Below are 60,948 nucleotides of genomic sequence, written 5' to 3'. Positions count from 1 at the left end.
CTGCTGTCTATCTCCTTGATTAGGGTAATTTAAGCTTTTCACTCTCTGGTTGGGGAGAAGTGCAAGCCATTTACTCTTAAATATATTTTTATTGATTTTAGAGAGGAAGGAAGAGGGAGAGAGAGATAGAAACATCAATGATGAGAGAGAATCATTGATTGGTTGTCTCCTGCATGCCCCCTACTGGGGATCGATTCCACAACCCGGCATGTGCCCTGACCAGGGATTGAACCATGACTGCCTGGTTCATAGGTCAACACTCAACCACTGAGCCACACTGGCTGGCACAAACCCTCATGCCCCTGGTTTAGGGAAAATAGGATTTACTAGATGCCTGCAAACTGTTTGGCATCTAGATTTCCTAGATGGCTGCAAACTGCTGTTTAGCTGTCTGTCTCAGTTTCCCTATTCTGCTAGTCCTGGCTTCCTAGCCTGTCTCACTCAGACCATCTGTATCAGATTGGTATGTTTGTTAAACATTGAAGAACTATAGATCTTACCTGGGATCAACTGAAAGCAGAAATTCTTAAACACTGATATTTGCAACTTCCTGAGTTGGGGCTGGATGCTTGGCTTCTCAAAGGCAATGGAATCTTGACTTCTCTAATGGCCCCCAGTTTGGGTCTTGTTCCTCTGTGAAACTGACAATGTGGTCTATGCTTTCTTTCTTTCTCTGGGCTATTGGAGGGTGCATTTCATTCTGAGAATGGATGAGATCATGCTGACATTTATGCTAGAGGAGGCATGTTTAGTTAGTGTCTTTTATACACATTGTCCATTCACCTTCATTTGCTTCTCTTTTCTTATATCTCCTCCCCCCATACACACAGTCCTCCCCAGGGGTGGGTTTCACTTCTCTGCCTGTCCCCTGGGTAGCTTACCATCTGGCTGGTACAGAGACTGGAGGAGGCCAGCCGAGCCTGGGTGTGGTTTGGTGCCCAGTGGGGGATGTGCACTGGGAGGGAGCATTTGCACTGTGGTTCCTCTTCGACCAGGCCATCCTCTTACATGGAGATGGAGCTTCCCATGGAGTTTAGCTCCTTCACCTCAGTCTGTTCAAGAGCAGGGACAAACGGAGAGTAGCAGTGGGGACAGTGGAGTTGCAGCCTGGGAATTTTAGTGGAAATCCTGCATCCCCATATTTTGTGGTCTTCTGTGCCCACATATTTTCTGACACAGAGGGTTTATCTCCCTAAGGCTCTGAGCCAGGCAATGCCAATAAACGGTAGGAAATGGGAATCTGTCTTCTAGCAAGTTTGGAGGGCTGATCCAGTTACACCCTCTACCTTGAATAAGGATAATAGAGAGTTTTTACACAGTTCACTTTGGAGGATTATTCACACACTGTGGCCTCTGGAAGATGCAGAGGTTGGGAGAGTCCTGGGCTGGGAGTGAGGGGACCTGGTTCTGAGTCAGTTAAGCAACCATTTTCCTCTGTTACCAGGAGAAAGTCACTTGACCACTCTGGACTTGAGTTTTCTTATATGCAAATTGTTGGGTTGGGTGAGACAGTCTTTCCTGTTCTGTTTTGCTTGTTAGTTCGTATTCTATGATTAGTAGCAAGGAGGCAGGGCAGGTGTGACAGAACCTTGCATGCTGCTGTTTTTTGTGTCTCTTATTCCTCCCTCCCTCCAAACAAGCAGGCTTTGAGTTCTATTTGTACCTCCTTTGCACAGCTGTGTGTTTCAGTGGGTTGAAGATGCCCAGTGTGGGTGTGGTGAGGACAGTCTCTGAGCCAGGAGTCGCCTTGGCCCTGGGGAACATGGACCTTGCCCTCTGCCCTTGCATGGACTTCTCATGTTTTGGTGTGATATGACTTCCTGTTCTTCTACCTCCTCTACAACCTACCCCTGAGCTTCAGTTTCAGGATGGGTTATCATTGTTTTGATAACTTTCCTGGTTGTTTCCTGCCTGTGATTCTCTGAAACAAATAGCAGGAAATTGTTTTCACAACCATCAGCATCTCTGCTTCATGTTTTCCTCTTTCCCCATAAAACCTGACATAACATACAGGCACACAGAGACACATTGCATGCTCCCAGCATTCACCTATGGGGAAGGGTGGGGTGGCGTTATGTTCTCCATATTGTCTAGGGGCCTGCATAACACATGTGAATCGGAGTGGTGTATCAATGTCTTGTATGTTTCTGTCCCTTAAGAATTTAGAGTGGGCGCTATGAATGTGCATGAGTGTATATTACATGTGCCTGAGTGTGTGCACGTGGGTCAAAGTGTGGAGTCAACGGCAGTTGCTGCTGAGGGGAAGTGGCAGATTCAGGAACTGGGTTTTTTTTTTTTTTCCCCATCTTTTTTTTTTCTTTATTAGTTAAGGTACAGGAGCTAGTTTTGCTCTCTTTAGTTTCTGCTTTTTGTGCAATGTTCTGGTAACTTGTGTTGTCAGAGAGCTGATTAGAAAGGTGATAGAAATTTCCTTAATCTGGTCTGAAATTCACCTTGTTTTATTTTTGGGTGTGTAATATATGAGGGTGTGGGGAGGTGGAGGATGAAACAAAGTGTGAGGTCAGTTCTCCGAAACTGGGTGTTTATTATTTAGCCATCTCCACCCTTGGATTTGTGAGTATATCCAGGGGATTTGAGAGCTGCTGTGGCACAGGTATTGTCCTCTTCTGGGAAGGTTAGAGACAAGTTGACAAGCAGGAAACAGGTCAAATTTGTGGCTTGTTTCTGACCAACATGTAGGCATTCCAGACCTTTAAAAACAATTTAATATCACTGATACTGTCAACTCCCTACCAACTGTCAGGTGCTAGGAAATTCAATTCCTGTCCTCAAGAGCTAATAGTTGGTCTTTTCTTGAACAAGGCTTTCTGGGCCTAATTCCCTCAATACCCAAATCTGTCTCACTGGTAAGCCTTTGGGGACAGACTCTCAGAACCGGCAGGTGAGGTCAGACGGAGGCCAGATGCTGGATTAGCTGATGGAGGAGAGTGGGGCAGGAGTTCAGGCTTGTGTATTTTCTGACTCTCCTTTTTAGGAGCACAAACTAAAGTAGGAAACTGGGCTCCTGAGGATGGCAACTCCGATTGTCCTTTAGTTTGTCTCTCAGCTCCTCACCAAAAGCATGCCCTCAAGCATCCCCAAAGATGGAGAATGAGTGTATGTCCCTTGGGGCCTGGAAACAGGATTCATTAGCTACTCTTAAGACTATTAGCAGCAAGACAATTTGAGACCTTCCAGAATTGTCTCTAGGGAGCTAAACTACTTCATTCAGACCAGGACGTTGGGCAATAGCTAAGGGTGGTGTAGAGAGAAAGATGAGCAAAATGCCCAGATTAACTGGTGCCAAATCTTTTTCTGAGGCTGTCATACTAACCTAGGTCTCCTCTACTATACTCTGGTGGGACTCCACTCTTCATTAAAAACTCTTTCTACTAAGGTTTTGTGATGTCTTTTTGTGACTTATTTTCATTTTCAATACTGCCTTCGATATTCATTTTAGTCTGATGTTACTTGTGTAAAATAACTGGGGGTAGAGTGATTAAAAGTTTTCCATATCCCACATTTTTAGGGTTGGCTCTGGACCCTGTATGTTTTTTTACTCTGGTCCTATTATAGTTCTTTTACCAGCCCAGCTGCTCCCTAAATACAGGAGAGGGAGAGAGAGAGAGAGAGAGAGAGAGAGAGAGAGAGAGAGAGGAGTGAGGTTTCAAGCACTGGAATGTATCAGGTGGCCATGTACCTTTGGAGTCAGATAAATCATATCTGGATTTAAATCCACTCTTTGTTCTTTATTAATTGTGTGACCTTGGCAAGTGACTTAAGCTCTCTAAGACTCAGTTGCTGCACCTGTAAAATGGAGATAATGCCCACATAATAGTTTAGCTAAAATGTACTTCACACTTCACACTTATTAATTCAGTTAATCTTCATAACATTTCTAGGAATTAAGTATTAGTGTAGTGGCTATTTTTCAGATGAGGAAATTAGGATACAGAGAAGTTAAATAGCAAGTTCAAGTTAATGTAAACTTGCAAGTGGTAGAGCTGGGATTCTGAATTTGGATAGTCTAACCCCAGAGCCTGTGTCTTTAACTATTGCACCAGACTGTATAGTTCACAGAATATGAACAAGGATTAATGGAGATAAACACTTAAAGCACTGGGTATGGTGCTTGGCACAGAGTAGGTACTCACTAAATGGTAGCTGTTACCAGCAGAGCTGAGAAATCCGCCTCCATGTGGGCATGTGGAAATGTGGCCCTGGGTCAGGTGATGCAGGACAGACATGGGCCCTCCTGCTGGCCTGGGGTTTGCACAGTGTCAGGCTTCTTCCATCCTAGTTCTGTCAGAGAGGCCTTATTGGCAAAAGCCTTGTCTGTCCAATCCCAAAGCTGCCTGACAAGCCCCAAGGAACACACAGGAGCTGAAACTGAGTGACCGCAGGGCGGGGCTCCCACCCAGTGAGCCAGTTAGTTGTTCAGGAATCACTTTTCTGGCTCAGCTTCAGAGGAATTTCACTTCCTGGTGTCTTACCCATTGGGTCAGGACTCCCAGATAAGCTGCCTGTGGGCCAGAGTGGGGCCGCTGCCTAAATTGGCACAGGGTGAAGGATTAATGCCAGGAAGCCAAGGAGACCCTGCAGGGACTCAGGGAAACCCAGCTGTGGGCTTCAGAGGAGGGGAGTATCAGGCTTGTTTTTGTTTCCTTGACATGTGGATCTTGGCCCTTTGCCTCACCCTGGGAACAGCTGGGTCAGCAGTGAGCAGTTCCGGCACACCTGCCCCACGTGGTGCTATAGACGCAACATGGTTTATGGCTAAAGGCTTTTGGATTCCCATCATGGCTCTGCCACTTTTCCATTGTGTGACCTTGGCTGTTTACTCCTCTTCTCTGAGCCTCGGTTTTCTCTTTTGTGAGAAAACTGTGAGAATCAAATGAAATAACCTAGGACAGCAACTTATATACCATAGGTGCTCAGCAAATGTCCTTAGTCATGGATAGGTGCAGCTGGGGAATGTGGAGAAACATAAAATGCAATCCCTCACCTTTAAGGAAGTTATAGTCTAGGTGGGGGAGAGGTAATAAGACAGGTAAATATATAAATCACAATGCCAGGACTGCAAATAATATACACAAGCCAACAAGTGTAATGGACAATGAGAGCTTTGGGGGGTCAGAGGTAGGATAGCTGTCCTGTGGGCTAAGCTGGTCAGGAAAGACTTTCCGAACAAGTGAACCTTGCAGGTGTGCAGAAGTTGGGGATGAAGGTGAGGGGCACCCCAGGAAAACATCTGAGATGAGGCCAAGTAGTTGGAGTTCAGGGGATGGAGAAGGGACCAGTTGGACTAGAACCAAGGGTTTGTGAGAGACTAGAGTAAGATGGGATTCAATCGGTAGATTGGAGCTAGGTGGTGAAGGGCTTTGAATGCCACGCTAAGGAGTTTGGAATTTATCTGAAGGTTTTTCCACAGGAAAATGACATCAATATCATGACCTTGATTCAGTGTATTTTTTTTTAATTTAGAGGATGTTTATTTATATTATTTTAATATGTTTTTATTGATTTTTAGAGAGAGAGGAAGGGAAAGGGACAGAGAGATAGAAACATTAATGAGAGAGAAACATCACCAATCGGCTGTCTCCTGCCTCCTGCATGGGAATGGAGCCTGCAACCTGGGCATGTGCCCTGACCGGGAATTGAACCTGTGACCTCTTGGTTCCTGGGTCCACACTGAACCACTGTGCCACACAGGCTGGGCTAGAGGATGTTTATTAAAGCTGGGACAAGTGAAAAGAGAAAGGGCTGGGGAAATGAGCTGAGGCTGGTCTGCTTTGGTTCACTAAGACGTCAGAGAAAAGGGGGTTTTGGGGACAGGTTCAGGGGGTTTGCCTGGGATGAACTGCCACTGTCCATTGCTGTCCTAATTGCAAGGCTCTTGGGGTCCCTGAGAGTTTAGGAGATGCATGCCTGTAGGGAAGGAAAGGGGGTGGGGAGGTTCCGGCATGCTTCTGCAAGGAAGAGCCTCCTCCTCCTCCTCCTCCTCCTCCTCCTCCTCCTCCTCCTCCTCCTCCTCCTCCTTCTTCTTCTTCTTCTTCTTCTTCTTCTCCTGCTTCTTCTTCTTTTAATTCTCACCCACGGATATGCTTATTGATTTTAGAGAGAGGGGAAGGGCGGGGTGAGAGGGAGAGAGAGAGAGAGAGCTCAACATTGATGTGAGAGAGAACATCTGTACATGCCTGACTGGGGATTGAACCTGTAACCTAGGTATGCACCCTGACCAGGAATCCAGCCTTTTGGTGTATGGGACAATGCTCCTATCAACTGAGCCACACTGGCTAGGGCTTAGTCACTTATTTTAACACTTCTGGGCTTTAGATTCATCTTTTTTTTTTTTTTAAATATATTTTATTGATTTTTCACAGAGAGGAAGGGAGAGAGATAGAGAGCTAGAAACATCGATGAGAGAGAAACATCGATCAGCTGCCTCCTGCACACCTCCCACTGGGAATGTGCCCGCAACCCAGGTACATGCCCCTGACCGGAATCGAACCTGGGACCTTTCAGTCCGCAGGCCGATGCTCTATCCACTGAGCCAAACCGGTTTCGGCAGATTTCTCATCTTTAAGGAGTTTGAACCATGCAATTGAAAAGGAGCTTCTCTAGCCATAGAGTCCGTGATTCTATGATGATAAAGTACAAAATTGGTTAGATGGTAGAAACTGAAGGTAGAAGTATTACTTAGGAAGCCGCTGTACTATCAGACATGAAGCTTCCTGTTGCCTCTTGTGAGAGACTCCAGGTATAGGGGGAAGGCCTTGATTGCATGTGATGGTACTTGACACTATAGCTCTATAACAATTTGAGTTCTGTAAGGTACCACCCCAGGAGACACCCACTCTTGGGACACCCACTCTTGGAGAAGTGGGAAAATTGGTAAACTGTTCTGGGAAAGGAGTGATTACTCATTTGGTGGGCCTCAGATTTATATCATTACTCTTGGGCAATAAACTGAGAAGGGCAAAAATAACAGTAGTTCCTTATTGTTTGTCTTTAGATGTGTAAAGTTTTCCAATTTACAAAATAATTTCACAGGTATTACTTCATTTGCTTCTCACCACAGTCTCCTCAGGGAGATGCTCCCTCCATTTTGTGGATGAGGAGAGGCTGTAATTTCTCAAAGTCTCTCGATTCTAGGCATCCTCATTCTAAGTGCAGTTAACTTTCCCTTGCTTCATGTTCCTCAGACAGAAAACAGGAGCTCACTTCTTCCATTAATTAATGAATTAAGCACATGTTTATTAAGTGTCCAATTTACATCAAGTACTCTACCAATATGAGGTCCACAAGAGGGCATATATTTAAGGGAAAAAAATATTTTGCTGAGTTTTAAAACAATACATGCTTATTATAGAAATTTTGTAAGGTAGAGGAAAGTATTCCTCTAATCACACCATCTAGAGTTATAGGTATATTTAGACTTTTTTCTTTGCCCATTTTTGTAATTATTGAGATCGTACTATGTATATAAGTTTGTATATTGATTTTTAACTTGTTATGAATTTTCTCATATTAATAAACTTTTTAAAAAACCTTTACAATGGCTATCTAACATGATGTTAATGGATGATTCATAACTTAATAATTTTCCTATTGTTAGATATCTGGATTATTTCCTTTTTTAAAAAAAATATATTTTATTGATTTTTTTACAGAGAGGAAGGGAGAGGGATAGAGAGTCAGAAACATTGGTGAGAGAGAAACATCAATCAGCTGCCTCCTGCACACTCCCTACTGGGGATGTGCCTGCAACCAAGGATCATGCCCTTCACTGGACTCGAACCTGGGACCCTTGAGTCCGCAGGCTGATGCTCTATCCACTGAGCCAAACCAGTTAGGGCTGGATTATTTCTTTTTCCTCTTTTCATTCCTTTTTTATTGTTAATCCTCACCCAAAGATATTTTTTTCCATTGATTTTTAGACAGAGTAGAAAGAGGGGGAGAGACAGAGAGACAGAAACATCAATATGAGAGAGACACATTGATTGGTTGCCTCCAGCATGTACCGAGGTCTGAGCTGGGGATTGAGCTTGCAACCAAGTTACAGGCCCTTGACCAGAATCGAACCTGGAACTCTTCTGTCTGTGGGCCAATGCTCCAACCACTGAGCCAAACTGGCTAGATTTTGTTGTTTTTCTGGATCTGGAGCTGAAATGCAATTGAGGCCTAGATGTTGTCTCTAGAGGGGTAACCTTTTATATCTGGCTGTAAATTGCTAAGCCAGTTTGTTTGGCTATTTGTCTCAGTTTCTCCATTCCACTTGTCCTGGCTTACTGGCCTGTCTCAGTAGGATTTCTTTTATAAGTATGTCATATCCAGACAAATATGGGCACCTTAAGTGTGGTTGTCCTGGGTGGCTATTCATATATTCCAAAAGTTCTGTCATTAATTAAAATATTTTGATCACTTATCATGTAGAGTTGTTCTTAAAACCAGTCTGAGCCCTGTAAAACCAGTTTTACTTCCTTATAATCACACTTAGTATTTCAGGCAGCCTGCCACTCTGTATTTATCTGTCTTCCTGTTCCCAGTTCCTCTTTTCCTTTCTTGCTCTAGTTTGAGTTCAGATAGGGCTCCAACTACGGAGCCCAGGCAGCAGTGGAGGGAGGTTGGCACATTTCAGAAGACTTTGACCTTAAACAAAGCATGCACCAATATCCTTTTAGTGCATTCTTGCCTGTGCCCCATTTCTGCTTTGTGATCCCTGCCCAACCTAGCTTTTTAAGTTTTATTTTACAGAAAAGAACCATCAAATCCTTGGGCTGGGCACATAGCCTTGAACGGTCCTTCTCTCTGAGGAAACTGGGGAGAATAGGTAGTGAAAGGGCTCCATTGCTTTCTGCTCCTGGGCAGCTAGTTAATGTTCTACCAGCAATTCCCATTCTTGGGGAGACCAGGATCATGTTCCAACCCCACATCACTGCCCAGGGCAGAGGGCACTCTGTACAGAGAGCTGTGATTCCAGAGAGATCTGCATCTGACCTTCCTGCTTCATCTTTGGAGTCTGCAGCCGTCTGTGGTTTTGCAGCTTCTCAGTTCTTGGTCTCCGGTTTTTCTTCTCTGAGTCTCTGCCCTGGGGAGAAAATGAGGATGTTTATTAGTGTGGGAAAAGAAACCCCGAAGTTTACAAAGCAACATTTAACACAAAGCTGGGCTCCCTGCCTGTCATGCCTCCCTCAAAATCCCAGTGAAGTGTTAGCTGAGTGTACAAACATGTCTATAGGGTTTCTTCAAAGATGAGGCTATATTTGAAGGCTTTATATGCTGACTATCATCCTATCTGCTTTTCTCTTTTTCCAGAGGATTCTACTTCTCACAAACAGGACTGAGGTTAATGGTCCAGAAATCCACCCGCCTTTCATCCTTTATTAATTGCAGAATAAGTGATGCAGAGGCTTTTGGAGAATATAGTTGTGGAGAGAGAGAGAGAGAGAGAGAGAGAGAGAAAGTGTGGAACACCTGCTGGAGAAGGGACCAGAGAGCACCATTAGTGAATGAAGATCTCTGGAGCAGAATAAGGGAGGAGGTGGAAACAAGGAAGGAAGCAAAAGGAAGCCAAATAATTGTAGGAATTGAGGGCATAATCCACAGGGTAGTGCCTTCCCTGCAGCCTTAAAGAAGAGTTGCCTGATGTGTGCCTGTTGGGGAAAGCCCCAAAAATCTAAATTCAGGATTGATTCCGATGAACTGACATACAGACATCATAAGACCTTTAATAGGAAAAATGGACACACGGGGCAAAGCAGCTGCTTGCTGCCAGTGGTGGCCAGCCGGGAAGAGATCCGCACCCCTCCCAGGACAGGGTCTCTTTTTTTATAGGGGGTTGATAGTAAAGCCATATGTTGGGTAGTCATGTAGACCACCAGACAGAACAACACATTTCTAAGTGAACAATAACATTAGGCAGTTATCCCACTCTATGCATTCATTAACCCCTTCCTGGGGCCTGAACTTTATCTTTGGGTGGCATTCTGGCTTCCTAGGTAGTCAGCTAAACCTGAAGCTACCGAGAGTTAAACAATCACAAAAGGTTAAACAGAGTCCAACATTTCCCAGACATCTTTACTGCTGGAGACATAGTGCATCTCTGAGCTCCCCTACAGTGCCTATTATGGGCATGGCCTTAGGCTAGGTCCTGGGGATACAGAGATAAATAAGACAAAGTCCCTGTTTTCCAATGTATAGTCTAATGGAAGAGCCACACTCAAGGGGCCAAAGAGCCGCATGTGGCTCGCGAGCCGCAGTTTGCCCACCACTGGTCTAACCAAAAGAAGATAAGTAACAAATAGAAATTAGATGAGATTTAAAAAATGTGTGGTATTGTGGGCTGAGATACTGCTATAACAGCTAACATTTATTGTTTACCCACCACCTTCTGAGTGTTTTACGCATGAATTAACTCATTGACTCCTGACAACAACCTTGTGATGTATGTATTACTTTAATCTCCGTTCATAAGTAAAGACTCTGAGGCACAGAAGCATTACCATTACCCAGCAGGCAAATCCGGTGCAGGTGGTCTGGCTTCAGAACGTGTGCTCTTAAGTAGCATGGCTTCTAGTAAGTCATCCAGAGTGTGGGCAAGCTGCTTCACATCTGTCTCCTTTGTGTTGCCTGTCTGCCCTTTATCTGGGATACTCTTTCCTCAAGACTCTGGTCAGGGGGCCGACTCACTCGCCTATTTCTGGCCAGTCACTGGCCTTGGAGCTTGACTAGAGTAACCTAACCTTTACATGTAGCCTAGCACAGACTGACTTTATTTAGAATTCATAACTTTGCTTAGATTAACCTCTAAACACACTAGATTTTATAAGGTTTTTGTAATCATATCCTGTAATTCGCTAAGAATTTAACTAAAAGGCTGAGACTTAATTAGCTAAACTTCCTTTCATACCTACACCATCCCTCCTATACCATCCCTGACGCTGATGATTGCCAGAGCTGTTTTTCAGAAACAAGCCCAGGATGGCGGTGGGGAGGGCGGTGGTGGGGGTGATCCAGCTGAAACTACCTGAGTCTGGCTTAAGCAGCTTAGAGGACCCTGTAGTGACCTCCTCATGAACTTTTCTCATTATACCCTCATTATAATACAGTGGGGCCTTGACTTACTAGTTTAATTCGTTCCGTGACGGAGCTCGTAACTCAAATTACTCGTATGTCAAATCAAAAAGTGAACGAGTGAGACATGTGATGCTGGGCTGATGTTGTGGCGTTCACTGTGACGTTCGCTCTGCCAACTAGTGTTGGGGTATCTGAAGCTGGCTTGTAACCCGAACTTTAGCTCGCAACTCAAAGCAAAAAATCGGCCAAGAGACGGCTCGTATCTCGAAAAACTCGTTAGTTGGGACACTCGTAAGTCAAGGCCTCACTGTACTAAAATCTCCAGTTAGGGGCAGAGATTTTCCTTTGTTTTTGAACAAGAGATGTATGAATAGCCATGTTTTCTGACTGTGCATCCCTATCTATACCTGCGATGATGAAGCTCACCTTAATGTTTATGCATGTTTTCCCCGAATAAAGATGAATTTGATCCTTTCTTGGGGATACATGGCTTTGGGAAGTGACCCACCCCAGTGTGTCTTTGTTGCTGACTTACAATAAAGTTCCTTCTCATAGAATCATTTCAGAGTTGTCTTTTGGCTGGTAACACTAGCACTTTGTGTCTATATTGTTTAACCACATGATGCTCTATTTGTTGGAATATTTGACTCTTTGTGTTATAACCTTCTGGAGAGCAAGAACTTCTTTTCTGGTAAAATTTAAATAGTTGCAAAGATAAAGCTAATAAAATAATGAACTTACAAGTGCTCATCACACAGCTTCAGCAATTATTTCATAGTCAATCTTGTTTCATCTACAACTCCTTCCCCAAATTGGATTGTTCTAAAGCAAATCCCAGACATAAGATCATTTCATCTGTTAAGACAGGGGTGGACAATAGTAGGTTTACACTTGTGAGTATGTGAAGCACATACTCACTTGTATTAGTAATTTTATTATTTTCTATATGAACAACTATAAAACTACTTTTGCCCACTCCTGTATTTCAGTTGTATTACTAACTTATTAAGGACTTAAAAAAAACATAACCAGAGCCCTGGCCAGTGTTGCTCGGTTGGTTGTAGTGTTGTCCCATACACCAAAGGGTTGTGAATTCAATCCCTGGTGGGAGGCAACCAATCAATGTTTCTCTTTCACATTGATGTCTCTCTCTCTCTCAAATAAATTTAAAAAGTTATATAAAAAGACATAAGCACAATGCCATATCACACTAAAAATTAGTACTTCCTAAATATTATAAAATATTCAATGTTCAGATTTCTGTAATTATCTCATACTTTTTCCTTCCCTCTCTTCCTTTCCATTTTTCTTTCTTCCTTTATAACTTCTTATATGGATAGCTACATTATTTTCATCTCTCTTAGGTAAATACCTGGAAGTGGAATTGCTGGACTATATAGTTAACATTATAAGAAAATGCCAAACTCTTTTCCAGAGTGCTTGTTTCTCTTTATATTTCCACCAAGAATATATAAGAATACCGGTTGTTTCACATCCTCACAACACTTGGTGTTATCAGTCTTCTAAAGTTTAGCTATATGCCAATAACTTTTTTGAGTTCTTCTCGACGCCTTGCAGAATGTATTATTCATGTTATGCTTATCTTGTGGAATGTTTTCCCAACTCACCAGTTTTTCAATCCTTCCTATGTTTTATGCCAGTGTTTCTTAACATGGAATATATGTAAGAATCATCTGGGAGTTTCTCAAAATATACAAGCCTCAGTCTTATTCCAGACATACTGTATCAGCTTCTTCAAGGATGGTTGAAAAAGTTCCCTAAGATAATTCTGATTTATACTCTTGGTTTTTACCACTGCTTTTAGGCTCAAGTCCTACCTATGATAGCAGAGGTTCTCCATCCTTGGTTCATGTTAAAAGTATCTGGGAAGCTTAAAAAAAAAAGCAATGCCTAGGTTCCACCTCACACTAACTGAATTGAAATCTGTGGGTAAGGACCGAGTATCAGTTGTTTCTAGAATTCCCCAGTCATTCTGATGAATAGCCATGTTTCCCATTGGATTTATTTCTGTCTTCTCTTGTGGCATTTATCTTTTTCTATTTTTATATTATAACTAGAGTTCCAGTGCACGAAATTTGTGCTCTCAGGGGGTGGGTCCCTCAGCCTGGATTGCGAGAGGGTGCAGGCCAGGCCAAGGGACCCCACTGGTGCATGATCGGGGCCAGGGAGGGACATGGGAGGTTGGCTAGCTGGAGAGGACTATGGGAAGGCCCCAGGGCATGTCTGGCCTGTCTTGCTCAGTTCCGATTGGCCGGACCCCAGCAGCAAGCTAACCTACTGGTTGGAGCGTCTGCCCCCTGGTGGTCAGTGCATGTCATAGCGAGTGGTTGAATGGCCTTAGCACATCATTAGCATATTACGCTTTGATTGGTTGAATGGCCGACCAGATGACCGGAAACTTAGCATATTAGACTTTTATTATATAGGATAATTTTTCATGTCTTATCTCTTGCCTTAGGATTCATGTACCTTGAGGTAGGAACCCTGCCTTTCTCATTTCTGTCTCTTCCATGGGATCTAACACTGAGACTTGTAGCACAGTAGGTGCTCCATAAGAATTTCATGGGCACATAAATTGGTCATTAGGAAGAATCTGTGGTCATTAGGAAGAGATAGGCTGTGTCCCGAGTCTCAGGTACACACGTTAATGCGACAGGTTCCTGTCTTCCGTGGGGTCATTGTTGCTCTTGATGAGTGGTTGTTAACTCCTCTGTGAATAACAGATGGATCATTGCCCTGTGTGGCATTTGTTTTCAGACACAGCATTGGGACTAAGAATGATATGTGTGTATGGGGTTAAGGGGCCAGGATGGATAAGGAGACAGATCTAATTAGAATGGAGGAATTATACTAGAAAGAAGTGGTAAAGAGAATGAGGAAGAAAGAAATTTGAACTTACTTGGTAGGCCAGGGCAGGCCACAATAGACTCCTCAGTAGGAGAATGAACCAGTTTTTAGGAAGTTAATGAGTGTTGTGCAAGGCAGAGTCCATTGAAGACCAGAGACAAAAAGTCAAGCTGAACCCCATTGGAGTTGCTGAGAGTCTGGGCTATTTAGGTTTATGGGACTGGAGGAAAGGGCACAAATGAGAGGTGTTCAAAAAGAATCAACAGGCTTTGATGATGTATGGAATCTGGGAGATAAAAAGCAAGAGCTGAGAAACTGGTGTCACTGTGACAAATGAATGAGCTGTGGGGGGAAGCCAGTTTAAATGGGAAGTAACTGCAGAAGGCATTTGGATATGAGTGTGCGGAGTACTGGGAAGCAGTGGGGGCTAGAGATACAGATGTGGGAGCCATCTGCACAGAGGTCACTGAAGCTGGGGGAAGAGGAGGCTGGTGTGGGGGGAGATAGCAGGGTCTGAGTACTAATTCTGGTGTGTGTGGGGAACAGGAGGAGGACACCCAAGGAGGAAAAAGTTGTCTATGGTCTTAGAGGTTATAAAAGTGAGCAATGTGAGGACGGTGAAAACATCTCTGAGTCTGGTCAAGATGCGGACACTGAGGATGGAGGAGAAACTTGGTGATGAGGAAAGGGAAACACAGCATACATTTCAATCGCTTGGAAATGAAGGAAATGAGATAACAGGCTAATACTGGAATTAATGAAGGTTATTCGGGTGCGAAGATCTCTGATCCTGTGAGGTGGCAGAAAAACTGACCTTGGGACAGGAAGATAGTGTCAGAGAGATTTCTGCAGGACAGAACCCATGGAGACTTCATGTGGGTGAAGCCCTGTTGCTGCATCTGATTCATTGGAGCCACTGGTGTGGGGAGTGTTATTTGTCCCTAATGAAGAGGCTGGGAATTTTTCACTCATGAAATTATCTTTCCCAGAGCAAAATAGGCAGTTTCTTCCAGGCAGGTTGCTACTGTGGGCTGTTGCTTCTTGATAGACCCACTTTGTTAGCTGGTGTGCAAATAAAATTAGCTACTTCTCTGATCACTAGGTAGAATATCTGTAGACTTAGAAATAGGCTTTGACTACCAGTTAGGTAATTTCTATTTCTTCTGCCTGTAAAGAAGACATTGTCTAAAGCATTATCAACTGTGAGGCAGCATATTGATGTCTGATATATAATTTTTATTATAAATATAGAGCAAATTTTACAAATAATTCAGAAGTGGCCTTAGCCAGACAAAATTAAATAACAGAGAATAGCAAAGATGAGTGGAAGTATTTACAGTCTGTGTCAGGGTCAGAAAACCCTGAAAGAGGTACCTGAGTACAGAGAACTCCCAACTAACCCTCTCTGGGGGGTCTCTTAGACACAGTATGAGATCTAGTAATCAATATAGAATAAATTATTTCTCTCAACAGCCCTAAAGAAAGTCATCCGTGTGGAAGGCTGGGTGGGCAATAGTTTGCCTCTCCTTCCCTTTTCCCTTCTTTTTTATTCTGACACAATGGGACTCAGACCCCATGGGAGAAAAATTCCAGAGCCTGGGGCCCAATTATGATCCTCCCCTGTGTCCTAAGGAGCGTCAGCACCAGTGCAGCTTTCCGGGTTGTAAACAATGGCAACAGTGTGAGTGACAGTGTTCTTTTCAGGGCTACCACTTCTCAAGGACCAAATACACCTTAGCAGAGGCCCAGGTTTCCTGAGACAGTAAGTGGGGAAGATGGACCGAACGTGCACAGGCAGAAACATGGACTTGAATGGTGGCTGATGATTGACTTAAGATGCCTGGAACTGACTTAGATCCACCTCCAGCCATGAATGAGAGAAACTGGGTCTTCTTTTCCACTTGGAGCCACTGACATAAAAGCTTGAGGAGCTCCTGGTCAAGGGAGGGGCATAGGTGGCTTCTTTCACCTAAGGTCCTCAGATTGGCTTATAAAGCAAAGCTAAGTAAAATTAACCCCTTTCGCATAAGGAGTTACAAAGATTAAAATGGTGAAATGTCTCAGAGACGGGAACAAACCCACTACCCCAAATTGTGCATTCTTTAATAATTATTTAAATAATCTCTAAAGAGTAACCCTGATTCGTTTCTGAAATTCCTAGCAGATTGTTTCTTTTTTGTTTGTTTTTTTGTTAATCCTCACCTGAGGATATTTTTTCCGTTAATTTTTAGAGAGTGAAAGGGAAGTAGGGAGGGGGAGAATTAGAGAAGAAGAGAAACACCTACACTAGAGGAACACATTGATTGGTTGCCTCCTGCATGAACGCAACTGGGGCCAGGAGTCCAACCTGCAACCCAGGTACATGCCCTTGACCAGGAATCAAACCTGAAACCCTTAGTTTCGTGGGCCAACGCTCTAATCACTGAGCAACACCAGCCACGGTTAGACTGTTTCTTATTGGGAGCTGAGTACCCTCTAAAACTGTAACCTCTTTCCTCTGTAGTCATTTCCTTGAATAAAAGCCCATAAAGTTATTAAAACATATGTGCTTTTTTTTTTTTTTTTTTTTACATTTTCCCTTGGGAATCACCTATAGTTTTCCTAGTTGCTTCTCTGAAGACAGGCTTGCCAAAGGCTTAGGTGGTATTCTAGCCAAGCAGAAAGGTGTTTAGGCACCCTGACAATGGACAAAGGTGTAGAATTTCCGTGTTGAGACTTGCTTATATATTTATTTTCTTGTGTGGTCCGTTCACACTGGGCTTTGGAAAGATAGGAGAAGCTTTTAGTTTTTCTCTCTCTTCTTCTCTGACACATGTATTTCAGTGGATAAGGATGTAACTCTCAAAGTTATGGCAAATTCAAGTTAGACTCCAACAGGAAGGAGTGAAGATGGGCTCAATAGGTAAGTTTAGAACAAGTCTAGGTCAGGGAATGGGGAGGGGCTGGAGGTTCTGGCAACTCTCTCCCAAGGTCTGCTTTGCCAAATTTCAATGACAAGGAAGGTTGGGCTTCCTACAGACTCCCGGATGTGCCTTTTCATCTGTTGACACTGAAGGGAGGGGCTGTGACCAGGAACCTGGAGGTGTCTCATGAGTGAGTAAAGGAGGAGGGGAAAAGAGGCTTCTTCTCCTCCCCCTTCCCCGGGCCCCCCCCCCCCCCCCCCCCCCCCCGCCCAGGGCAAAGGGGTCTCCTAGTGATGGAGATGAGAAGCTGGGAATCAGTCAGCAGTGCAGTGAGCAGAGCTGGTTGCATTACTTCTTTTTTACTTCTGAATAAAGCGTTTCTGTGGCTGTTGGGGACGGAGAGACATGAGTTGGCTTCTTTGATTCCTGGCCATTGAAGTTCAGGGAAGAATATGTAATTTCATCCATCTGAAAGGCATGAGAAGTGATCAATTAAGTCAGTGTCATAGGTCAGGCCCTCACCTTGCCTGGTGTGATTCGGCACCACCTCCTCTCACCACTTTGAAACTTCTAGCTTTGCAGAAGGGCTTTTATTACCCATTATTCCTGCACACTGACATCCTTTGAATGGTCATTAGAAGAGAGAGATTATGTATTCATACAATGGAAGAGGATGCTACAGCAATGAGAATGAACAGCTACAAATGCATACAACAATATGGATGAATCTCACAAAACCATTTTGAATGAAAGAAACAAGATAAATATGAGGATATACTGTGTTTTTCAAATTAAGAGCATAAACAGGCAAAACGAATGCATTGGAAGTCAGGATATGTTTACACTTTGAAGGGAAGTGACTGGAAGGTTTCATTTTGCAGGGAGATGGCATGTTTTGTTTCTTCATTACAGTGCTGCTTTGAGAGAAGCTCAGTAAAATTATTATAAACTAAAGGAACTAAGACCTCAGACCCATTGGATTGGACATTGTCTTTTGACAGGAAGAACAGGGTCAGATTGAAGATAGAGGAGGGAGAATGACCTGATGCCTTCCTTATATTAGGACTGTGCTTTGCATGTGTCATCTCATTTCATTCCTTCAACTTCTTTCTGAAGTAGGCAGCATGCCCATATTACAGATGACAAAGCTGAGGATCAAGGAGGTTAAGTTACTTGCTCAGGGTCACAGAGCTACGAAGAGTCACTGGAGGATTCAAACACAGGATGGGGATACTCCAGAACCCACTTGCATGAGGTAGACCCAATGGGAGTAGTTAACCAATACATCCTTGTTTGTTACTGCATTGAGGAACTCTGACTCAAATTTGATTGCATTTGTGTCTTCAAGAGTAACCCATTCTCTATAGAGGTACATGCATGAGAAAATGAGCCAATGAAGCTGTCTGTGCTTACCTTCTTAGGTGAGTTGTCAGAAAGGCCCTGACCTGGGAATAGAAAGAAGAGTTAGCAATCCATGAAAATGCAAAACCGACTTATAGCCTTCCAGCCTTGGTGTTGTTAAACTGTTATGATTTCTAGCTGAAGGAGGTGGCAGGCAGTGGGAAGGTGGGGTGGGGCAGTGGTCCATGATCACTTAAAGAATTCGATTCCCTCAGAGTCTGTGGTCCAGACCCAGGGTGTTAGTGCCAGTGGAAGGGGGGTGGGGGAGAAGTGGGCAGAGAGGCAACAGTAGAGCCACAGAGGCCGCAGACCACTTCTGAAGATTTTTTCCAGTTGACAAGGCCTTGATTTTTTGCCCAGTTGTGTTTCTAAGCACTAGACACCAGTGGCAAGGATGGGCAGCACCCAGAGTACCACAAGACAGGGAAAGTCTCACCAAAGGAGAGTGCCCACATCCGTAATAGAGGAGGAGGGGAAGGGGTAAGGTGAGGAATGGCTTTGGAAAACATGTCCATCTTACTCAGGCCTGCCAGGTCTGGCTGAGTGAGTCTCTCCCAGGGCGGGGTCTCAGGGGAATCTTTTGTGACTAGAAGGGTGTGAGGACCTACGGCAACCTAAGGTTGGGAAATGGAGATCCCCTCTAACATTTCAGAAGGTACTGAGTCCTTGGGACCAGATTTCCTGCTAGGGCAGGGCACGTGGTGGAACACACCAGCTCTCACTGGTGATGGCTTTACTTACTGTGGTTGGAGGCTGAGGGTTTGTGCTCTGTGAGATCGCGCTGGTCGCTTGCCCTAAACAAATATCAGAGACTGTGACTGCTATTCCCAAGCACAGGCTCTTTGCTCCTTGAAGCAGCAAGGACATTGTCAGCAGTAAATTTCTTGGGGCTCCTCAGTGCTCATTTATACCAGAGTTGGTATTGCCTTTCCTCGAAGGCCTCCTCTTCAGTGTACCCACCATGCCTTCCAGTGTGCACTCCTTTCCTGCTGCCCTGACGTTCACATAGGCCCATTCTTTATCAACTGCCTCTGAGCCTACTTCTACCCTGACACCTTTCCCTTTTGAAGGTAGATGCTGTTTTTATCTTTACCTTATTTATTGCCTAAGGTGCCTTCAGTTTCTGCTTTTTGTTAGGTTCTCTTCCTGCCCCCAACCTCTCTTCTCCTTCTCTTCCCGTGGTTGACAGAGCACAGGACTCACTTTCTCTAGCTTTTCTTTTTTCTTTTTCTTTCTAGCTTTTCTTTTTGTATTTTCATTTTTTTTCCTTCTTGGACCTTGGTTTCCCTGACTGGGGGACCTAGTTGCATAATCTGTCCCCTCTAAACCAGATGGAGATGGGAATAACCATGTACCAAAGGAAGAGGCGTACAGAAAGCTTGAAAACCAGAGAAGAAGCCTCAGGAATCCATGCTGAGAAGCAGGGGTTTAGGGAGGAGGAGGAGCAGATCCAGGCCCAGAGACAGAGGGGAAGTCTCCTTCCCTCTCCCAAGCATGGTCGTTAGCTTTGGAGGAAGCGAAGCAAGAGGGAAGGCCATCATACCCTCCAGTCTTTCTGATATACAGGAAGTACACCAGGGCTGCTATCAGAGCTATGCCAGCCAGGACGCCAATCACAATGCCAGCAATAGCCCCATCTGAGAGGCCAGAACTTGGTGGTGTTGGATCTGTCATGGCTGGAAAAGAGAAGAATGAGCGAGGTGATGTTATTTTACAGTGGGGGTGCCCTTTGAGGTAAATAGCTGACTACATCCTTATATTTTCTCTCTCTCACTGTATTTCTAGGTTGGTGCTCAGACTTGCCACAATTCCATCCTGGCCTTTCTACACAAAGATACTTTTGGAGCTTTGGAAATGTGAGAAAGGCGGATTTCCATTTTTGTAAGTTATAGGTTTTCACCATTTCATGGTTGCCTGTTTTTCTGTACCAGGTATGGCAGCCATGAATATGTGCCACTCAGGTCTCCTGTGATGAGGACTTAATTGATAGAAGGTGGTAAATGCACCACCTGCTTTCCGCAGAGGCTTCCCACAGGTTCTCAGCAGGGATATGAAATAAGTCCATTTTGTGAGGAACGGTTTTCCTCTATGGGTGACTTTAGCTTAGACACCCCATCAGCTTTGCAGATACTCTCTTAGAACCACACTGCAACTTAAAATTTTCTCCTCTTTCTCCTTCACAGTAATCAGATCTGCATATTGGTCAGAGAAACCTCCTAGGCTTTTCCCACTTCCACTCACCTTTCTTTAACAGGCATTTTTTCCAGTAAATATTTGTATATCTAATCCCATCTTGGCTGCATCTCAGGGGGTGAAACTGAACAAACTGGGCTTGAAACTTTGCACTCAACTTCTTTTAATTATTTTCCTTTATTTAGTCAGTAACCATGTCCCAATGATTTTTGTGAGTGATGTCCCCCTAACTCCCAAATATAAATAAATTTGCATCTATATCTTCTCTTTTATTTCTGTTGTCCTCACTGGTCAACTCAAGATTGATGATTATTATTTATGTTAGCTACTGGTATGGGGTACTTACTATGTGCCAGGCTCTGTGCTCAATACTTTAGTTATATCTCATTTAATTCATATAATAACCCTGTCAGATAGACATTATTTCCATTTTACTGATGAAAAAATTGAGTCTTCGAGTGTTAAAAAATTTACCCAAAGTCATATGTTTAGTAAGAGGTGGATCTGGGTGTCAACTCTAGGACCACCTGACTTCATAGAGGCTAATGATAATGGTAGTAATAAGAGCAGCTAACACTTATGGAACTTTTCTGTTGCATGTGGCATTTGCTAAGGGTTAAATTGATTATTACATTATATATTTAAAGCAATATAATGAAGCAGGTACTGTTACTGTACTTTTCAGTAGTGGAAATGGGGCCCAGAAAGTAAAGAATCTTGTGCAAGAAATTTGTTATTGTAATTGCTTACTTTAAAAAAAAAAAAAAAAGAAAGATCTCAAATCAACAACCTAACTTTATAACTTAAGGAACTATATAAAGAATATACTAAATTCAAAGTTACCAGAAGGAAGGGAATAATAAAGATCAGAGTGGAGATAAATAAAATACAGAATGGAAAAACAATAGAGAAAAATCAATGAAACCAAAAGTTGGTTCTTCAAAAAAGATTAACAAAATTGATAAACCTTAAACTAGATTGTCTTAAGAAAAAAAGAGAGAAGATTCAAATCACTAAAATCAGAAATGAAAGTGAGGATATTACTACCAATTCTACAGAACAAATGAGAATTATAATAGTACTATGAATAATTGCATACCAAAAAATTGGATAACTTAGATGAAATGGACAAATTCATAGAGACACAAAACCTACCAAATGGAATCATAAAGAAATAGAAAATATGAATGAGTCTATAAATAGTAAGGCGATTTAGTCAGTATAAGCATTTGACAAAATTCAACATCCTTTCATGATAAAAATGCTAAAACTAGGAATAGAAGGAAACTACCTCAACATAATAAAGGCCGTTTATGACAAACCCACAGCTAACATGATTCTCAATAGTGAAAGACGGAAAGTTTCTTTTCTAAGATCAGGCAGAGACAAAGATGTCTACTTTTGCCATTTCTACTCAAAACAGTATTGGAAATCCTAGCCAGTAATTAGGCAAGAAAAATAAATAGAAGGCATTCAAATTGGAAAGGAAAAGATAAAATTTGCTTATGATATGATCTGTTTGCATATGATATGATCTTATATGTAGAAAACCCTAAAGATCCCATAAAAAACTGTTAGAACTAATAAATTCAGCAAAGCTGCAGGTTACTAAATCAACTTGTAAAAATCAGTCGTGTTTTTATATACAAACAATGAAAAATTCAGAAAGGAAATTAAGAAAATTCCATTTACAACAGTATCAAAAAGAACAAAATACCGTAGGAACCAAAATGGTGGTGTAGGTAAATGCTGGTACTTGCATCCTCTCACAACCACATCAAAATTATAACTAAAATACAGAACGACCATTATTCAGAACTGCTTGAAGTCTGGCTGAATGGAAGTCCTACAACTAGAGGATTAAAGAAGAAAGAACATTGAGATTAGTAGGAGGGGTAGAGGTGAGGAACGGGCTGGTCTTACACCCACATGTGGTGTGTTTTTAATTGGGAGGAATATCTTAGCTGAGGAGGCCTCCCGTGAGGAGCAAGGATCCCAGCCCCACACAAGACCCCCAGTTCAGGGTTCCAGTGCCGGGAAGAGATGTCCCTGTAACTTCAGGTGGTAAAAACCAAGCGGGGATTGTGGCTGAGTGACATGGAGACTATTGGAGTCGCAGGCAGTTCCACTTACAGGGCCAGCACATGGGCTTACCCAGACTTACTCCCTCTGAGCTCCAATCCTGGGCAGCATCTTGAAAGGATCCAGGGACATATGGGGAGGAATTATATTGTCTGGTATCAGGGAAATTCAGGGGCAGCTTTCTCCCCCAAAATGCTGCGACCTCCCCCTGCCACACACAGTTGACTGGCAGGCGCTCCATATCTGAGTCTCCATCAACCTGGCCCACACTGTTTGCCCCACCCCGGTGAGTCCCTCAGATCCTGCCCCACCCAATTTGCAGCCCCTCCCAAGCTATTTACAGTGTATCTTCTATATATGAATGACCTATTCTGGCTCAGGCTTCAGACTTTCCTAAAACCTCTCAAACAAGTAGCAACTGGACTCAGTGTGCTCCATACCTCTCGATAAGTATCGAGACACTAGCAGCAGTTTGCCAAGGTTCCCAGCTTGGTCTCTACTGGGCACCTCCTAGTCCAATACAAGTAGCAGCCATCTGCATACCACTCTGTAGCTCATGCCAGGTGGCCCCAGGCAGGGCACAGGCAGCGGCTGACTTTGCACCTCCTGGGAGGCCCCAGAGCCAGTGCACCCAGTGGACAGTTTCAGACCATGCAAGATTACAACTCTACCACATCCACAAGTGACAGACTCAATGGGTAGACTTGGTGAGCACCAAAGCCCCACTGAAACAAGTCCTGCTCCATAGGGGTGTCTCTTGCACAGCAGCTCTTCCGCTGTAGTCACAGCTGGTCCTCACTACCAATTGGCCTGGGGGTCAATTCCACCCAGTGACACTAGCATCAGTCAAGGCTCAACTACAACAGGACAGTGCACACAGACCACACTGGGGTGCACTGAGAGTACCCAGCTCAGGTGACTGGGGAGGCTGAGCCACTGGGCCCTATAGATACCTACTACACAAGGCCACTCTACCAATTAAGGAGACATAGCAGCTCTACTTAATACATAGAAACAAACACAGGGAAGCAGCCAAAATGAGGAGACAAAGAAACTTGTCATGAATGAAAGAACAGAAGTCTCCTGAGAAATAACTAAATGAAATGGAAGTAAGCAAACTACTAGATGAAGAGTTCAAAACAATGGTTATAAGTATGCTCAAGGAACTTAATGAGAGTTTCAAAGAAATTAGTGAGAACTCCAAAGACATGAAAGAGGACCAGTCAGAAATGAAGGATACACCAACTGAAGTGAAAAATAATTTACAGGGAATCAAGAGTAGAGTAGAGGATTCCGAGAATCATATCAACAATTTGGAATATGAGGAAGCAAAGACACACAATCAGAAGAGCAAAGAGAAAAAAGAACCCAAAAATATGAAAGTAGTGTAAGGAGTCTCTGGGACAACTTCAAGCATAGCAACATTTGCATTATGGGGGTGCCAGAAGGAGAAGAGAGAGAGCAAGATATTGAAAACCTATTTTAAGAAATACTGACAGACAACTTCCCTTACCTGGGGAAAGAAATAGACTTACAAGTCCAGGAAGCACAGAGCATCCCAAAAAAGAGGAACCCAAAGAGGCTCACACCAAGACATATCATACTTAAAATGCCAAATATTAAAGACAAAGAAAGAATCTTAAAAGCAGCAGGAGAAAAGCAGTTAGTTACCTACAAGGGAGTACCCATATGACTGTCAGCTGATTTCTCAACAGAAACTTTGTAGGCCAGAAGGGAGTGGTAAGAAATATTCAATGTGATGAAAAGCAAGGACCTACAACCAAGATTACTCTACTCAGCAAAGCTGTAATTTATAATTAAAGGTCAGATAAAGAGCTTCACAGACAAGAAAAAGCTAAAGGATTTCATCACTACCAAACCTGTATTATAAGAAATATTAAAGGGAGAAAGAAGAAGAAGGAGAAGGAGAAGGAGAAGGGGAAGGGGAAGGGGGAAGGGAAGGGGAAAGGGAAGGGGAAGGGGAAAGAGAAGGAGAAGGAGGAGAAGGAGAGGGGGAAGAGCCTGAACAATAAAATGGCAATAAATACGTATCTATCAACAATTGAGCCCTAGCCAGTTTGGTTCAGTGGATAGAATGTCGGCCTGCAGATTGAAGGGTCCTGGTTCAATTCTGTTCAAGCGCACATGCCCAGGTTGGGGGCTCGATCCCCAGTAGGGGACATGCAGGAGGCAGCCGATCAATGATTCTCTCCCATAATTGATGTTTCTGTCTCTCTCTCCCTCTCCCTTCCTCTCTGAAATAAATTAAAAAATATATTAAAACAAACAATCAGACAAAAAACAAAAAACCCCAATTGAATCTAAAAATAAAAATAAATGAACAAGGAATCTAATGAACAAAATAAACTGATGAATAAAATAGAACCAGAAGCCTGGAAACAGAACACACTGGTGAATCTCCTAGGGAAGTGGGGAGGGGCACAGGACATAGACAATAGGGTGATGAAAGCCGGGGCGGAGTGGGATCTGGGTGGAGGGGGGCAATGGGGAAGAAAAGGGGGGACATCTGAAATACTCTCAACAATAAAGATATAAGAAAATCTTAAAAAAAAGAATAAAATACATCCAAGGAGGTGAAAGACATACACTGAACAACTACAAAAATCATTGCTGCAAATAATTTAGACATAAATAAATGGGAAGGCATTCTGTGTTCATGGATTGGAAAAAAGTTGTTAAGATGACAATACTGCTCAAAGTGATATACAGATTCAATGAAATCCCTATCAATAACCTAATGACATTTTTTTTGGTAAAAATAGAAAAATCCACCCTAAAATTCACATGGAATTTCAGGAGACCTCAAAAGGCCAAAACAATCTGGAAAAAGAAGAACAAAATTGGAAGATTCACATTCCTGATTTCAAACTTTACTTCAAAGCCACAGTAATGAAAAACAGTGTGGTACTAGCATAAAGATTAATATATAGCCAGCTGGTGTGCTCAGTGGTTGAGCTTCAATCTATGAACCAGGAGGTCACGGTTGGATCAAAGATCTAAATATAAAACATTATTACAAGACTATTAGCCCGCGCACAAATCTGCCAGTAGCTTGCTGCCACCCTCCAGTAGTTCTCCGCCCACTGCCCCGCCCCCCCCCCCCCCCCCCCCCCCGCATAGCTTGCAGCCCTGCAGGCTCTTGTACCTCGCTGCCCCACCCTCCTGCTGATCTGTGATCAGGTCGTTATGCGCAGGCAAAACGACCATTTGCATATTACATCTTTATTATATAGGATGCCTGGCCAGTGTGCTCAGTGGTTGAGTGTTGACCCATGAACCAGGAGGTCATGGTTTGATTCCTGGTCAGGAAACATGTCTAGGTTGTGGGCTCCATCCTTGGTAAGGGGCCTGCGGGAGGCGCGGATCAATGATTCTCACTCATTGATGTTTCTATCTCTCCCTCTCCCTTCCTCTCCGAAATCAATAAAAACGTATTTTAAAAAATTCTTATAAGAGAACATAGGGTAAAAGCTTTAACATTAGGTTTAGCAATGATTTCTTGGATAGGAAACCAAAAGCACAGCAACAAAGGAAAAACAGATAAATTGGACTTTATCAAAAATAAAAAAGTTTGTGTACAGCCCTAACCGGTTTGGCTCAATGGATAGAGCGTCGGTCTGTGGACTGAAGGGGTCCCAGGTTCCATTCTGGTAAAGGGCATGTACCTTGGTTGCGGGCACATCCCCACTAGGGGGTGTGCAGGAGGCAGGTGATCAATGTTTCTCTCTCATTGATGTTTCTAACTCTCTCTCTTTCCCTTTCTCTCTGTAAAAAAAATCAATAAAATATATATTTTTAAAAAGTTTGTGTATCAAAGGACACTCACTGTCAACAAAGTGAAAAGTCACATGGAATGGGAGGAAATATTTGAAAATAATATATCTGGAAGGGATTAATATTCAGAATATATAAATAACTATTAAAACTCAACAACAAAAAAATCCAATTATAAAATGACCAGAGGAACTGAATAGACATTTCATCAAAGAAGATAAACAAATGGAAATGAGCATATGAAATGCTCAGCATCTCTAATCATTAAGGAAATAGAAATCTAAAGTACAATGAGATATCACCTCACATCCACTGAGATAGCTACTATTGAAACAAAGCAAAATAAAATAAAACAAAACAAAATAGTGACCACCTAGAAAACAATGTGTTCACAAGGATGGGGAAAAATGGGAACTTCTATGCATTGCTGGCAGGAATATAAAACGGTTCAGCCACATAAAATGGTATGGCAGTTCATAAAAAAATTGAACAGCCCCAGCTGGTTTGCTCAGTGGATAGAGCAATGGCCTGTGGACTGAAAGGTTCTGGCTCAGTTCCAGTCAAGGGCATGTACCTCGGTTGCAGGCTCCATCTCTGGTCCTGGTTGGGATGCATGCGGAAGGCAACCAATTGATGTTCTCTCTTGAATTGATGTTTCTCCCCTTCACTTTCACTCTTTCTAAAAAATCAATGGAAAGCCCTGGCCGGTTTGGCTCAGTGGATAGAGCGCCAGCCTGCAGACTGAAGGGTCCCAGGTTCGATTCCGGTCAAGGGCATGTACCATGGTTGCAGGCACATCCCCAGTAGGGAGTGTGCAAGAGGCAGCTGATCGATATTTCTCTCTCATCGATGTTTCTAGCTCTCTATCCCTCTCCCTTCCTCTCTGTAAGAAAATCAATAAAATATATTTTTAAAAATCAATGGAAAAATATTGTAGGGTGAGGATTAACAACAACAAAAATTTGAACAAAAAATTACTATTTGATCCAGTAATTCTACTTTTGGATATATACTCAAAAGAATTGAAAGTAGGGATTTGGGGAGAAACCAAGATGGCAGATAGGTAAAAACCTGAAATTGCTGCCTCACACAGCCACTTCAAAAATACAACTAAAAGACAAAACGGACATCATCCAGAACCACAGGAAGGCTGGCTGAGAGGAAATTCTACAACTAAAAGGAAAGAGAAAAGCACACTGAGACTCGGAGGAGGTGTGGAAGTAAATTGCAGACGTACAGAGGCACGCGCAGAAAGGGCTGGCAACTGAGGACACGGTTGTGTTTTTCAATTGGGAGGGGGACACAAGCTCCTGACGGCCCTGGACTCTAGTTTCAGATGAGTCTCTGCGGACCCAGACTCATACGGGGAGAAACTGGACTGTCTGGAAGTGGGTGGAGCTCGAGGGTGGCTTTCTCTCAGAGGTGCTTGCAGTGATTACCGAGGGACACTGAGACCGGGGACCTCTTAGGGCAGGACTGAGGATCAGCATAGCTGTTTGCTCTGCCCTGTTGATTCCCTGAGACCCCACCCCACCCAAGCTGTGGCAGAGGCTTTTGCATATGAATGACCTAGCCCTTTGCAATCTACAATTACCTAACAAACTGCAGCTGGGTCAGAGAGGCCCAGATCTTCCAAAAGAAGGCCCAAGGCCCCACAGAAGCTTGCATTGCTTCACAGCTGGGCTTCATCTGGGTACCGCCAAACCCCAAACAAAGAAGAGGAATCTGCAGACCTCTCCGTAGCTCCTGCTGGGTAGCCTCAGGCAGAGGCTAAATTAGCACCTCCTTAGAGACCTAAGTGCCAGTGTACCCAGTAGTCAGAGTGGGACCATCCAGATTACAACTCCTCAGATCCATAAGGGACACACTCAGGGGGCAGACTCAGTGAGCACCAAAGCCCCACTGAAGCAAGTCTTGCCCCAGAAGGGTGTCTCCAGCACAGAAGTTCTCCTACCATAGACACAGCTGATTCTCACAGCCAATTGGCCTGGAGGGCAATTCCTCCCAGTAATACCAAAACAATTAAGGCTTAACTACAACAAGATTGTGCACACAGCCCACAAAGGGGTGCACCAAGAGTGTCCACCTCAGGTAATTGGGGAGGCTGAGCCACTGGTCTCTATAGGACACTTAGCACAGAAAGCCACTCTATCAACACAGGGGAGCAGCCAAAATGCAGAGACAAAGAAACAGGTCACAAATGAAAGAAATGGAGAAAAGCAAACTACTGGATATAGAATTCAAAACCACACTTTTAAGGTTTTTCAAGAATTTTCTAGAAACCGCCGATAAATTTAGTGAGACCCTCAATAAGTCTAGTGAGACCCTCGAGGATATGAAAAAGGACTAACTAGAAATTAAGCATACACTGACTGAAATAAAGAATATTATACAGAGATCCAACAGCAGACTAGAGGATCGCAAGAATCAAGTCAAAGATTTGAAGTACGAAGAAGTAAAAAACACCCAACCGGAAAAGCAAAAAGAAAAAAGAATCCAAAAAGATGAAGATAGTGTAAGGAGCCTCTGGGACAACTTCAAGCGTACCAACATCCAAATTATGGGGGTGCCAGAAGAAGAGAGAGAGCAAGATATTGAAAACCTATTTGAGGAAATAATGACAGAAAACTTCCCCTACCTGGTGAAAGAAATAGACTTACAACTCCAGGAAGCACAGAGAACCCCAAACAAAAGGAATCCAAAGAGGACCACACCAAGACACATCATAATTAAAATGCCAAGAGCAAAAGACAAAGAGAGAATCTTAAAAGCAGCAAGAGAAAAGCAGTCAGTTACCTACAAGGGAGTACCCATACGATTGTCAGCTGATTTCTCAACAATAAGTATGCAGGCCAGAAGGGAGTGGCAAGAAATATTCAAAGTGATGAATAGCAAGATCTTACAACCAAGATTACTTTACCCAGCAAAGCTGTCATTCAGAATTGAAGGTCAGATAAAGAGCCTCACAGGTAAGAAAAAGCTAAAGGAGTTCATCACCACCAAACCAGTATTATATGAAATGCTGAAAGGTATTCTTTAAGAAAAGGAAGAAGAAGAAAAAGGTAAAGATAAAAATTATGAACAACAAATACATATCTATCAACAAGTGAATCTAAAAATCAAGTGAATAAATAATGTGATGAAAAGAATAAACTGGTGAATATAATAGAATCAGGGGCATAGAAAGGGAGTGGACTGACAATTCGCAGGGGGAAAGGGGTGTAGGGGGTGCGGGAAGAGACTGGACAAAAATTTTATACTTATGGATGAGGACAGTGGAGGGGAATAAAGGCAGAGGGTGGAGTGGGAACCTGGTGGAGGGGAGCTATGGGGGGGAAAATAAAGAGGAACAACTGTAATAATCTGAACAATAAAGATTTAAAAAGAAATTAAAAAAAAAAGAAAGTAGGGATTTGTACACCCTTGTTCTTAGAAGCATTATTCACAACAGGCAAAAGGTAGAAACAACCTAGAAGCTCATGGATGGATGAATGATAAATGTGATGGATACATGCAATGGAATATTATTCAGCCTTAAAAAGCAATGAAATTATGATATATGCTACAACATGGATGAAACTTGAAGACATTATGCTAAATCAAAATAGCCAGACACAAAAGGACAAATATCATATGATTCCACTTATATGAAGTACCTAGAATAGTCATATTCATAGAGAGAGAAGTAGAATGGTGGTTTCCAGGGATTAGGGTTGTGGGGTGGGGAGCTATTGTTTAATGGGTACAGAGTGTTAGTGTGGTAAGATGAAAAAGTTCCTAATGGATAGTGGTAATGATTGCACAACAATGTGAATGTACTTAATGCCACTGAGCTGTAGACTTAAACCCCACCACACAGCCCTGTGCAAGGTCACAGTGAATGCCAGACCCAGGGTCAGAAACTGAGCTCTTAACCACTTTGCCATTCAGTTTACTGTAATGTCTCCTGATTGACACTGCCCCCTGTGACTTCTGTCCATTTATCACACCATTGGTAGAGCAATCCTCCCAGGAAGATGTAGAATGGGGCACGGGGTCACTTACATTGCACATGCAGCCTGAGGGGCTCACTTATGTCGGAACTGGCCAGGTTGAAGACCTCACACTGATAATCCCCATCGTCCTCCATCCTGATGGGGTCTATGGTGAGGGTGCTGTTGTCGTGGGACAGCTTCATCCTCTCTGTGAGCAGGAGATTCTGGTTCTTGAAAAGCCACCGGGTGGAGATCTCCGTGTCATTGGTGAGGCAGGTCAGGACCACGGTGTCCTTATCCTCTGTGACTGTGACATTGCTGGCTCGGATGGAGGGCTTTCCCACTTGCTCTGTGGAGAAACAGAGGAGGTGACTGACTGAGAGTGGGCTCCTTCCTCAGAGATGTCAGCCACTCACAGTCCACAGTGATCTCTGTAAGGGTCACCAGAGGATGACTCTGACATCTGCAGGGTGAGGATCTTTGTTCAGGTGACAGTCTATAAGGAGAGGGCTTCACCCCCTCTCTTCCCTCCAGATCACCTCAGGATGACCCCTGACCTGTCTCCCTGGACATCTGTAGTATCAGCACCAGGAACCTCTTCTCAGACTGAGTGTTCAGTACCCTCATCATCGGGTGGAATTTTTTACCCACTGACCTTTTTTTCTTCCCTCATTTTATTTTGTTAATCCTCAACTGAGGATATATTTTTTTCATTGATTTTTAGAGAGTGGGTCGGAGGAGGAGGGTGGGAGGGAGAGAGAGAGAGAGAGAGAGAGAGAGAGAGAGAGAGAGAGAGAGAAATATCAATGTGAGAGACACATTGATCAGTCGCCTGCACATGCCCCGACTGGGCCAGGATCAACTTGCAACCTGCCCGTGACTGGGAATGAAACCCACAATGCTTTGGTGTGCTGGCTGATACTTTAACAACTGAGCCACACCGGCTACGGCTACCCAATGACTTTTGTGTGACTCTTCCCCAGACCTTTCTGTAGCTTCCTAAATAAGAGGGGGTAAATAATCATACCCCCTCTCTAGCATGGTGGCTATACATTTCCCTTTTATTAAATAATTTATTAGAGAATATAGCCCAGCCAGTCTTCATGATCTTAGGACCTGGAGAAGTTTCAATCTAAAGGATTTCTCAGTCTGAATAGGACTTTCACTTCCTGGCCTTGGATTGAGTATCACAAAGAAGGAAATCCCTAGAGAGAAGTAGTCACAATTTTAACAAAAAGTGGGTACTCTTAGCTTCCTCCATAAACTACAAACTGTGGCACTGCACCTTCTGTCCCATGAAGGGATTTCGTGGATGAATCTACCTACTTGTCAAGTAAGCACCAGCGTTCACTGCTCTCCTCAGCAATGTCACATAGGCTCGTGTCACAGTGTTGTACAGCTGGTGACTTCAGAGCCAGGACACAGCTCAGAGGAGTCTCCCCTGTGGCTCACTCTCTCCCAATTTCCATGCAGCCTGTTCTGAAGGAAGCTCTGGTGTCAGCTGGTGACAAATTGATGACAGGGCACCCATGCACCTTCACCACGAACCCCTGTCCCACCAGACGGCATAGAGCAGAGTCAGCCACCAGGTGAGCCTGGAGCAGCGCAGGGAGCAGGGGTCTGTCCTGCTCACCCCTTCTCAAAGGTGGTTTCCTCCTTTAGTTTGGGGAAAAAGAGATGAGCTTGTTCCAAGCCTTGTTTGTTCCTTGTAGCACATGGAGCAGGTAACAGACAGGAGGTGACAGAAGGAAAGTGTTAGTGACAGAAGAAGCAACTTGACCTTGAGGACCCTTGTTTTCCCCTCTGGGAAGCTCCCTCCCTCCACCATTTGACTCTTTCTGGGGCTGAGAGAGCCCCCTCCTCACGTTCCTAGGCTGGACCCTGGCTCTGCCATGAGAGATCAGAAGAGCAAGGGAGGAGAGTCTACAGAGATGTAGTGAGAGGGCTCAGGGGAAGACTGGTTTGCTTGTGTCCATGGCCACAGGATGGGAGACAACACCCGCCAGGCTCTTTTGTGAAAACCAGACAGACCTGCACCCCCGAGCTTGGTGCTCACGGTCCAGGAGGCACTTACCATAGACTGTGATAGTCTTGATTATGGTCTTATTTTGGCCAGTGACAGAGTTATAGGTGAGGCAGGTATAGGATCCACTGTCATGTGCAGTGATGTTGGGGATAAAGAGCTCCTGTGCGGGGTGCTGGGAACTCCCATTGATAAGCCAAGAATACTGTGCAGGCGGGTTAGAGGCTGCCTGGCAGGAGAGGCTGAGGTTTGTCCCACGTAGGTAATGGGAGTCAGAGGGGTAAATGGTAGGGGTGTCCGGGCCATCTGGAGCAAAGAGAACACAGTCACACATGATGTAATCAGAGGGAAGGGAAGGCTCCTGGTCTGTGTAAGGGCCACACTCTCCCTCTGAGCAGAGTCACAGCTTTGTTTTAAAAAGCCCCAACCATAGCCCCCTGTATTCACTGAGCCCGCGTCCCAGACATTAACCTGTTTGTCCCAGTCCCAAGACGTAACCAGACTTGCCTGTACAGGAAGTTATGGCCACCCTGGGTGTTCAGAGTGCGGGTCTGTGTACGTGGACCTGAGAGGGACGGATGTAGCCTGGCCTCTGGCAGTGTGGACTTGGGTGGCAGCCTGGCCCAGGCAGGGACAGAAGTTACTCACAGACAACATTCAGGGTGAATGGGTCACTGCGGCTGGCACTCACGGGGTTCCAGGTTTCACACTCATAGGGTCCCGTGTCATTCCTTGTGACAGGGAGTATAGTGAGAGTCCTGTTGTCCTTGGACAGCTGCAGCCTGGCACTGATTGGGAGACTCTGATTGTTGATCAACCACAGGTAGGTGGTGTCCTGAGTCTGAGGTTCACACGTTAACACGACAGGGTCCTTGTGCTCCTCGGGGAGGGAGTTGTTGCTTGTGATGTTGGGTTTGGGTAACTCCACTGTGCAGATAACAGAGAGAACATTGCTGTGTTTTGTACCTTTAATTTCTCCAAAGGCATCTTCAATCAGAGTTGGTACCTCTTACCTCTCAACTAACTTGAGTCCTTGAAAGAATAAGGCAGGTCTGTGCATCATAAGACAAACAAATGCATGAGGATCTGAGGGCTCAGAGAATGTAAGGCCGCCTGCTCTATGTCTGGGAGAAAAAGCACAGACTTTCTCAGGTGTCAGATGACTATCAGGGTTTCATCACAGGACTGGGAGTCAGAGACCACTCGGCACCTGTCCTGGCTCCTCACTGACCAGTTGACTGCCGGGCTGACCTTGGGTCCCACCTGGAATGTGCAGGGGCTGAGTCCCTTCCAGCTACACAGACCTACATTGCCGGATGGAGATGTGTTTCCACTGAAGCCTCACATTCCAGAGTTAACTTAGAGATGAGTAATGATGGGCCACCCCATAGTCCTTAAACCCTGAGAGGATTGGGTACTGTGGCCTAGAACTGGGTGTCCGAGCAGAAACAATACACAGGAGACCAGAAGCAAGTCTGGCGGTGAGTTCAGTACCCAGGCTGCAGGGCCACGAGTAGCTGTCTGCCCAGGAATCACTGGTGAGTGACATGAGACAGTGACACTGTGCTGGGCTGCATATCTGGAGCTTTGGCCAGACAGGTCATGCTGTGCTGTCTGTTCCTAGAACACATAGATAGGAAGGTACTGACATCAGGCGAGGCCTTGAGATATGGTCTCATGGCCCCTTCCCAGCACGCAGGCCTTCTTTCTCAGAAGGCCTGGAAGTCTCATTCCAAATTTGGGAGACAAAGGACTGGAAAAAGTATAAATAAAGAGAGTTTCCTCCATATTTGGGGCCCAGAATTTGAAAGACACATTTTTCTCTGGGCCTCCACAGAGTTTTAATAAAATGTAACTCCTGTAGTCAGCGCTGCAGTTCAGCCTTTGCTTCGGCAGGGTGTTGTGACTGTAGTCAGCTGGCCAGCTTAACAAAGGCTCTTAAATTTAAATTCTGAGTCGGTGGTCTATCTCGCTGAGTGAATCCATAACAACACCAGAAAAGGTAAAGCAGAGTCCAGGAATGATTTAGAAAAGAGTGAGGGATGGCGGGAGCTGGCTGGTGGTGGCAGCAGAGCCAGGCTCTCTGCCCTTGGACTTTAATGTTCTTTCTGCCACTGCAGAGGGCAGGGATTCTTCCTCAACACTCACACAATAGCAAGTACAGAAGGGGGGCTTGTGGAGGTGGGGGAGCATGAACTTGCTGAAAATATGGCCCTCATGGTCCATTTGTGTTTGGCAGTTATGGGATAGATTTTGAGTTAAACTGTGAAAGAATATGTGAAAATCGTTATTCATGCCCCAAAGTTCTAATACCAAATTGGTAGAAAGGACATGTGCCATGTTAGTAAAGTTAGGGAGAAGGTCCCTCCCTGTTTCTATGGACAGTCAGGCAGATGGGGAGGAGCCCCCACACGGGCCTGTGACATGTGCTCTTCCTTTTCTAACTCAGGAAACAACTGGAGTTTAGTCAAATTCATTCAAACTGGCAGCGTCTAAGAGAAAGAAGAGTGGCTGGTGGATCTCACAGCCTGAGAGGATCCCACCCTGTGGTCAGGGTGTCTTCATAAGGACACGTGTGTGAAACAGGCAGTGAACCAGTCAAATGGTGCAGGGTCACCAGGCCCACCTTGGGAAGGTCTCGGGAGCCAGTGGGCGGAATGGGAGCCTCACACCAGGACGAGGATGTGAGTCACCAGTCAGGGGTGAAGTGAACCCGTGAGCTTTTGAGGACTGAGATCTGTCCTTCTGCCTTTGACTCCCTGGTTGAGTCATATAGAGAGAAGGTCAATGGTTTACATGTCTCTGTCATGTGGCCTGTTCCTCTTGTTGGCCTCGGGGGGGCGGGGGGGGAGGGGAGGGGGAAGGAGCCCTGGATGGGGGCCCAGCAGAAGCTTTTTCTCCTGGTGACGTGGGAAACTGACTCATGATGGAGCCTGGGCGGCTGCTCCCACTGATTTCTGTGTCCTCTCCTATTGCCCGGGAGGGTGGGCCTGGACACAGGTGTTAGCAGGACAATCTGGGGAGACTGCACAGTTGGGGAAGCAGAGCAGAGTAAGGTAGTGTGGCTGGAGTGAAAGAGGAGGCAGATGAAGGACATGGAATGAGCAGAGAGTCCCAGAAATGTGCTTGGTAGTGAGCAGTGGGGTTACAGATGATTTCAAAGACCCCAGGGACTAAGATCCCACCACTGTCCCAAGGTAGGAACAACCTCCCACAGTGGAACAGTCCCACAGTCACCATGAGTCTTGGCTCTTGGGGGCAGGCGGGGAGGGAGGTCTTCAGGGACAGGTGGTCAGAGGGATGGAACATGGGTCTGGAACTCTGCATCCAGGTTCCTCTCTGTAGAGATTGCCATTCATTCCTGACCACAATTCTTTCCTCCTTCATCACAAGCAACTGGGTATTTGTTACCTGTTGGTCCCTGAGCTGGGTACAGGTGTAGAGTGGGGAGTGAGAAGGCAAAGTCCTTTCCTTTATATCTAGTGGGAGTGGCACCAACACATCAGGAAACAAGTGGTTTCCAGTCCAGTGCAGGGAGGTGTGGATCGGCCACCTGAAGGGAGGGCCTAGGTGTTCCCAGCACTGACTCTGAATGTTACTGCAGGTAATTTCATTCTAGAATAAAAGCAGATAACTCTCTATTTGTTATCACTCCCCAGAACGGAATCACTCCCTCTGTGCTGGGGACACTTAAGAAGAAAGGATCTGAAGCAATGGCTGGTTTCAGGGTCTACAAATGCATAATAAGGCCCTTGGAGTGGAGGCGAGGATGGGCTGTTACTGCAGAAAGACCTTGGCATGATTCTCATTGGCCAGTCATGGTCTGCGTGACTCTGATTGAGTGACTGTATCCCCCTGTAACTCAGTTTCCCCTGAATAAAACAGAATAAATGGTAAGTGGTCTTAGGTTTGCCATGCTGTCTTTGAATGAACCTTAAATCTTTTGCAATTTACTGACTTAAAGCTTGGAAAAGAGGAGCTTCCCAAGTTAACAGCACCTATTATTTGTCCATGAGAGAGGACTCCCTGGCCAGATCCCTGGTAGACAAGGAGCTGCCTGGAGCATCTTCTCTTCCTCTCTGGGGATGCTGACCTTCCTCTGGATTCTGCTATGCACCCCAGGGCAGTTGGCTAATGGCCTGGGGGCCTTGTCTACATGTGCTCTCCACACATAGTCGCAGGAGAAGAAGCCGGCTCCATCCCTGCCCAGATGTGGCTCTTGAGGCTGAGCCCTGGCTGGTAACCAGCTCAGGAGCCTTGTGACTTGGGTACCTGGGAAACTGTTTCTCCCACAACCCTGCCACAGACCAAACCCAACCTGACACAGGCCCCTCAGGGACCCTGGAGTCAGGAGCCCTGGGACTGAAGTCTGGGGAGGGGCTGCCCCATTTCCTGAGCTCTGTGAGGAACCCGGGGCGGGGGGCGGGGGTGGGGGGCGCATCAGTCCATGCCCTGATCAGCCCTGCAAGGTCTTTCTCAGGGTCATGGTCATGGGAGGGGCCCAGGGGTCTGGACTGAGGCGGGCCTCCCTCTGCTGAGTCACTCCCATCAGACTGGCCCTTCTCTCTGTGGAGAATGTCTGCAGGGCTGGAATCCGGGAAGGAATCTCTGATCTTAGGAAGTTTGTCTCCACTGTGTGTGTCCTGCACTAAATGCCCAAACCCAACCTGGGACGTTATGTAGAGGGGGATGGAGGAGAGTCCAGGGCTGTCAGTCCTGTGTGTGAAGTAGAATTCACCCCACCCAACACCCAGAGGTCAGAGAGAAATCACTCACGGTATACACGGAGCTGTCCGGTTACTTGTTTCTCCTGTAAATCTTTCCCTGTGGTTTTAAGGGTATAGTATCCTGTGTCTTTCAGGGTGACTTTCTGGAACAGCAGGGATCCATTGGGATATATTGTCTCTCTACCATTGTGTGCAGGCCCGAGGGTAGTTGTTTGAGTGTCTATTAGATATGATACGATTTGACGGCTGGTGTCCACTATTTCCCCTTTGTACCAGATATAGCCGAGTAGATTCCCAGGCAGGTTGTGGACACGGAGAAGCACATCCTTCCCTTCGGCAGCATTGGGTGGCACTGATTCAATAGTGAGCTCGGCAGTGGTGGGCAGGCTCCAGAGGGTTACGAGTGAGGCTAGGAGGGAAGGAAGAGAGAAACTGATCAATCTTTGGAGCTCTGTATTGGGAAGAAGAGATGAGGGCCTGGGTTCTAGCAGGTCTCTTCATCTCTCAGCCTTGGTCTGAGTATGTGTGTGTGTGTCTCCTGTGTCCAGGTCAGCAGCATGGTCACCAACACTTCAGCACCTCTGAACCTGTTATTTTTTCTGTTTTGAGAACTTTCCCAGTTGTCTGCCGATGTGCTGAGCTCTCCTCCTCACTGTCCTCAGACCTTTGCTGACACTCAGGGGCATCCATGGGAGTAACCTTCACTGACCCTTTAAAGACGCCGTTTTCACTTTCTGACCTGTCCCTGCTCTGTTTCCTTCATGGCACCTGTAGGTACCTGACATCACATCTAGATCTTCCAATAGAACATGAGCTCCGTGGGGGAAGGAGCTTGTCTGACCTTGTTGCACCCCCAGTGCCTGCAACAGGCTGCAAATACCTGTGGGTGAATGAATAAGTGCTCCTAGGGCCGTGCACCCCCTGGGGTGCATGTGCCCAGTTCTGAGGTTCATGGTAAAGACAACGCTTAGTGCCCCTGGTTCATTTTTTCTTGTGTCACCCTGACACAAATTGTTATTATTATAATCAGTTTTCATGAAGTATTTCAGTGATGAATAACTTGTAAAACTTACCATAATCGAGGTTTTCCTGCCCCTCACCACCTCCAGATCATGTGATTGTCCTGCTGCTGAGCCCCTCCCCCACCCTACTCTGCTCCCTGTCCTCCCTCAGGTCCAAACAGAAGTCCTCTGTCTCCTCTCAGAGCTGTGCTCCCCAGGAGACCCTGAGCCAGTCTCTGTCTCCCCTTTTCCTGTCCACCCCCAGGGATTGTCCTCTCCTTACCAGCCAGCAGGAGCCCCTGCCAGGGGACGCACCCTCTGTGCGCAGGGGCTGAAGGGGACTCCATGGTGTCTGCTGTCTGTTCTGTCCCGTCCTCTGCGAGAAAAGCTTTCACTTCGAAACGTTCACAGGCACTGCTCTCCTGAAGCGAGTGATCTGCTGTCCTTTTCCAGTTGTGCTGAGTCTCCTCGGGGTTATGAGTGCTTCCCCTGTCACGTGGGCCAGGGGCGGGGTCTGTGCCTGGCACCCTTTCTTTCCCTCCTCCCCTCATTCCTCCCTTCCCTGCCTCCCGTTCACCTTCCAGCTGGATTTCAGACCCTGGGAACTGCTGAGACCCCTTCTATTTTCCACAGTGACTCTCCTCCACCCCCACCCACCTCACCCCCCGACCTCCCACACACCCTCTCGCATGCATGACCTGTTTGGACAAGCACAAGCCTAGGACATCAGGGTCCCGGGCATTCCCCACAGCTCGACGTTGCGTGTACAGTAGCGCCCCCTGTCGTAACTGGTTTATGTTTCAGAGCAGGAGTCCTGGGGTGACATCAGGAACTCTTGTCCCAGGGATGTCACCCCATTGTGCATGGGATCACCTGTGGAACTTGGTAAAGACGGTGATGCCTACAGGACTCTGTAGAAATGCTGCTTATCGGCTGCCCAGCTAACGTGGATGCCCTGCCAGAATGAAACCCATGATGTGGGCGTGGGGCAGTCCCTCCTGCCTCCTGTGCTCAGGGAGGGTCTGACCCCGTTAGAAATGCAGATTTTGACTCGGCAGGTGTGCGGTGGCCCAGAGACTCTTCCTCTGGCAAGCTCTCAGGGTGCGTTGATCTTACTGGACTGTGAGACACTCTTTTTTTTCTTCTTTCTCACTCTTTTTCTTCCTTCCTTCCTTCCTTCCTTCCTTCCTTCCTTCCTTCCTTCCTTCCTTCCTTCCTTTCTTTCTTTCTTTCTTTCTTTCTTTCTTTCTTTCTTTCTTTCTTTCTCTCTTCTTCTTCTTCTTCTTCTTCTTCTTCTTCTTCTTCTTCTTCTTCTTCTTCTTTCTCTCTCTCTCTCTCTCTCTCTCTCTCTCTCTCTCTCTCTCTCTCTCTCTTCTTCCTTTTTCTCTTCTTGTAAAAAACCATTAAAACCTGTAAAGAATTTTGTGAATTTATTTGAGCCAAACTGTTCTCCATTGCCCAAAAGCAGAACCTCAACGAATTGAGATAATGCTCCAGAGAATGGCCAGTTACATCTGTATTTATACATTGCAATCATATAATGTAGGTGGGTTACATGAAATCCATTGGTGATAGACTAGAGAGGCGGGAGAAAGCAAAGAGGGGAAACCTCTGGGATAGGGTAAAAAGTGAAATGATGGACACAGACTTAGGTGGGTGCAGGAACAATTAACATGATAATGTAGGAATTTGTGGTATCTGTCCTGGCTCCCAGGCACATTAGGATGTGCCCCAAGGGGTTCAGAAAAAGGGAAGTTACAAGTTACCCAGACACTTCAAGTTTATGTCATCAAAGATGCAAAAAGACAGACAGGCTCAGTTAAGGTAAAGGTTGACCTTGTCAGTGAAGATACTGACCCAGGACTTAACTACCCACCATAACTGCTTTTAGTTAAAGTTTAATTTCAGACCATCCTTTGTGGTTCCTTTAGGTCTCTGAGTTTGCAAGACTGCCATGCAGGCCTCCCCTGAGCTTGTCAGGTTAGCATGTGGCCCCTTTCTTTTCCCCATTTACCAAATATTTATTGAGCTTATATAGCTCATTCAAGCCCTTTTAAAAAGCTGGCCATACAGCAGTGAACAAAACACAGAAATGAAAATCCAATGCTTATTATTTTTTTTAATTAATCCTCAGCCAAGTATGTTTTTTTACATTGACTTTTTTTTGAGAGAATAGAAGGCAGGAGGGGGGGGGGTGAGATAGAGATAAAGATAGAGAGAAACATTGATGTGAGAGAGACACATTGAACCTGCAACCCACGTAGGTGCCCTTGACTGGGAATTTAACCCTTTGGTGCACATGCTAATGCTCTAACCACTTAGAAACACTGGCCAGGGCTCCAATCTTATCTAATAAAAGAGAAACATGGTAATTGGCACACGACCGCTACCCTTCCCATTGGCTAATCAGCAAGATATGCAAATTAACTGCCAGTCAAGATGGCGGCCGGCAGCCAGGCAACTTGAAACTAACATGAGGCTTGCTTGCTTCAGTGACGGAGGACTCCAACGTTCCCCGCCTGCCTTTCCTCTGAGCTTGCAGTTTAAGAAACATTGTAACAAATATAGAAGCTAAACAAAACCCCAGAAACCTGCTTTCAGTGAGCCCGGGATCTCAGAGCTGGAGATGATACAGAGTTTCGATGATAGAACCTAAACAAACCAGATACCTTCTTTCAGCAGCAGAGGCCTCAGTGCTGGAGCCAGAGCTAAAGCTGGCCCAGAAAAAAAAGAAAAAAGAAAAAAAGGAGCAGTTGGGAGCTTCAGTCAGACTGAAAACAGCCCTTGGCCCCTCACCCAGACTGGCCAGGCACACCAGTGAGGACCCCCACAATGAAGGGTGTGTGACCAGCTGCAAGCAGCCATCATCCCCTCACCCAGGCTGGCCAGGCACCCCAGTGGTGACCCCCACCCTGATCCAGGACACCCTTCAGGCCAAACCAGCCAGCCCACCCATGCACCAGGCCTCTATCCTATATAGTAAAAGGGTAATATGCCTCCCAGCACCGGGATCAGCGGAGCCAAGAGGCCTCCTAGCGCCAGGCTCTGCGGAGCTGCAAGGCCGGCCTCCTGGCACCGGGATCAGCGTGACAGGGGGCAGCGCCCAAACCCCCTGATCTCCCTGTGGCCCTGTGTGTGACAGGGGGCGGGGCCACAACCTCCCTATCCACTCTGCTCTGTTCATGACAGGGGAAGGCGCCCCAACCCCCTGATCAGCCCTGCTCTGTGCCTGATAGGGGGAAGCTCCCCAACCCCCTGAGCGCCCTGCGGCTCTGTGTGTGACAGGGTGCGGCGCCCCCCCCTCCCCCCCCACGGGCCCTGCTCTGTGTGTGATGGGGTAGAGCCATAACCTCCCCATCGGCCCTGCCCTGAGTGTGAGAGTGGCGGTGCCCCAACCCCTGATTGGCCCTGCTCTGTGCGTGACAGGGTACAGAGCCCCAACCCCCCTGGTGGGCCCTGCTCTGTGAGTGACAGGGGGAAGTACCCCAACCCCCTGATTGGCCCTGCTCTGTGCGTGACAGGGGTGGCGCCACAACCTCCCCATTGACCCTGCCTTGAGTGTGACGGGGGACGGTGCCCCAACCCACCAATCGGCCCTACCCTGAGCGTGACTGAGGGTGGCATCACAACCTCCCGATCGCCCTGCTCTGTGCATGACAGGGGGCGGTGCCCCAACTCCCCAATCGACCCTGCTCTGAGCCTGACCAGGGGCTGCACCTAGGGATTGCGCCTGCCCTCTGCCATCTAAGCCAGCAGGTCGTTATCTCCCGAGGGGTCCCAGACTGCGAGAGGGCACAGGCCAGGCTTAGGGTCCCCTCTCCCCACCGAGTGCACAAATTTTTGTGCACCAGGCCTCTAGTGTTTATTAATAAATACAACAGAATGTTACATTTGACATTTCTGATAAATATCTCAGTTGTTTGTTAAAAAATTACAAGAGCTTGGCTGGTGTTGCTCAGTAGTTGAGCATCCAATTATGAACCAAGAGGTCACAGTTTGATTCCCAATCAGGGCACATGTCTGGGTTGCAGGCTTGACCTCCAGGGGGGTTGTATAGGAGTCAGCCAATCAATGATTCTCTCTCATCATTGATGTTTCTCCTTCTCCCTTCCTCTCTGAAATCAATAAAAATATATTTAAAAAATTACAAGAGCATTGAAGCACAGTTTCAATAGCAAGGCTGATGGAGACCCCTTTCCCTGGGAAGACAATCCACTCATCCCAGCATTGGTCTCTGCTGTGACCTGGTCTTGGGTCTGTCAGCACCACACAGAGAGCCCCTAAGGCACCCAAACCTGGGGATTATTTCCATTTGTGACATTCAACCCAGCTGGGCACTGGGTCTTCCCCGTTTTCTCAAATGCACTGGGAAGGTTGGATTTCCTCCCAGCAGGAAGGCCACAGAGAAGATTCTGGGGGTGGGAAGGGGACAAGCTGGGTGAAGACTGAAGAGGTGACCTACCTTCTCTCCAGGTGTCACCAGCTTGTCCTCTACTTCCAGGGATGGAGACCTGCCAGGAGCCGGTCCATCCTTGCTGTTTCAAGGGACCTGGCATATATGGCATACTGTTCTTAATATGTTTGCTCACCTTCTTGGCACTATGTGTTTTAACCAAGGTCACCTCTCTGAGAAAGGTTGTTTCCCCAGTTAGGAATTTCCCCCTGAAGTTAGGGAGGGAATAAAACCCCTTAACTAAGTGCCAGGCGGGTAATTAATCACTTTAACTACGAACGAACAATCATGCTTAAGCTACATAATCTTTACTCCCTGGAATGGAGATAAGAAATGCCCTAACCTTTGGAATAGAGATTGATAGGATTGGAATCATCTGGTATAAATACAGATGTAACAAGACAACAGGACACAGAACCTACACAGAACCTAGCCACAGAACCTAGACACAGAACCTACACTGAACCTACACTGAACCTAGAGACAGAAGAACTTTGCTGGAGAGAACATGGCAAAAGATCCTGGACAGAAACTGGCCACAGAACCTAGAGACAGAGCCTGGCTACAGAACCTGGATAGAACATGGCAAGAGAACCTGACTAGAACCTGGTGACTGAACCTGGCTGGAGAACCTGGACAGAACCTGGCTGGAGAACCTAGCGAGGGAACATGGCTACAGAACCTGGCTGGAGAGCCTAACCAGAACTTCGCTGGAGATCCTAACCAGAACTTCGCTGGAGATCCTGACCAGAACTTGGCTAGAGATCCTGGCTAGGCTGCTGATCAACTGAACTCTGTCTCCATGTCATTCCTTCTTCGCCGACTCCGTCCACACCTTTGGGGACCCCTGGACCTGCTGGGGTTGGACCCCAGCAGAGACCCAGGACTGGGTGTCCCAGAAGGACCTACAGTTCCAGGGTGTCCTGGGAATAAAGATGTTGGTGGGAGGTCAGGTGGCTGGGGCTCCCTGGGGACATATGGGGACAATTGTCCCCATAGGGGACAATTTCAGGGAGACCCTTCTCTCTGTTGGCTGAGACTCTCCATGTGCTCCCTGACCATTGGGGCAGCCTTTGCCCTCTGCCTAAGAGAGTTTCCTGTGTTAACCCCACCTTGCCCATGGGTGGTGCCAGGCAGGGAGTGGGGAGCAGCACAGGGACTGCTGGCACAGCAGGTGCTCCTAGGCCCCTAGAAGGAGCAGGTGAGACAGAGTAGACATGTGGGAGGGGCCCAGAAGGGTCTGTGGTATGGAAATCAGGCTCTTTTTCCACTCCTGAGCCAAAATCTTATTATGTGTTAATTTAATATGTGTCTCAATGTTGCCACCTGGAGGGCAAAAGGAGACCTGTGGCCAGTGTCAGGGGCTGCACGGTGGAAGCTGACCTGGCTCCAGAGGATGGGAGCTGACCTGAACCCTGGGCAGAGATGGGCTCTGACCTGAAGGCTGAGGGGCCATTCACCCCAGGTCCTGGTCACTATGGGTCTCAGGCTGCCCGACTTCATCCCAGGGTAGCGTGAGCCCAGTGAGAGGACAGGCAATGTCCAGAGGAATCCTGATTCAGTGTCAGGGGAACTGTCTCTCCCCCACCAGGGGAATGTGTTTCCTTAGGAGGAGCTCTTTGTCCCCAAGGTTTCAAAGGAAGGGCCAAGTGAGGGTTCTCTTGAGTGTTTCTAGAGAGGGCATCAGTCTGTGGGGCTGGTCCATAGATTGCCCTTTGGCATTGCATTCAACTCATCTGTGTCCCTGTCTGTCATCTGCTCTAGGCCTTTCTACAGGGCCAAGGAGCTGGAGAGCTCCACATGGAGACTCAGCCACTGGATGGGGAGGCCCTATGGGACCCTCCGCTCCTCTGAGATGGAAGCAACCATAGATTCTGGGTTCTCCTGTCCCATCCTACATGGGAAGTTCCTCTTGTTCCCCAGGACATTATGAGCTGGTTGGTGAGATGTTGTTTTTTTGTTTTTTGTTTTTAAATATATTTTATTGATTTTCTCACAGAGAGGAAGGGAGAGGGATAGAGAGTTAGAAGCATCGATGAGAGAGAAACATCTATCAGCTGTCTCCTGCATGCCCCCCACTGGGGATGTGCCCGCAACCAAGGTACATGCCCTTGACCAGAACCGAACCTGGGACCCTTCAGTCCGCAGGCCGACGCTCTATCCACTGAGCCAAACCGGTCAGGGCTGGTGAGATGTTTTATGGAGACCACCAGGGACCCTGTGGATGGGGAGTTGTCCCCTGATTCCTTTGTGATCATGATGGACTCTCTTCTTCCCTAGTCCTGACTCCATCTGGGGTGGAGAAGACAGAGTTTGCACCATGCCACATCTCTGTAAGAAGAGAAAGGACTCTTCTGTCTAGCTCCTCCCCCAGAAGAAGCCATTCACTGGTTGTGGTTTTCTGGGAATGAAGGGGGTTCCACCCCCTCACGGTTAGGAGGTCCCTATCCTTTGCGATGACGCTACAAAGGATAAATGCCTGTCCGTGAGACAGCCATGGGCATTTGGTGGCCTCTTCCCATGCTGATACTGATGCCTTCGTGTTTATAAGGAACATGCTCTAACCCTGGGTGTTGCATGTGGTGACAGGAGTTTGTTGTGTGGCTTCCTCATCCATTTAATGAGCATTTAAAAACCATATACATATTTTTATTGATTTCAGAGAGAAAGAGAGAGAGAGAGAGAGAGAGAGAGAGAGAGAGAGAGAGAGAGATGATGAGAGAGAATCATTGATCCGGTGCCTCCTGCACGTCCCCTACCAGGGATCGAGTCCGCAACCCAGGCATGTGTCCTGACCGGGAATCAAACCATGTCCTCCTGGCTCATAGGTTGATGTTCAACCACTGAGCCACACTGACTGGACCATTTAATGAGTATTTACTGAGCATCTATGTGTCAGGCCCTATGTTGGTTCCTGGGAACTCAGAGAGCGGGACATACATGGGCCTCTGTGGATAGCCTCAGCCAGTGGCCTTCCCTATTCCCATTCTAGGCAGCTGGCCCTGTGGTGGCTGCCCCCCCCCCCCCCCCCGCGCCACACACACACACACACACACACACAATCTCTGGGCACACTAACCCCTGGCTCCTGTGAGAAAAAGGATGGAGCTGAGATTGGCGCTCTCCAAGGTTCTGCACCTTCTGGATAGCTTGAGAGTGAGGAACCTTGATGTGTCAATGGAGTCATTGTTACATCTCCTGGTGGAAGAATTTCTCCTTTGGAACTAAGACCTCTAGGCCAGCAGAGCATAATGTGTTGGGAACAGGGAGCAGAAAATTTACTGACAGATTATTAGAGGTAATGATGAGTGGTGTCACTTTCATTTCCCCCCCATTGATTCCTAGGTCTGTTTCCTGGCTATGGGAGAAACATCATCACATTTTCAGAGAATATATGGCTTCCTGGAATACCTTCCTGCAGCCTGCAAGATGTTGTCATCTATCTGGTGCTGTCCCTGAGTTTCCAAAAGGCCATTCCACTTTTCTATCAAGCCAACTGCTTCAGGATGGCATAACCAGTGAATTCCATGGGCATGTACCCACTGCTGCATTTTGTCTGCTGTGAGGTGAGTCTGCTGATCAGAAACAATGCTATGTGGAGTACCACGATGTAGTATAGGCATTCTGTGAGTCAGTGGATGGTAGGTTTTTCAGAAACATGTGTTCAGGGAAGGCAAATCTGTATCCAGAGTGAATGTCTATTCCAATGAAATGAAACACTTCCTTTCCATGATGGAAGTAGTCCATGTAATCAACCTGCCACCAGGTAACTGCTGATCACCCTGGGGAGTGGTGCCATGCCAGGGGCCCAGTGTTCGTCTCTGAGCTGACAGATTGGGCCCTTAGTGGTGGACATGCCAGGTTGGTCTTGATGAGTGGAAGTCCATGTTGCTGAGCCCAGATATAACCTCCATTAATGCTATCATGGCCACTTTGTTCATGCACCCAGCAAGTGATGACAGGGATGGCTGTGGAAAGGGTCTGACTGGCATCTAAAGAACAGGTCATCCTATCAACTTGACTATGAAAATCCTCTTCTCCTGAGGCAAATAGTGAGCATTCAGAGAAGTCTATATATGCTTCTCCCCCAGACCTCCTTGTCACCAGTTTTCCAATCATGTTCAAGTCCTTGACATTCAGCCAAATCAGCGGTCACAGCCTGTGAATTGGTATCTAACCACACATCTGGCCTTTTCCCCTCCCAAGCAAAGTGAACAGTTAGTTTCACTGCCTGAAGCTCCACCCTCCGAGAGGATTTCCCTTCAACACTGTACTTCAGGGATGTCCCAGAAGGGGCAGCTGTCCACTGTCCAGTGGTGCCTGCATATCACACAGAACCACCTGTAAACCAGGCCCAAGTTATCTCCATCAACAAATTGCAGGGAACTCCCCACAGCTGTGGCTGGGAGAGAGGACAGTGTAGCAGGAGTGGGGACCATGGATATTTAAACTACTTGTTCATGAACTTACTTGTGCCTTCAGGGCTTGCTCAGGCCACATCGTGTATATACCACTTCCATTTGATGATGGCGTTCCACTGCCCATGTCTAGTTTTCTGACTTGGTGGTCAGATAACACCCCTTTCATGATGGAACTAGGGTCAGTTCTGGGCCTGTGTCTAGTAACCCCTAAAAGATCTGATTATTTGCTTTTCCCTAGTGCACAGGCAGCTCATGTTGCATGATAATTTGGTGGCCCATGGTCAAGCATTCAGTTTATATCAAAGTTCGTTAACAAGCTAAAAGCTGTTTTTCAAAAGAAGAGTAGTTATTTTTTTAAAAAAATCTTTATTGTTGAGAGTATTACAGATGTCCCTCTTCCCCCACTCCCATTATCCGCCTCCACCCAGTTCCCGCCCCAGGCCTTCACCACCCTATTGTCAGTGTCCATATGTAATGCATATAAGCATATAAGATCTTTGGTTAATCTCTCTCCACCCCCACTCCTCCCTTCCCTCTGATTCTTATTCACCAGTTTATTTTGTTCATTAGATTTCTTGCTCATTTATTTTGACTTTTAGATTCAATTGTTGATAGATAAGTATTTACTGCCATTTTATTATTTTCTATCCTCCTTCCTCTTCTTAAACAATACCCTTCAAGAAAATTGGACAGATACATGCAAAAAAATGAAACTAGACCACCAACTTACGCCATATACAAGAATAAAATCAAAATGAGTAAAAGACTCCATAAGTTGGGAAACCATAAAAATCCCAGAAGAAACCATAGATAGCAAAATCTCAGACATTTCTCGTAGCAATATGTTTATGGATACAGCTCCTAGGGCAAAGGAAACTAAGGAGAAAATAAACAAATGGAACTACATCAAAATAAAAAGCTTCTGCACAGTAAAGGAAACCATCAACAAAACAAAAAGGGAGCCCATTCTATGGGAGAACATATTTGACAATGATACACTTGATAAAGGGTTAATATCCAAAATATATGAGGAACTCATACAGCTTAACAAAAGGAAGACAAACAATTCAATTAAAAAATGGGCAAAGGACCTATGTAGACACTTTTCCAAAGTGGACATACAGATGGCCAAGAGACATATGAAAAAATCTCAAAGTCACTGATCAGCAGAGAGATACAAATTAAAATGACAATGAGGTATCACCTCACACCTGTCAGAATGGCTATCATCAACAAGTCAACAAATGACAAGTATGCACCCCTATGTTCATAGCAGCACAATTTACAATAGCTAAGATCTGGAAACAGCCCAAGTGCCCATCAGTAGATAAGTGGATAAAAAAAGCTGTGATACATTTAGACCATGGAATACTATGCAGCAGTAAAAAGGAAGGATCTCTTACCATTTGAGACAGCATGGAGGGACCTGGAGAGTATCATGCTAAGTGAAATAAGTCAATCAGAGAAAGACAAATATCACATGATCTCACTCATATGTGGAATCTAATTAACAAAATAAACTGATGAACAGAGAGGATCCAGAGACATGGAAGCATGGAACAGAATGTGAAATCTCAGAGGGAAGTGGGGGAGGGTGGGTGGGTGGGAGGTAGTCAACCAGAGACCTTATATGTATATATGCATAAGCCATGGACATGGACAATTAGGTGCTGAAAGCCTGAGGCAGGGGGTGGGGTGGGGTGGAGGGGGTTAATGGGGGAAATTAGGGGACATATGTAATATTTTCAACAATAAAGATTAAAAAACAAAGACTATCTTTCAACATTTCATGTAATGTTGGTGGTGATGAACTCCTTTAGTTTTTTCTTGTCTGCGAAGCTCTTTACCTGATGTTCAATTCTAAATGATAGCTTGGCTGGGTAGAGTAATCTCGGTTGTAGGTCCTTACTACTCATCACTTTGAATTTTTCTCGCCACTCCCTTCTTGCCTGCAAAATTTCTGTTGAGAAGTGAGCTGACAATCCTATGGGTGCTCCCTTGTAGGTAACTGCTTTTCTCTTGCTGCTTTTAAGATTCTTTCATTGTCTTTAACCCTTGGCATTTTAATTATTATGTGTCTTGGTGTAGGCCTCTTTGGGTTCCTCTTGTTTGGGACTCTCTGTGCTTCCTGGACTTGTAAGTCTATTTTTTTCACCAGGTAGGGGAAGTTTTCTGTCATTATTTCTTCAAATTGATGTTCAATATCTTGCTCTCTCTCTTTTCCTTCTGACACCCCCATGACATGAATGTTGGTATACTTGAAGTTGTCCCAGAGACTTCTTACACTATCTTCGTATTTTTGTATTCTTTTTGCTCTTCTGATTGGGTGTTTTTTGCTTCCTCATATTTCAAATCATTGATTTGATACTTGGAATCCTCTACTGTTGAATCCCTGTAAATTATTTTTTATTTCAGTTAGTGTATGCTTAATTTCTGACTTTTTTTTCAATGTCTTTGAAATTCTCACTAAGATCCTTGAAAGTCTCACTAAGTCCCTTTAAGGTCTCATGAAGATCCTTCAAAACCTTATAACCATTGTTTTGAAGTCTGTATCCAGTAGTTTGCTTTCTTCCATTTCTTTCATTTGTGACATGTTTCTTTGTCTCCACATTTTGGCTGTTTCTTTGTGTCCACATTTTGTCTGTGTTTGTTTCTATATATCGGATAGAGCTGCTATGGCTCCTTGAGTTGGTAGAGTGGCCTTGTGTAGTAGGTGTCCTATAGGGCCCAGTAGCTCACCCTCCACAGTCATCTGAGCTGGGCACTCTAAGTGTGCCCATTTGTGGACTGTGTACACAGTCTTATACCTGAGACTTGATTGCTGTTGGTGTCACTGGGAGGAATTGACCTCCAGAGCAATTGTCTGTGAGGACAGGATGCTACTACAGTAGGAGAGCTGCTGTGCAGAAGACACCCCTATGGAGCAGGACTTGCTTCAGTAGGACTATGGTGCTCACTGAATCTGCCCCTAGAATGTGTCACTTGTGAATGTGTAGAGTTATAAATTGGTATGGTTTGAAGCTGTCTACTGGGTGCACTGGCTCTTGGGTCTCCAGGAAGGTTCAAAGTTAGCACTGTCTGGGACCATCTGGGAGGGACTATAGAAAGATCTGCCACTTCCTCCTATTTGTATGAGGTTTGGAAGTGCCCAGGTGAGGCCCATCTGTAAAGCAAGGCAGGCAAGTGCTGGTTCTGGGTCTTAGGCCTTTTATTGTTAGGGTTGGGGCAAGCTGGGCCCAGCAGCTGCTTGTTTGAGAGATTTTAGCAAAGTCTGAAGCCTGAGCCAGGACAGACCATTCATATGGAAAAGCTGCTGCAAACAACATGGGTGGGGCTGCAAATTGGATGAGGCAGGGTCTCAGGGAATCACCAGCGTGGAGCAAACAGTGTGCTCCAGGTTGATGGGGACTCAGATATAGTTGCCAGCCAGCCCTTGGGACGGGGAAGTCTCGGCATAGAAACAGTGACCCCTGTGAGCACTTCTGTCAGGTAGAAAGCCACCCCGAGTTCTTGCCCTGATGCCAGACAATCCAGTTCCTCACCATATGTGTCTGGTTTTCTCAACACCTCCTGGTGCTGGAGCTCAGAGAAAGTGAGTCTGAGTAAGTTTGTGCCTGGCCCTTTACGAGGGACACCTGGGTCTCCAGCAGCCTCCCTGTCCCTTAGCCACAATCTCTGCTGGTTTTTACAGCCTAACGTTATGGGGACTTCTCTTCCCAGCTCTGGGACCCTGGGTAAGGGGTCTGGTGTGTGGCTGGGAACCCTTGCTCCTTGCGGCAGCCTCCGCAGGACAATCTCCCTCTGGATTAAAGAAATGGCCCACATTGGTGGCAGACCAGCCTGTTCCATGCCTCCGCCCCTCCTACCAGTCTCAATGTGATTTCTTCTTTACTTCTATAGTTGTAAGGACTTCCATTCAGCCAGCTTTCAGGCAGTCCTGAGTGATGGTTGTTCTGTATTTTAGTTGTAATTAGATGCAGTTGTCAGAGGCAGCAAGTACTGGCGTTTACCTATGCCACCATCTTGGTTCCCCCCAGATATGAATATTGCTAACTGAGCTTTTTCCCCCCATTTTCATTTGCCTGAATTTTTTTTCCATCCTTTCACTCTCGTCCTGTGTGAGTTTTTTGTTCTGAGGTGGTTCCCTTGTAGACAGCATATAATTGGGTCATGTTTCTGTATCCATTCAACTACCCTATGTCTTTTGCTTAGAGCATTCCATCTATCTACACTTAAGGTTATAATTAATAGGTACTTATTTATTGCCATTTTAATTCTGTATGCCTATTTTTCTCTCTCTATATATTTCTTCTCATTATAGCAGCACCTTTAGTATTTCTTGCAGTGCTGGTTTGGTGGTGATCAACTCTTTAGCTTTTTTGGTTGTGTTTGGGAAACTATTTCACCATCTATTTGAATGATATCCTAGCTGGATTTAGTAATCTTGGTTTCAGATCCTTCCTTTTCATTACCTGAGTACTTCATGCCATTCCCTTTTGGCCTGTAGAGTTTCTGATAAGAAATCAGCTGACAGCCTTATCTGAGCTCCTTTGTAGATAACAAATTGCTTTTCTCTTGCTGCCTTTAAGATTCTCTCTTGGTCTTTAATTTTTGGCATTTTAATTATGATGTGTCTAGGCATGGGCCTGTTTGGGTTCTTCTTGCTTGGGACTCTCTGTGTCTCCTGAACTTGTGGGACTTTTTCCTTCACCAGTTTAGGGAAGTTTTCTGCCATTATTTCTTCAAACATGTTCTCTATCCCTTGCTCCCTTTTCCCCCTTCTGGCACACCTATTATGTGAATATTGTTACTTTCATATTGTCCCACAGATCCCTTAAGCTGTCCTCCTGTTTTTTATTTTATTTTATTTTTTGGTTCTAAGATTGAGTGATTTTTTCTACCCTGTCTTCTAATACACTGATCCAATCCTCGGCTTCCCCTAATCTGCTGTGTATTCCTTCCAACATGTTTTTTATTAGTGTTATGTCATTCTTTTTTCATAGTTACTATATCTTTTCTCATGCTATTGAGCATCTTTACCATCATTATTCAGAACTCTATATCAGATAAATTTCTTATCTCCATTTCATTTATCTCTTCTTCTGGAGAATTCTCTTGTTCTTTAATTTAGGGGTTGTTTTTTTGTCTCTCCATTGTGGCTGCCTGTTTGGATTTGTGTCTGTGTATTAGGTAGATCTGCTATGACTCCCAATTTCTAGTACAGGACAATGTAAGACACTATTTCTGATTGGCCCTGAGTACACTGTTTGGGGCTATCAGCAATCCACAGCTTGTGGCTCCCTCTGCTGGAGCTGGTTGCCTTTGGAAAGGACCAAGATGTGCACCAGGCTCTGCTTTTCCCAGCCCTAGGCCCACCAGGAGATCAGGCAAAGACTCAAAGCCTCCAGAGATTCTCCTTGGCCTGCAATCTTGATTCGCCTTAGGCTATGGACCACAGTGTAGGACAAGAATTCTTCCAACAGGGTATGGCGACTGCCTTTTCCCAAGTCCAAAGCCACCTGGTTAGCAAAGTTCCGTAGGAGAAAGATGTCCACCACAGCGCGAGGGAATGACTCAGTACAGGAAGCGGGTGACTGTCCTCTGAGCTCCAACCCCAGAGACTCCAACCTTGGACTCTTCTCACAGAGCTCTAGTCCACTCTGCCCTCCCTCTGCCAGAGCCCAAGGTGAGTGGCTGCATATGAAATTTTGTGTGTTGGTCCTTTAAGAGGGTGCCTGCATTTCCAGCCATCTCTCACTGGCAGACAACAACCGTGCTGCTTTTCATGGCCAGATGTTATGTGGACACCTTGCTCAGTTCTGGTGCTCTGGGCTGGGGAGTCCAGCTTGGGGATTAGACCCCAGAGTTCTCAGTGGGAACTCCCCACAGCTGTGATACCCCTCTGGATCTTCAGCTGCTGTCTGTGGGAGCCCGGCCACCCCTTTCATGTCTCTGCATGTCCTACCAGTCTCTATGCAGTTTCCACTTTTCGTCCTTGGTTATCAGGGTTCTCTCCAGAGATTCTTCAGGGTGGTTTTTTTTGGCTGTTATTTTGTTTTTTTGTATTTTAGTTGTATTTCCAGTTTGGTCCTGGGAGAGTGGCAGTGTATCTTTCACTTTTTCCGCCACCGTTTTTAACATCGTCCATGCCTCCTAGCCAGGGCACAGCTCTTTACGGCTGAAGGAGAACACACTGAGGGAACTGTGGATGAGGTTCCTCGGTGCCTCAACTGACCCAGATTATTTCTTTTTCCTCAATGCACACTTACCCTGGTAAAAGATCATAGTCTCTTTGGGAAGACTAGGAGAAAGAATAACTATAAATGTTTGGCAATGTATTGTGGTCTTTCCTCAAGGGGACCCAGTCTTTCTTTGACTTAATACAGATATTGGTTCAAGTCTGGAAATTGACTGAGGGGCCACAACACTCTGTTTCTGTAATTCAAGTTAGACTCTGTTCACTTGATCTAGAGGTCTTCTGCTTATACAGATCAAGTAAGAATTTCATTTCTAGGATCACTATGATCAACTAGCCAGTGCCACTGGTCTCTGTGAGACAGACTATTCTGATTACTGCTTTGTCAATTATGGTGACCACAGCCTACCTTGCTTTTGGTGATTAAGTGCTGCCTGTTAGCCTCGTTGCATTTAGGTTTCCCTATTCAGTGGCAGCAGTTCCCAGTGTAGTTTCTGACCTTAAAGAGAAGAGCCAGCTCTTCAAGAATATGTGGACTCCCTTACAGACGCATACCTCATAGTCATGGGAAAGGTGTATTCTCTGGATTCTCCCAGGGTGGATGAGCACATCTTAAATCAGGGGTGGGGAACCTTTTTTTCTCTCAAGGGCCATTTGGATATTTATAACATATCATTCATGGGCCACACAAAATTATCAACTTAAAAATTAGCCTGCTATACTTGGTCAAATATTTAATTAACTTACCCCTAGGGCCAGACCAAATGATTTCACGGGTCTTATATGGTCCAAGGGCTTGATGCTCCCCACTCCTGTCTTAAATGATAAATCCACATCACATTCCAATCTGCCCAAGCCTTTGTATCTCTTCTTCTCTCTCTCTGAATTAACAGTCTATTCTCTGATGCACAGACTTCCTGGTTCTGTCAGGATAAAGAGAGATACAGGTGTAAGATTTAGCAGTGAGCCGAGTGGGGGAGGACTTGGAGATATTTTTCTCTGAGAAGGCATTTAGGTGTCCTAGCCCATGGAACCCCGGAGTCCCAGGTGCTCTTGGAGTGGCTAAGGAGAGTGAGGCAGGTGAGGAGATGCCTGTGGATATGGGCTCTCTGGTCGCTTAGAGGGTCCACTCTCTGGGGGTGTGAGAAGTGTTTGCACTGAAGCTTTGTATTTGAAAGGAACTTGGGCCCAGGTGACAGCGATCTCAGTGCAAGTAGATGAGGGATGGAGGATGTGGCTGTCCTTGGAGCCAGTAGTCTCAGATGCTTCCTGGGCTGGGGTTAGGGTGAGTGTAGGGTGGCTGGGGCTGCCTTAGTCAAAGGCCTATTGAAAAGCCATCCTCTTTAGATGAGCACAGGAGAATGTCATGGAACCGGGAATAAGGGACTCAGACAAGAAGGGAGACCCCTTTGTAGATGAGGGGAGCCCCTCAGCCTCCCCCTTGCAAAGGAGAAATTAGATAGAGGGGAGGCTGGTCTGAAGAAGGGCCCCACAGGTTTCTGGGAACAGAAGGCACACAAGGGTTTCGTGTTAGAGTTCACCCAGCCTGGACCCGAGTTATGATGCCCATGATGGCCAGGGAGAAAGATGCTGAGGCTCCTTGGGCATGTTCATCTGTAGGATGAAGCAAGGAGAAGGAAATGTGAATTTATAGGAGACTCACCCTTACCCCATTCAAACAGAACAGCTGTCTCCTCAGCTCACTCTCTCTGGGAGATGCACACTGGGGCAGGTGTCACTTCTCCTGAGGCAGGATCATTTTTCCAGTAAAGGAATGTTTATTATTTTGTCTAAGTATGGTGGTAACTCTCCTCCTAAAATCATCTTTGATGCCATGATCAGGGTACTTGAAGACATTTGTGTGTCAAGTGAGTCTAGCAGTTTTTCTCTGTGTGTGTGTTGCGGGGGGGGGGGGGGGAGGGCAGGGAGCATGAGGTGGGGGATGTGGTGTGTGACAGACACCATTGTGTATCCATTGTTGCCTCTGGTGGACATGAGGGGACCTGTACCCTCTGGTAATCTTGACCCAGGCAACTGGCCAGGGTTCAGATAAGTGCTGTGGACACGAACCCCTGGACAGAGATAGGCTCTGACCTTTGCCTGTAGTGACAGTCAGTGCAGGACTCAGCCACCCTGGTCTATCCCACAGCACAGAGCTCTGAGAGAACCAGATGGACCACATTCCCCTGGCCCCACACTTTAAAGTGGCTAAAATGGTGAATTTTAGGTCATGTAAATTTTATTTTTTTTTTAAAGCAAAAAATTTAGGAGAGAAACCTATACATTACCTTGTGTAAAACTTGTACCAATACACCCTGGGAGTCTTTGTAAATGTGCATTTCTTTACACACTCAGCACATCCATAGTAATTAGTTGGTAGCAGAAGCAGTGTCCACCCATTTATCCACCTTTCCTTTCTTTATTCATTCTCTGAACACCTATATCCATTTTCCTGTGCCAGAACCTTGTGTAGGAGCCATGGCCCATTGAGAAGCACATGACACAGCATGTGCTGGACATGCCACAGCACGAAGGAGGAGAGTTGGAGGTGGGAGTTAAGAGGGGCCCCATTGTGTCCATCTGTGGAGGTTGCAATGACCTTATGGCAAGATGGCTAGTGAGACTGGCTGCAAAGAAGGGAATGGAGCAGGTTCATGGAGAAAGGCAGAGGGCATCCCAGGTGGGGACCATGTGGGCAGATACAGGTGGCAAGGGCAAGTCTTTTTAAAAAAATATATTTTTATTGATTTCAGAGAGGAAGGGAGAGGGAGAGAGAGATAGAACATCAATGATGAGAGAGAATCATTGATCGGCTGCCTCCTCCATGCCCCACACTGGGGATTGAGCCCGAAATCCAGACTTGTGATTCCTGACCGGGAATCAAATTGTGACCTCCAGGTTCATAGTTCAATGTTCAACCACTGAACCATGCTGGCCGGGCAAGGGCAAGTCTTGATGTACCAAGATCACGAGGCTGCAGTATATGTGGACTAGGGATGACAAGGAGCAGGTGAGAGGAAGGTCATGGGGAAGATGAGATGCAACAGATGTGGCTTTTCTGAAGAGCTGCTGTGTTTTGTGGGTGCTTTTCCTCCAGAGCCTGGGCTGAAGAGGGCAGGAGGGTTCAGGACGCTGGGGGAGGAGCTGAGAAGTTACACCCACCATGTTTCACCCTTCTTGCTTATATTTGTGTGGACAACAGCTGTTCCCATTTTCTGTTTTCTTGGGTCCCTACCTGCACTGCAGAGGGAGAGAGGCTGGAGCTGTCCATGGTTCCATGTTTCCAGGGGCAGTGTGAGGACAGCCAGTGCTCTCCTGGCAGGACAGCGGTTCTTGTGACTCTCACCCTTTTCTGTTAATATTGTCCCCACCGCAACTGCTTTTCCCCAGAAATAGGGCTGGGGGATGGGATAATTTAGACATAATATTTTCCCTGTGTGCCCCAGGAAAGAATGGACTTTGAGTTTCAGGTGAATTTCTGCTAAGACAAAATTCCCATGGGCAGAAAAAGAGCAAATGAAGGAAAGGCCCTCTTTATTCAGATCCTTGCCTGGTGAATACGGGTGGGTCACAGACCTGTTCATTTTCCCTGGAAGCCTCCTACTCCCTAAGGAGAATGCCACATGGCTGGAAATAAAATGTTAAAGATTTATAAGTTTCTCAACTGGGGATGGCACTGTCACCCCTCCCCATATCCCACCCGCCACCCATCCCTGCTACTCATAGAGCATTTGAAGTGTGTGTGTGTGTGTGTGTGTGTGTGCGCGCGCGCGCGTCTATTGTAGGGGGTATTTTGGCTCCATCAGTGACTCAATAGGCCCTCCAGAACTCAGTATGGAGGGAGAGATAAAAAATATAAGTTCAGGACTAGCTTACCTAACAAGGCACCCAAAATGCCAATGTCTGCTCCGAAGAAGAAACAAATTATTTTTCTTTATAACCCATACTCTCAACTGACAGGATATATTTGCTTAATTGTTTATCTTCTGTCTCCACACTTTTTAGAAAGTGAGATCCAAAAGACAAGTGGCTGCTCTGTTTGCAGCTGTATTTCCTGGCTGTATAACTAGGAAAAGCATGAGATTCATGTTTGAAAGTATTTAAAGATGCTTTGGAGGAAAGAGCAGAACATGAAAGTGTCCAAAGGACCTCTTAGTTCATTTCTGATCGTCTGTATTCTGCCTGAAATATTATTTTGTATTTATTGAAATAGCATTGTGTTGCATATAAGGTCTTTCTCAAATTTTCTCATTCATCATCTCCTATTTTAGATTGAGCCATATACAATATTTAGGTCTAGTTCAGTGGTTCTCAACTGTATTGATTTTTCCTTCCAGACATAGTTGATAACATCTGGAGGTATTTCAGGTTGTCAGAACTGTGGGTGAACTATTGGTACCTACTGGATTGAGGCCAGGGATGTTGTCCAAAGGTGAAAATCCTTATGCAGACCAGTTTTACTCTATGAGTTTTAACAAGATTGAATATGATAGTCTCTATGCTAATAAAGCAAATGGGGCAGGTGAGCCTTCCTGGCAAGGAAGGAGGGGGCAGGCAGGGGGATGACAAGGGTTTTGTCCAAAGGGGTCCTGGCTGGCCTCCTCCTGGGTTCACACAGAGGACTTGGGACTCGAGTCTCCAGAGGTGCCTGGAGGGGCTGGACTTTTGGGTGGTTGTGGGGGCACGAGCAGGTGGGTGTCCTTAGTGGAAAATGGGCCCCATTAGTGGACTCTTCTGTGGACTCAGATCCAACCCGAAACCCTGGAGTTGAGTCCTCATCCAGCTGAGGATTGGGGCCTGGGCTGGTGTGGTCCCCACAGCAGGGGGTCAGCAGACAAAGATCAAGGAGACAGATACCAGGTTGTGTCTCATACTCCCTACAGGAGCGAAGGCTTCTGTTCAGAGGCTTCCCAGGGCAAAAGGAAGGGACTGCCCCATTTCTCATCTAGGGCTTCATCGCCAATGGCCTCCACCTCCTGCCCTCACTGCGGGGCTCTGGAAGAAGAACGGTTGCTCGTCAAACCTCGGGCTCATTTCTCATTGCCTGAGCGCTCAGCACAGTCTCCCTGCTATTGGGGCCTGGGGGGTCCTCGGATGGTGGAGGCCCTGCTGATCTGGGTATGTGCTCTGAGGACAGGGAGGGGTCCCTCTGCTTTCAGAAAAGCGATCTTGAGGTTCTGGTTCACACTCCGTTCTCAGTGTGGACCAGACCAAACCCTCTGCCTCACATAACCTTCCAGGAATGGGAGAGAAGGGCCCGGTGATGGGATCAGAGCGTGGGAAAGTACCTCCAAGCCTCAGTGTCAGCCACGTGCCCGGAATGGCAGTGTTAGTAAGGCTGCATCTCGGCAGGTGGTTGCTGGGACCAGGTGTGACTGGGTGTCACATTGGATGCACTGGATACAGCTCGGGCTCTGGCAGGCACAGGCCCCACATTCCTGCTCTTGCTCTGGAGGATAGGTGGCAGGGGTGAGTGCCTTGGAGCAGGGATTCTGCTTCCAGAAAGACCCCAAGTGTTTGGATGTGGCTGGAGAAAGTTGCACAGGGTTCCAGTGTGGTTGGCACCACGGCTGTAGGATGGTGCTTAGGGCACACCAGTCCGGTGCCCTCACAGACATGGAGACAGTAGGGCAAAGTGGTGCCCCATAAGGTGGTTGCAGGTGGTAGACACTGGGAGAGGGCTCAGGAGTTGCCTCTGGTCTTGTGTTTGATATTTAAAAGGAGAAAGGGTCACTCTATGGGTCACAACAGTTATAGATAGCCAGCTGCATCCGGATGGTGGGAAGACATACTGACTGAAAGGCAATCCCTTTCTACATGGTGAACATGAGGATAATCCACTGGAATGCTCTTTTACAGACAAAGGAACAACTTTGTTTTACCAGGAACTCGGATGCATATACGTCTAGTTCATTATTAATGTTCTTTTGGGCAGTTGTCCTCTTAAGGAAATGGTGAAAGCCACCTTTGTGTTTTATCTCAAAATGTTGATTTTATAGACACTCCTATGATTTTAAGCTTTCCAAGGTTTAGATAGATCATCTTCTGTGAACACTAATGCAAGTTCTCTCTGTTCATTTCTGTTACTCATCCCTGTACACAGAGTCACATGTTCCCTAAGGGCCAGAAAGCAGCTGGCCACCATAAAAAGGAGAGTGTCCAAATGATGGCAGTCAAGGTGGAGGTCTGTTCAGGGTGGGTGAGGGAGGTTCTCTCAGGACCTGAGGGAGCAGGTGGTGTCAGACTTCCCCAACAACTCCAGATCAGGACCCAGGAGGTGGGAGGGTGAGGACCTCCCTGACCCAGAGCCCCTTCATGTAGAGTGGACCATGAAGGAGCCCAGGTGAGAGAGGGCAGGTGGACGTGAGGAGAGAGCCTTATTCCTGGAGGTGGGAGCTGTGAGATGAGGGCCAGCAGGAGGCACACATCCTGCTTAGCGCCTGCAGCTGAGTCAGTGCGCCAGAGCGTTTCCTCTGCAGAATCCAGCCTTTTCCCTGCGAACATTCCATTACCTCCCTTCAGTGCTCCCAGCTGAGGCCTCAGTCCTTCCCCACTCAGTCCTGCATCAACTCTTTGTCCCCCTCACCCTCGGGCAGCTCTGTCTGCCCAACTGCCCAGTCCCTCCAGGGCTGCAGAATGGTCATTGCTGCCCCTGACCCTACCAGTGTGGAGGCCCAGTCCTGCCTCCCTGGTCAGCTGTGGGACCAGGCTCTCAGGCTCCATGTCCTGATTACCATCACCTGCCAGGAGGTGGCAGCAGCTGAACAAAGGAGAGATGCAGGGACAATTGTTATCACCCTGTGTGTCTACAATTGGACATGTGGGGGAGGGACCCAGGAAATGACGGAACATCCTGCTAATTTAGATGTCAGGAGCAAATGTCTTGGGAATTTGACAGAAAATGCCTGAACATTTTCTTATTTTTTGAGGACAAGCTTTTAAGTTTTTGTTTGTTACCATCAACTTCATTCTATCCACTTGGGAGGCAGACTGCAAATTCAGCACCTGGTTCAGGGCTGGTGTTGGGATGAGGCAGGGACAGCCAGGCCCAGGCCCCTCTGTATCCATAGGGCTGCAGAGAGATGTGTTCTGTGTTGGGAATAGTGCTCCTTCCTGGACAGCAGTGCCCAGTCCCCTGGTCTCCTCCCCACTTCCTGCAGGTGCTGCCCCTTTCCCAGCCCCATCTCAGCCCTCAGAGCAGATTCTGAGCTGACTGCCCCAGGGACATCTTTGGTGCCATTCACTTTCTTTGCTCTGCTCCTGTTGCCTGCTTGGTGCTGTCCATGACCATGAAGGTTCCCTGAGGGTTGTGTGTGTGTGTGTGTGTGTGTGTGTGATGAGTCTCTGCACACATGTGAAGCATCAAGGTAAGGGAATTTGAGAGTCATTGAACAAATATTTATTTATTTATTTATTTATTTATTTATTTATTTATTTATTTATTTATTTTAAACCAGCCAGGGAAGGTTTCCCCTTCTTCTTCTTCTTTTTTTTAAATATATATTTTATTGATTTTTTACAGAGAGGAAGGGAGAGGGATAGAGAGTCAGAAACATCGATGAGAGAGATTGATCAGCTGCCTCCTGCACGCTCCCCAGTGGGGATGTGCCCGCAACCAAGATACATGCCCTTGACCGGAATCGAACCTGGGACCCTTCAGTCTGCAGGCCGACGCTCTATCCACTGAGCCAAACCGGTTCGGCACAAATATTTATTTTAAATGCAAGGATTCATGGTGAGGTCTTCTACATCTAACAAAGGTTCATGTTGTAGATGGAATCACTCTTCTCAACCTTCCTTCCTTCCCAAAGTTAGAATGACACCCATCCCTT

General features: G+C 46.0%; 1 protein-coding gene across 1 annotated transcript; it reads right to left on the bottom strand.

The window, feature by feature from the left end:
- Nucleotides 1-16,516: 16,516 nt before the first annotated feature.
- On the bottom strand, nt 16,517-38,497 carry CEACAM1 (CEA cell adhesion molecule 1). The gene is made up of 9 exons (XM_081107923.1): nt 38,330-38,497; nt 37,095-37,454; nt 32,967-33,245; nt 32,370-32,624; nt 30,366-30,644; nt 19,795-19,927; nt 18,993-19,045; nt 18,264-18,295; nt 16,517-17,318 (listed from the first exon to the last, which is right to left on the bottom strand). The coding sequence occupies exons 1-9, from the start codon at nt 38,391-38,393 to the stop codon at nt 17,199-17,201; spliced, it is 1,575 nt and encodes a 524-aa protein (XP_080964049.1). The 5' UTR covers nt 38,394-38,497; the 3' UTR covers nt 16,517-17,198.
- Between the last annotated feature and the right edge of the window lie 22,451 nt (nt 38,498-60,948).

The sequence above is a fragment of the Myotis nattereri genome, assembly GCF_964212035.1.
Source record: "Myotis nattereri genome assembly, chromosome: 15".
Classification (NCBI taxonomy): Eukaryota; Metazoa; Chordata; class Mammalia; order Chiroptera; family Vespertilionidae; genus Myotis; species Myotis nattereri.
The sequence above is the reverse complement of the archived record's forward strand: the minus strand, read 5'-3'. Positions and strand labels throughout refer to the sequence as shown.

Coding starts and splice junctions, on each gene's coding strand:
- CEACAM1 (XM_081107923.1), bottom strand. CDS start 38,393: ATGGAGTCCCCTTCAGCCCCTGCGCACAGAGGGTGCGTCCCCTGGCAG. Junction 37,455..38,329: donor GCAGGGGCTCCTGCTGGCTG/GTAAGGAGAGGA, acceptor CTTCCCTCCTAG/CCTCACTCGTAACCCTCTGG. Junction 19,046..19,794: donor TATATCAGAAAGACTGGAGG/GTATGATGGCCT, acceptor ATATTTGTTTAG/GGCAAGCGACCAGCGCGATC.